The 72,089-nt window shown below is 36.6% G+C and overlaps 4 protein-coding genes and 1 pseudogene across 16 annotated transcripts in view; 4 read left to right on the plus strand and 1 right to left on the minus strand.

Moving 5' to 3' along the window:
* The first annotated feature begins 12,729 nt into the window (after positions 1–12,729).
* LOC108219277 (uncharacterized protein At5g08430) lies at positions 12,730–29,008 on the plus strand. The gene is made up of 12 exons (XM_017392637.2): positions 12,730–12,868; positions 15,658–16,561; positions 20,074–20,186; positions 20,729–20,788; positions 21,004–21,054; positions 21,980–22,050; positions 22,324–22,580; positions 22,763–23,050; positions 25,962–26,021; positions 26,373–26,435; positions 27,016–27,078; positions 28,604–29,008. The coding sequence occupies exons 2-12, from the start codon at positions 15,901–15,903 to the stop codon at positions 28,864–28,866; spliced, it is 1,950 nt and encodes a 649-aa protein (XP_017248126.1). The 5' UTR covers positions 12,730–12,868; positions 15,658–15,900; the 3' UTR covers positions 28,867–29,008.
* Positions 29,009–29,561: 553 nt separating this feature from the next.
* LOC108216443 (zinc finger A20 and AN1 domain-containing stress-associated protein 5-like) lies at positions 29,562–30,014 on the minus strand. The gene has a single exon (XM_017389209.2). The coding sequence runs from the start codon at positions 30,012–30,014 to the stop codon at positions 29,562–29,564; it is 453 nt and encodes a 150-aa protein (XP_017244698.1).
* Positions 30,015–35,175: 5,161 nt separating this feature from the next.
* On the plus strand, positions 35,176–38,052 carry LOC135152271 (uncharacterized; annotated as a pseudogene).
* Positions 38,053–51,621: 13,569 nt separating this feature from the next.
* Positions 51,622–52,921, plus strand: LOC108217072 (GLABROUS1 enhancer-binding protein). The gene has a single exon (XM_017389922.2). It carries the CDS (start codon positions 51,674–51,676, stop codon positions 52,679–52,681), a length of 1,008 nt encoding a protein of 335 aa, XP_017245411.1. The 5' UTR covers positions 51,622–51,673; the 3' UTR covers positions 52,682–52,921.
* A 14,566-nt stretch (positions 52,922–67,487) lies between these two features.
* The window catches only part of LOC108215663 (polyadenylate-binding protein 2), an 11,726-nt gene continuing 7,124 nt past the window's right edge, over positions 67,488–72,089 (plus strand). For 5 of the 13 annotated variants that reach the window (XR_010291291.1, XR_010291290.1, XR_010291288.1 and 2 more), the window contains exons 1-3: positions 67,488–67,695; positions 68,379–68,434; positions 68,557–68,913. Coding sequence is in view for 8 of the 13 variants with exons in the window: in XM_064091900.1 (XP_063947970.1) it covers positions 68,785–68,913; positions 69,678–69,725; positions 70,978–71,016 (216 nt within the window). In the remaining 5 variants the exon portion in view is untranslated. Of the gene's footprint in view, positions 67,696–68,378; positions 68,914–69,677; positions 69,726–70,977; positions 71,017–72,089 lie in introns of all 13 variants that reach the window. The other 8 variants (XM_064091900.1, XM_017388198.2, XM_017388199.2 and 5 more) reach the window with 8 other exon arrangements.

Below are 72,089 nucleotides of genomic sequence, written 5' to 3' on the forward strand. Positions count from 1 at the left end.
ATACAACAAAACCTCTATTTATTTTTTCACTGGGCTTGTAGTTGCTAGATTATTACTCTGCATATATTTTTGGGTAACGGGTACACGTCAGTCATGATCTAAGTAAGGTGGGGACCATGAGGCTGGACTTAATTTGTGGATCTTCCTTTTCTTACTTTGTCATTATTCACATTATTTGAGTGTGATTGTGGACTTCAAGTCTTCAACTCTTCAAGTGGGAGTTCTTGATTAAAGAAGTGATTCACTAATGATATGGGTAAGTTTACGTAGAGCAGATCAAAATATCCTATCTCACGCTTTAAAAAAAGAGCTTGCGTAATAATTTATTATATAAAGAAAAGATAATGCAAGAAAAGAGCTATTTTACAAATAAGGCTCAAGAAGATTAACTGGTGGTATAAAAGCATCTCCAATTGGTGAGGGAAAATAAATTTTTTCGCCGTCTTGTTTTGAAAACTTATCACTAAATTATTATTTTTTCCTTTATGTCACTAATCTTAGGTTTGAATTTTTTTTGATCACTAACGTTTCCTGTTTTGAAAACTTATCACTAAATTATTATTTTTTCCTTTATGTCACTAATCTTAGGTTTGAATTCTTTTTGATCACTAACGTTAAGTTCGGATTTGATTATTAACACTATGTTATTCTTTTTAGCATTATTATAATATAGTGATAGTTTGTAATATTATGATGATCTGATATGTGTCTATATTTTTATATGTAGTACTCCGTATGTGTCCTCGGCAATTTATCTTGGAGGGCAAGAGTTTGACACGCATTTTAAGGTTGCCCATGAGTTGGCTCGTTTTCCTTGTTTAAACGCTTGTTTCACTGTGTTTTCGTCTCATCCTGAATTACTGTTGGAGGCTTTAGAGTTTGAGGCTTCAGTTTAATGAAATGCATTTTTCTTTCAAAAAAAAATAAAAAAAATTTAGTTTCATAAATTATTTAAATTTTTTTCCAGAATAAAAATTTAACGTTTGAATTTTCATACACAAAAAAAAAATCTCAAAATTATGTTATAAACTATGTTTCATAAGAAGTGGGAACCACATAATACATGCCAAGGGTGGGAAAGAACTATAAATAAATGAGATGGATGAAGAGAGTAATAATAACATAAATGAGCGGTAAAATCGGGAAGAATTATAATAAGAATTCTAAATATTCAATAAATCATCAATCTGAAATCAATGAATTAAAATAATTTATCATTTACAATCAATTCTCAAGTAAAATTGAGTTAAGTGATTCTATATTTTTATAGAATTCAACCACCAATTTAGATATCATATATATAAACCTCAAATCAAGGTTAAGAAATTCTATAATTGTCTATTGTCTACTTTTGTTATAATATTCGTCTATATTTTTGTACAATACTATAAATAATTGTAAATGACATCTAACCTTGATTTTTATAAAATAATATATAATATAGACAATCATAATTTTTTATTTAAAAATAAAATAATTTATAAAACTAAATTTTTTAGGAGTTTTAAAATGCGTATCAAACTCTCGCCTCCAAAGCAAACTACCTAAGAGACATATAGAGTATTATATTTAAAGATATAGATATATATTAGATCACCATAATATTTCAGATTACCACAACGTTTTTATAATACTAAAAAATTAACATAATGTTAATAATCAAATCCAAACCTAACGTTCGTGACCAAAAAAACATCTGAATCTAACATTAGTGACAAAAAGAAAACAATTTATAATTTACTGATAGGTTTCTAAATACACAATAAGTTGAGTGACGAAAATATCTATTTTCCCTTTTCTTAAATATGTGAAATTTGTTTTCTAACTCTAATATTTTTACTTGGGATTAATTTCCTGGGTTCAATTATGTTTACATGATTTGGCTACATATATATAATATTTAACATATAGTTTTATACATAAATAATTATAAAAAAAGTAAAATTTTTATGAAAACAATATTGATATGATTATATTTATTAGTATTTAATCCGGACCCTTCGAGTTTTTTTTACGTCTGCCACCATATCCTCGGCCTGTTCGTTTTTTAAAATGAAGTCGCCCTGTATAAACCGAACCAAACCAAACATATTCGGTATATCCCGCTTAGAGCAGGGTCTGAGGAGGGTAAGATGTACGCAGACCATGCCCCTATCCTTAAAGTAGAGAGACTGTTTCCGTGAAGACTCCCAGCTTAGTGCACAATAAATAAAACAGTGTGTGATACACAAGATTTACCTAAACAGTTTCGATCGCCGTGAATGCATCTGTGACTGAGTGTTCGATATCAATATCATGATATATCCACATAATTGACGTACATATCTAGTGACAAATTCATCGAGGACCAATGGACCATATACATGTATTTGAGACCTTGACTTTGACTAATGTGATGAACCAAAAATATTTCAACTAGTATGTTTACACCGGCATGTAATAAACACCGAAAAATAGATGGATTTATGTAAACAATTTTGCAATATACTAACCTTCCCAGTGAGCATCTCAAACAGCAAAATACCAACACTCCACCAGTCTGCAGCTTTATCATGACCCTTCCCAAGAATGATTTCAGGTGACATGTACTCCATTGTTCCACACCATGAAAGTCACCCTGTATGTTTTCTACAAACTGTGATTTTTTTTTTTACATTATATTAACATGAAACTACCTTTTATTCATCAAATGTCGGTTATAATTCTATAAGGAAAAGAGCGGGGATTTCTTTGAACAAAATTGAGCATAAGCTATGGTTATTTATCTTTTCTGCCCGTTAAGTTTTTATCAGGAAATGGGAACTTGGACCAAATATTTTGAATTAAACTAATGATCATGAAGATAGAATAATAAATATAGGTTTGAAAATCTGATTTTTTTAAAAAATTAATTTAAAAATATGGTTGGGTCACTCAAAATCAAACAAAAATATCAATAGAGTTGAGTTTATGATTTTTCATCCTTTTTGCCAGCACTAATTGTTTCATACTAAGAAAAAAATCTATTTTTTTCCAAAAAAAATAAAATGTTCAGAACATAACCTAACTCTGATGCCACTTGTTGGAAACGTAATGAGCTTTAAAAAAAAAATATTAATTTAAAGATAAACTCAACCGCACTTATTTGTTTCACTTAGCAGGAATACGACTCTATTTTATATAAAACAGGCTACAACCTTTTTCTCCGGTACAAGACACAGAGCTTCTGCTCTTTTCCTTTCACAAATATTTCACTCGATATATTACAATACTAATAGATGAGCCTTATTTATAGGCTTCAAAAAACACACTAACATCGTCTGTGACATGCACTCTTTTTAATACAAGCTTGCTGGCCTACCTTATTTTCTGGAGCTACTCACATGTTATCATTTCTTTCATACTACTGTCACATAAGAAAACCTGTGTGAATTCTTTTAGCCTGCATGCATGTTCCTAGATATTAACTTTTTCAATGCACCTCTCTTTGAACTTTGATATATAATTTATTACACACGTCTTCTACCCACCATAATTTCAAGCTTACCGGCCACCACCTCTGAGTTTACTTGTACACGTACATATAAGTTCCAGTTGTACTGACCGCCTTATTTTGTGGCATTAAGTTCATGCTTTTATTATAGTTACCGCATACGTGCATATTCTTATGGGAAAGCTTGACGATAGATATGAACGAACTATGCCCACCATATTTTCAGGATGATATATCCGCAGCTGTTTTACTTACTGTCTTGAGAGAGTTTGATTTCTAACACTCCCCCTCAAACTCGACTTACCATCCCGAGCTTATATTTCATTTTCTGAAATACGTCTGGCTTCAGAGACTTAGTGAAAATATCTGCTAGATTTTCTTCCGTCCTGCAGTGCACCAGTTCCACATTTTTATCGTTCACCTATTCTCGAAGAAAATGATATTTAATATTGATGTGCTTGCTTCGACTGTGTGACACCGGATTTTTCGCAAGTGAAATAGCAGATTTATTATCCACGTAAATTTTAACCGGGTCTTCCTTTGCAAGATTTAACTCGCCCAATATATAGTTTAACCAAATAGCTTGACATGCTATTCCTGCTGCTGCAATATATTCTGCCTCACATGTTGAGAGAGCGACTGTCTGTTACTTCTTTGATGACCATGAAAATATCATCGAGCCAATATGAAAAGCATATCCCGATGTGCTTTTCCCGTCATACAAATCTCCACCATAATCACTGTCTGAGTAGCCAACTAATTTTGAATCTTGAGAATGCGTGTAAAACAAACCATTATTAAGTGTACCTTTAATATATCTCAAAATTCTTTTAGCCGCCATGAAATGATCTTGCTTCGGCTTTTCCATGTACCTACTAACCAATCCAATTGCATACATGATATCTGGACGAGTAAAAGTTAGGTACCTCAGACTTCCAACCAAACTTTTGAACAATGTCGGATTTACCGACTCCCTTGTTGAATCAACTGTGAGCTTTATGCTTGCTTCTGCTGGCGTGCTCACTGGCTTGCATTTCTCCATTCTGAACTTCTTCAAAATTTGCTCGGCATATTTTTTCTGAGATGTAAAAATCCCATCTTTTCTTTGCTTCACCTCGACTCCAGGGAAGTATGACATTTGACCAATATCCGTCATCTCAAATTCATTAGCCATAACTTTCTTAAAATCATCAAACATACGGGGATTGTTTCCGGTAAATATCATGTCGTCTACATATAAGCAAACGATCATAATATCTCCTCCTAAATTTGTTTTCGTGTATAGTGCATGCTCATATGGACTTTTCACAAAATCATTTTTCTGGAAGTACTCATCAACCCTTGTGTTCCACGCTCTCAGTGCCTGTTTTAGTCCATACAATGCTTTCTTTAACCGGTAGACTTTATCTTCCTGGCCTTTCTGAACATATCCTGGAGGTTGCTCGATGTAGGCTTCTTCTTCAAGATAACCATTTAGAAATGTCGACTTCACATCCATCGGATAAATCTTCCACTGATTCTGAGCGGCAATTGCTGTAAGAAGTCTGATGGTGTCAACTCTTGCAATTGGAGCAAATACCTCATCATAGTCAATGCCATATTGCTGTTTGTAGCCTTTAGCCACTAGCCTCGCCTTGTATTTCTCCACTTCTCCATCCTGATTCGTCTTGGTCTTGTAGACCCATTTGACACCAATTGCTTTGTGTCCTTCTGGAAGATCTGTGAGCTCCCATGTATCATTTTTCTTTATTGCACCAATTTCCTCATCCATGGCTTTGTTCCATATGCTTTCTTCAGAAGCTTCCTCAAATGTAACTGGATCACATTCAGCCATTAAACAAAATAATGAATAATCAAAGGTTGTTTGTACCGGACTTGTTGCTTCATAAATATTATCCAGACTCCGCATTTTTCTTGGTGCTCCCCCTGAACTTCTGCTTCCACTTGATTTCGATGGTGTTGATGCGGGAGTTTGATGATTCGGACTTTGTGGAGGATTTTAATCATCATCCTCGTCACCTTATGTGTTGGGGTCGTCATTGCCATCATCATCATCATTGAAAAATAACCCAGCAACTTTTCTTTCCTCCTCGCTCCATCTCCAGTAATCTGATTCATCGAACTCAACATCTCGAGAAATGATTAATTTCTTCATCAGGGGATTATAGAGTCTGTACGCCTTGCTCCTTTTTTCATATCCGGTGAAGATGCACTTCTCGCCTTTATCATCCAACTTCTTTCTTTTCTGATCTGGGACATGGGCATATGCAATACACCCAAAAATTCTGAGATGTCCCACTGATGGTTTGCTACCACTCCATGCTTCATTTGGAGTTTTGTTTTTGACGCTTTTTGTTGGACAGCGATTCAACAAATAAACTGCACATAAAACGGCTTCGGCCCAAAAAGTTCTCGGCAAGTGCTTTGCTTTCACCATGCTCCTTGCCATGTCAAGAATAGTGCGATTCTTTCTTTCCGCCACGCCATTTTGTTGAGGAGTATAGGCCGTTGTCAACGGATGATTGATTCCATGTGCTCTGCAAAAACTTCTGAACAGATTAGAAGTATACTCGCCTCCTCTGTCTGATCTGAGTACCTTCAAATAATGACCACTTTGCTTTTCCGCCAGTGCTTTGAACTCCTTGAATTTATCAAGAGCCTCCGACTTTTCTTTGATGATATACACCCAACTTTTCCTGCTAAAATCATCAATAAATGTTAGGTAATATTTATTACCTCCAAGTGATGAGATATCAAATGGACCAGCAATATCTGTGTGAACAATCTCCAATGGCCTCCTGGCTCTCTATGATTTTCCAACGGGAAAACTTTGTCGATGTTGCTTCCCCTTTACACAAGCTTCACACAAATTTTCTGGTTCGTTGATTTCTGGCAAACCGTCCACCATTTTTGCCTTTGACAATAATTTCAGGCCAGAAAATCCAAGATGACCATATCTCAAGTGCCACAACCACGAGTCATTTTTAATGACCGACTTTAAGCACTTTTGCACCTTCGTTTGCATATCAAGCGTAAACAAACGATTCTTTGACATCTCCACATTTGCAATCAATTCTAGAGCTTGATTTCTGATAACAAGGGAATTGTCCTGAATCTGTATATTATCTCCTTTCTCCACAAGTTGGCCAAGACTGATAATATTATTTTTCAATGCAGGATTATAATAAACATCATTTATGTATTTCTTTTCACCTTTCTTTGTCATGATCGTGACAATACCTTTTCCTTTGACAGGAATCTTTGACGAGTCACCAAAAGTAACTTCTCTCCTGATGGTGTCGTCTATCTCCGTGAATAATTCCTTATGACCAGTCATGTGATTGCTGGCTCCCGAGTCAAGATACCATGCATTTTTCTTGCCTCCTTCATCTCCTTTATAAGTGAGAAACATAGCAGAGCCAACATCTTTATCTTCTTTTGCTTCAGCAAAATGACTTCTTTCTTCCACCTTTGGGGCTCTACACTCATAATTGAAATGGCCAAATTTATTAAAATTATAGCACTGATATTGAGACTTGTCACCTCGTTGTTGAAATCCACCTCGTTCTCGGCCTCTGAAATTTTGACCACGACCAGATGGCTGATAGCCTTCAGAATTCTGGCCTCTATTGAAGGACTGCCTTCCTCGTCCTCGTCCGCCACTGTAGGCACCTCTAAAGCCACCTCTGCCACGTGCAGAACTGCTACTGCTACTGCTAGAACTATCACCAATGGACATCTTACTTTGCAACGCCTTTTCCAAATGGCTTGCATCATCATACTGGTTCATTCGCTGCTCGTGGGCTTGAAGAGAACCTACAAGCTCATCGATAGAAATTGTGGACAAGTCTTTTGACTCCTCGATGGATGTCACAACATAATCAAATTTTCTTGTTAATGAACAGAACAATTTTTCCATGACCCGAACGTCATCGAGACTTTCTCCATTTCTTTTCATCTCATTTGTCACCGTTTTCAAACGCGTAACAAATTCACCAATATTTTCGGAACTCTTCATCTTTAAATTTTCGAACTCCCCACGTAGCACCTGGAGCCGCACCATTTTTACTTTCTCGCCACCTTGGAATGATTTCTGCAGAATCTCCCACGCGTCTTTCGCCGTTTTTGCATTTGAAATTTTTTCAAAGGTTGATTCATCAACTCCTTGAATAATTGTATATAACGCCCTTTGGTCTTTTTTCTTGGAATCTTTTAACGCCATTTTTACCTCATTTGAAAGTACAGCTTCAGCCTCTGGCTCGTCATACCCACTTTCGACAATTTCCTAATTATCATATGAATCGAGTAACACCTTCATTTGGATACTCCAGTTGCCGTAATTTGTTGCCGTCAACTTTGGGATTTGTGGTTGCGCCATCATATTTGACATTTTGTTTTTCTCCGAAATAACCTAGCTCTGATGGCACTTGTTGGAAACGTAATGAGCTTTAAAAAAAATATTAATTTAAAGATAAACTCAACCGCACTTATTTGTTTCACTTAGCAGGAATACGACTCTATTTTATATAAAACAGGCTACAGCCTTTTTCTCTAGTACAAGACACAGAGCTTCTGCTCTTTTCCTTTCACAAATATTTCCCTCAATATATTACAATACTAATAGATGAGCCTTATTTATAAGCTTCAAAATACACACTAACATCATCAGTGACATGCACCCTTTTAATACAAGCTTGCTGGCCTACCTTATTTCCTGGAGCTACTCACCTGTTATCATTTCTTTCATACTACTGTCACATAAGAAAACCTGTGTGAATTCTTTTAGCCTGCATGCATGTTCCTAGATATTAACTTTTTCAATGCACCTCTCTTTGAACTTTGATATATAATTTATTACACACGTCTTCTACCCACCATAATTTCAGGCTTTGAACAAAGACCGGCCACCACCTCCGAGTTTAATTACTTGTACACGTACATATAAGTTCTAGTTGTACTGGCCACCTTATTTTGTGGCATTAAGTTCATGCCTTTATTATAGTTACAACATACGTGCATATTCTTGTGTGAAAGCTTGACGATAGATATGAACGAACTATGCCCACCATATTTTTAGGATGATATATCCGCAGCTGTTTTACTTACTGTCTTGAGAGAGTTTGAATTCTAACACATGGCTCTGCAAGCTGTCATCTTTAGAGTATCGACTGTTTTGAAAGAGTATCAAATGATTATGAAATTAATGCTGGTAATAACAACTTTGGAAGTAATTTATAGACTGCTGCTATAGTGCTATGCAGACCACACCAGCCACCTTTGATAGCATGTGGAGTTGTTAGTCGTCGTTAGACCTCTCAATTCGTTCGTATTGTATACTTTCGTGTCGTGTACCTTTTCGTGTCATGTACTCAAAGATCAAACACAAAACCAACCCATTTAGGGTTCGTGTACTTTCATGTCGTTCTCGTGCGTGTTTTGTATCGTTCTCGTGCGAGTTTCGTGTAAAATTGAATATCAATATTAATATAAATAAATATATAAATTAATGTACATATTAGATTTCTAAAAAAAATTTACAAAATTATATATAATATATACATTTAAATCATTTATACTTACAATATTATAAACTATGCATTATGTTAAAAGAAAAATATACATAAATTTATTATAAATATACATATTTACAATGTTTAATCATAAAATTATATTTATTTCGTGTACCTCATATCGTGTCGTGTACCTAAAGGGTAAACACAAAACCGACACTACATCTCAGTCGTGTACTTCGTGTGCGTGTATTTTTCGTGTCGTGTACTAAAAATGAAAACACAAACACTAAATTTTCGTGTCTTATGAAAAATTGCCAGGTCTAATTGTCATGCTTCAAGTTGTATATAATTAAAATTAGTTGAGTTAATTTTGAGTTAGTCATTTAGTTTTATTCTCTCCTTTTTAAGATAGTTACACACACTATAAATGTATTTTTATCTCTTCTTCATTGTAACAGACGCATGAAGTCATGGATGAAAGCAAAAAATAAAAAAATATATGTAGTGCATATGTCAATTTATTGAAGAAATGGGTCTACATAGCTAGATTATAGAAATATTTCAAAATTTTAATATTCTAAATATAAGAACTAATTACGTGTTTGAACCAAATATACTCCCTCCGTCCTTTTTTAGTTGTTACATTTGCAAAAAAAAACATACGTATTAAAAAATTTTAAGTTATAAATTGGTTTAAGGCTTGTCCTTATTTATTGTATTAAATGCCAAGTCATAGTGTATACATTGGTGATAAAGTCAAATGTTGGAACTAACAATTAAGGAGTAAATATGGAAAGATATACGTAAATATGCATGAAACAAGAATGAGACAACTATTTCGGACCAATTTTTTTTTACAAATATGACAACTAAAAAGGAACTGAGGGAGTATTATACATGCAAAAGTATTCTCTCAAAAATAGTTTGTCCATTAGCGTTAGCAACTTACACACCCTACACACATCCTTTAAGGGGAAGTAGAATCTAATACAGAAGTCCATCCTCTTTATAAGTTTTTCAATTAAAAATCATAACAAAGTTTATTATTTCTTCCGGTTAATATTATTTTTTGAACAACTAGAATACTAATAAAGTTGTATCTTCAGTATCTAATATAAAATTATAGAGGGAGGATATAATAAGAACTCTATCTAAAGAATCAATTAACCCGCATTGGCCCTATGTGCTGGGTCATGATCTCTATGTGATCCCGAGTCTAAAGGTCGCACGGGATGGGATCACGATTAAAAGGTCTCGTGTAAACTATGAAGATTGGCCTCACTCGCGAGCCGAAGAGTTATATGAAATATAGTATACATGATGTGCAATGCATGAATGTATAACATAAAATGCAATGATAAAGAACTAGTCTTATTTTGATTATCTCGTGATGAAGAATATGAGGATTACGGGGTCGCTGACTCAGAGGATGAAGTGAGGCTATGAGCTATATATTGTGTGAATACTCTAATGTAAGCTAGTTCAGGAGCGAGAAACACAGAAAGGTTGTCTCCGAGATTGACCAAATGAGTAAATGATTGAAAGTCATTTTCATATTTATAGGCGAAGGAGATAGAAAGGCACTGTGGATGTGCGGTAGACATCAATTTTGCTTCACAACAAATGTCCGACAGCTGTGGACACATTAATGATTAGTGGGGCTTTGCATCGCTGGCCGCTTCACCTACATGGGCTCTCTACTACAAGGCTCATCTACAATCGGATCGCCAGTCATGGCCTCGCTATTTTTGGGTCATTGTGTGTATGCATCTTCTCAACAAGCTTGCTTTGATTCCTCTCCGCATCGCTGATGGCAATCAGGAATTGGAGGGTAGTTGTTATGTCCACAATCGGCATGGGCCTCGACAGGCTCACAATTAGATATAGATCGCTAAGGTGGACGCATCCACCTTAACTAATGAAGGTTACTATCTCTCAAACCCAATACCATAATTTGACCAAGTCCCTTGGCCTCATCTATCTAATGGGCCACTCCATGAATGGGCCTCTCTTACTTAGAAGATTATCAAGGCTCCAAACCTTACCCTTAGGGAAAGAGTTGTTATTGACATGAGAGTGACTCATGGGTCGTCGTTACACCTGAGGTCGCTACAATTGAGATCACAATATCTCAGGGTCGCCAGCTTTGGGGTCACCCCAGGGCTTATTTTCCAACGAGGCTCATGCCTCATCATTTATACTCCAGGGTGGCCCATGGTAAGGGGTCATCAATTTTATACACTAAGTCATTTGTAGGCTCTCTCTAGGGCTACTCCCTTTATTTTGGGTTCCCTCACCCCACCAGATGATGATCAAGGCATGAAGGCTCATGACCAGCCTCAGCTGTGGTTGCATGAGTGTATCTAATGAGGTCTCTACCTTCGTCATAATGAGGTCTCTCCCTCCGCCATATTGAGGCCTCTCCTCGAGGTCTCAACCTCCGATTATTGGATCGCTATCCATTCTCTGTCCCGATCAATGACAATCTATTTAGCCATCTGGGTGTTGATCATGCGAGTTACATGCCTTCTTTGACGGTGGACTACACGGTCAAATGGATCTTGTCGGGTCCTGATGGACCAGAACAAATTCTAGTCCAAGTAGATTATTTGTTCCGAAAGAACTACATGATAGTTTGAACCCTTATAAATAAGATATGTAGGTCTCTCGTGTCACTAACTTGATTCTTGTTGAGAATGCTAGAGAACATTTTTCTCTCGTTTGCTCAAGGATAAAATACAAGAACAATTATAATATCCATCACTTTCCGTCCCGCGTTCTTCGTAACGTTCTTACTACATTCAAACTAGTTCTCGCATTTGTTGTTAACTATTTTCTCCCATTGATGGTAATTATTTAATCCAAAATTTTATATCACATAAACATAAACATCATCTTGCATTCGTATTAATATTAATAAGACTTCTGGATTATCAAAGTCATATACAAATATATTTTATTTTATATAAGAAATCCCGTTTAAGAAAAATGCATCACAATTCAAATAAATTTTGATTTTCCATTATATTTAAGGGGATGTATTCGATTGGTATTTTAATAGATTGTTTTTAATCTATTGATTTTAATTGATTGTATGTGATGTTGATTTTATGCGGATTTTGATTCTTGATTTAAGCACAATGTTTCAAAATCTCATGGGTTTTAGTGGGATTTCAAAAAAATTTAAAACACAACGAGAAATCCCACAAAATTCATCATTTTATGAAATTCAAAAAAATCCATCAGCATATAAACACCACCAGATTTTAATAGATTTTAAACGATGCCAATTGAATACCATCATATTTGTAAGCATAATTTAAAATCATGGTTGAATATTACCACCAGATTCTGTGACATAATTTAAAATCTCAATTGAATATCTAAAGATTTTAATGAATTTTAAACAATTCGAATTGAGTACCTTCAGGTTTCATGAATGACAAAATATCCTTTAAAATCTCAATTGAATACACCCCAGCCTCTCAAGTTTCAAAGAAATACAAATGCATCATAATTAAAATAGATTTTGATTTCCATTATTTAAGTCCCCCAAGTCTCAACCGAATCATACACAGCAGTGCATCAATTTTTCACACATCCGTTACATTTCGACTTTCTTAAACTATGTGCTGCATTTGGAAACAATATCACTTTCTTAAATGTTTTACTTAAATTAAAAGGAGTTTAAATAAAGAAAATATAACATAACAATAGCACAATCATAAATTTATTCCCACAGTACATCACACTATTTTAATATGAATCAACTGTGCAGTTACGATCGTACAACATATATTAATTTCCCCAAATACTAGAAACGGTACGTATTAATTGTACATATCGGTGGCGACTCTTCAGTTGTCGTCGGTGTGGTTTTCCGGTATAACTCTCACTCACTCTCTCTCCCTCCCCCTCTCTCTGTCTCTCTGCGCCCCTCTCTATATATATATTTATTTATGCTCATTTTTTAAATATATTTTTACGCATTTAAGATACATCGATATGTTGTTTGTGTGTGTATTGTTACTAAATTGTCGTTGTTGACTAATTTCTGGTGAAATTATGATTCATTAAATTTGAGATTGTGTTTGTTTCATTGTGCATGTGCTTAATTTAGTGTGTTTTTGACTTTTGAGTTTCGAGTGTTTATTTGCGGTGTATATTTGTTGATTTTTGGCATTTGATTAGGTAATTTGTTTGTTTAAGTGCTGTGGCAATTTGTGTTGTGGATTGTTGATATTATGAGCTGGCGGTTTTTTCCGTGGATTTCGGAAATGGAAAGTGATGATTTACTCTAAATGTTTTGATTGGTGAGCCTTATAGGCCTAGTTTTGTTTGGTGAGAGGCATTTCTGTGTTGGTATTACTTTTTGTTAGTGAGTGATTCGAGTTTTCGTTATTTGGTGGAAACGTGGTTTGGTTCTTATTTGCATTGATTTTGTATGAGGAACGTGCTAGTTTTATTTGGTTTTTAATTAGGTTGATTATTTGTTGAAGTGAGTTATTATGTTGAAGTACTTTGGCAATTTGTGTTCTAACTTGTTGATTTTATTAGATGGCTGTGTCCGAAAATCTCGGAAATAGAAACTGATGATTTGGTCAAGTTGTTTTGACTGAAGAACTTTTTAAGCCTTGTTTTCATTGGTAAGAGTCATTTATGTTTTGAATCACGTCTTGTTGGTGAGTAATATGAGTTGCCTTTCAGCTGGAAATATGTTTCGGTTTTGATCTGTGTTTGTTTAATTTGTGGTACATTTTTGTTGTATTTGGCTTTTAGTTACATTCGTTACTTGTTGGAGTGAGTATTTATGTTTAAGTACCTAGGTGAATTGTGTTATAATTTGTTGATATCTTTGGCTCGTGGTTCTTAAATTTTTGATAACAATAATTTTGATATGACAAAATTATGTGTGTTCCTTTAAAGCTTTAAGTAAGGTCCGATGGAACTTAATGACTGTGTTTGTTTCATTGGTGTTTGGAGCTCTGTTTGAGGCATTTGTTTAAGTGTCTTTTCATTTTTAAGTGCTTTTGCCATTTTTGGTGTAACTTGTTGATGTTTTAGCTGGCGGGTTCCTGATAATTTCAGTAATGGAATTACTGAAAACTTGTTTAGTGAAAGGCATTTGTATTTTCGCATTACTTTTTGGAAGCGAGTAATTTGAGTTGTATATGTTTCTGTTTTGATTTGTATCTGTATTATTTGTGGCACATTTCTGTTGTGTGTGGCTTTTGATTAGATTAATAATTTGTTTAGAGAGAGCTTTTTTATGTTTAAGTACCTTGGTAATTTTGTTATAAGTTGTTGATATAAGTAGCCGGTTGTTTTTTTGTATTTTTTAGAAATGGAAATTTTATGATAAAGTTATGATAATCTGTGAACCTTCTTAAGCTGTCAAGTAAGTTTATATGGAATTTATAGACTACATCCTTTGTTCATTGGTGTCTTGAGCAGTTAAGTGAAGGACAATGTTCATGTTATTGAGTGTTGCACAGGGAGGCAGAGATTTTTGTTTTGGAAGGAATATGATAAGTCAATTGCAGGTTTTACTTTTTATAATTGGTCTTCCTGTATTTTAAGAATCTTTAGAGTATATTTGAGTGGCTGTTTAGTGTTGTTTAAGCTTCCATTTTACTCAAATGCAACCAAGTTATGTTGTATTTTATCCATCTAAAGCTGTAGCTCAAATACTATCAATTCGTACCTGATAACTTCTAATATCTACATACAGTTTATTATATGTAACAGCATACCTTTCTTTTCGTGGTTTCTTCAACATTAAGATCTTAATGATTTTTTTTTTCTGTACGGTGGATGAGCTTATACAAATTTGTTTCTGGGCCCCCACTTTGTACGGGCCTATTATATGTAAATAAATATTGAGTAGTCGGTTTTTCTTGTGAGGATGATGTGAACCCTTGTCTTAGCCACAGCCCAAAATTAGATATCTTATTTCAACCCACTACCCCATGTCAAGAGGGCTGGGCCGCCATATTTAACGCAGGCTAGAATCAGATGCCTAAATTGCCCCACTGCATCATAATACCTACTACCTAGGCTGTGGCTTTGCTGCAGGTCCCTGTCAACCCTAAATTTCCATAGATCAAATTGAGGTATTTGTCTTGTGAGTTACTTGTTATAGCCATTTGTGGGATTATTTATGTGATTTAGCTTGATTTTTGTCTGGTTTGTGATAACTATGGGTCATTATTTCTAGTTATGTTTAATGCACTTAATTGAAAATTTATATTGCAAACTGATAGATTAATATTGTTAACTTGTTTACAAGGTAAGTTTCAGTAATTGCTCCTTGTGATAGGATCTAACAGTTCCTAGCCATAGGCTCAAGTTTTCTTAAATGTACTCTCATCGTGAATTAATTAGTAGATTTTAAAAAAAATTCTCTATCATTTGCTTAAAAGCTTTGAATTTCTGTTCCTATTTACTGTTGATTGCTTAAGACTTAAGAGCTTCTATTCTAATTGAATAATCTTTACATATATCTGTATCCTGCTTACACCTCTATCTTTGTAATTATTTTTCCCCTTTTGTTGTTGTTCTTTGTCGTTGTTGGATGTTGTATCTGTAGTAGATGTACCTTTATAGGGTGTGAAGCTAATAATTTTACAGGTTCATCAATCTGTTTATTTTAATTTGGATGTTGCCTTTCAGGTTAAAGGTGCACTATTTGAATTGCTTAAGCGTTTTGAATCCTCAAGATTACAATACTTGCATAAAAAAGTTTGCAGCTTGCTTCATCACTTGTCTTTAAGGGAGAGACCTATTACTAAGAGAAAATCAATATTCTACTATAGATGCATTGATGCTTATGTTACCTGAGATGCCCAAGTGAGGACTGATGGCAAGAAGACTGTAAATCACAGTAAATTTCTTGTTATTGACTTCATAAAATACATGGCAAATGAAGATTTCTGGAAGGAGGATTCTTATGATGATTATGTTCCTCCAAAGTCAAAGAGAACTGCCAAATCAAAGAAGATGGAATATGCCGGGTGGGGATCAAAGCCTCTCATGGAATTTTTAAAAGAAATTGGTATAGAGACTGAAAAAAAGAAGTCTCAACAGGAATTGACAGCCATAATTAATGACTATGTCAGCAAAAATAATCTTATTAAGCCATCAAAGAAGAAGAGAGTTGAGTGTGACGAATGGCTTCGTTATTTGTTTGGAAAGAAGTTTGTGCTTCGCATAAAAATCCATGAATTGCTGTTTCCACACCTTGCTGAAAACCGAGACGAGTCATCAGATGATACAGATTCAAGTGATTCTGGAGAGGAGGAAAATGGGAAGATAGCATATCGGAAGCGGAAAGCTTCAGTTTTGGGGAATAAAGTTACTCCTAACTCAAAAAAGGTCCCTGAGTCCCTCAAAAGCTGTTTCGCTTCTGTGATTCCTGAAAACATTAAGCTCGTTTATCTAAACAAAAAGTCAGTTCTAGAACTACTTAAGGATCCTGAAACATTTGAAAGTAAAGTAGCAGGAAGCTACGTGAGGATCAAATCTGACCCATATGATTACTCCCAGAAAAACTCCCACCAGCTTCTGCAAGTAACAGGTACTTCTCGTTATATATATATAGGTATATTTCAGTACTGATGCTATATGCATTGTTATAAAGTACTGCTTGTTATATTTACTATAGTTTTATCTTTCAATACATTCACTTGATTCTTAAAGGTCAACTGAAAAGAACTACCAAGCCAAGTCATGCAAAGGGACTTACAGTTGAATAGGACTGTCAATGTTATCACTATGAAGTCCTAAATAATGAATGCTGAAAGTTAGATGTGAACATAATTGACTTTTCTATATTTAAGAGACACCTGTTAAGAAACAGGTGAGAAATTCTACTGATATATACATTTTCAGAAGATTTAGCTTGATATTAGGTATCTTGGTAAATCGTTATCTGACCTTATATATGTGTCTCCCAAATCAATACAACCCCATCGTTTCTACCTAAAATCCGATTGGTGTGCAAGGCTCCACTTTTTTTGGGAATAGAATAGAAATATCTGGCCTTCCTTGCTGAGATCTCAAGCTAGTCTCAATTTTGTCCTGATTGCAAGTAACCATTTTTATATTCTATATCCTACTTCATCACCCTTGACCTTACTCTATCCTATTTCTGAAACCTCCTTTTTTGCTCTATATATTGTAAACCTTGTTGATATGCGTCTTGGAATGAGTTACATTGCGTGTAACTGTGCAATGCCAGAGGATAGAAGACAAATCTAATAGGACACACTCCAGATAATTAAGATAATACTAATAGGCTGTTTGTATTACTACTAAAGAAGCTCGTAGCAACGATTGCTCATAAACAAAAGACAGATAATCAAAAGTCTGTGACGATGAACACAACCCAGGACCTTCGAGTCGCCTGGAAACTCTCACTACTCAACTAGAATCACGACTGAATAATCAGATAACCCTAACCTTGCTTTCCCCTTCCCTTTTTACTCCCACATTTCTTTGTTACATAGTAAAAGACTTAGTTGCCCTTATTGGGCCTGTTATGACGACGTAGATAAGTTAACGTATCAAAAGGCCTGGCCCGGTTCATTGCAATGCACTTGACAGGACAAAGAGTTTGCTCTCTGGATAACCTATTCCAAGAACACTCTGAGCAAGTGGCTAAATGGTTAATCACTAAGCAAAGAGTGGCAAATCTGAGGGCAACAAAGAAACTAAAGTGAGTCAACTTGAGAACAAACAAGCTAAGTCTTAGCACGAGATTTGTAGGTCATTACAAAGTAAGAGAGTCTTCTGATCGTTGTTTTTTTGAAGAAGGCGACTGCATTCTTATAAGCTTGCTGTTTCTGATCAATAATAATTAATAAGTCTTGAATGAGTATACTGGAAATTTTATTTTATAGATTTGGTGCAAGTTTGCAAGTCCATACTACTTATCCCTGATTCTTGACTCAGCAATTATATTTAAATTTGCAGAGAATATCCTTGAGTTTGCTAATATTAATATGGGGAAAGAAATTACTGTTTGAGTTGCCAAAACAAAAAAGTATTTGCTGATCCCAACTGAGCCCTTTACACACATGCTTCCATAGTTATTTGAAAGGCTGCCTTTTTAATGGTGTGGATGTTCTGAACCCTTAAGGAGACATTTAGCCAGTTGATCCTAATCACATCAGAATATTATTTATGTAAGGATATTGAATGAATTTCTTTTGTTTTTGTCCATGTCAAGTTGGCTCTTATTGCATTTCTCAGGGCTTAATCATTATGCAAGAAGGTATATTTTCATATCAATCGACCTACATCTTTTCTTTTCTCTTTATCGAAATCATTTTTTAGGAATAAAATCACATCTTAAAGTAGCATGGTCTTGGAGTGGAATGTTTTTGATTTGTTAAAGATAGGAATAACTTGTTTTGTTTCAACATAAAATGTGCTAATTGAGTTGGTACTTTTTAGATCTAAAAACTAACCTTTCTCTCCGTTAAACCATCTGAGCCCAAGTTAAATCCTTCACCGTCCAGAACAGTCCCAAGCGGATCAGTGAATTTCTTGACCTGCTCGAATTCAACTGGTATATTTAGAAGATAGTGACTGAGATCATAATATGGAACAAGCATAAGCTTAAAAACTTAAGATTGACATGAGGTAGATGCATAAATCTGTAAGAGATCATGACCTTGTCATTATAATAGCAAGGAGGATCCTCAATCGCCATTGTACTTCTGGGAGCTTTAGGAAATGCAATTTTTTATATGTATACATTGTTTGAGACATGTTTCGATGTGGAATTAAAAAGTAGAAAGAGCTATAAAAACGAGATACAGGGTCAGGATAAGAAATAATTGTGAGAAATCTGCAGGATGCAATCCTGCAAGGAGGTTTTATTATTAAGTCAAATCACAAAGCTTTCTGGATTATTACAAGCCGTACTTGTGTCAAGAAACATACCCATATTCATAGTATTGATTTGCTTCAGTGGCTAATGTGGACATGGCAATCGTTTTGTTGTCATTAACATTAACTTTAACTAGTACTTGGAGAAGTTTGCTGTAATTTTTTTTCCCACATCAGTTCAGACGAGATTGACCTGAAATGTAATGGAAAAGTCAACAGACATATAAGTTATGTACCGTCTCTATTTGTAGGCAACCACAAATTTTTTTGGCTTGGACAATTGGCATGTTAATGCTTGTAGGTGGGTAATTTTTGAGGGCTAGTATGTAAAGGTATTTGCAACTTTCTCGCTGTATGTTAGGGACTTTTATGATAATACCTTGAGAGGAGAGCAACGCCTTAAGGAGATCAGAAAGAGGAGAATTTGAGAGTAATGAATTTGGGTGGTATGATTACTTTCTAGGAATCAATTTTCACAGAAGGCACAAATACATACGCCTTTATTCTGAGGGACAGGAAAATTAGTGTTGCCGGATGACTAATCCAGATCACAAATTCTGCAAGCTAAATAAAGCTTGAACGACAACAGTGAAATATACTATGATAATGTATATTGACTTCCCTAGCTCGTGTTATAGTGTCAAAATATCACTAATACTATAAGAATATTTGTTTCTGTTTCTGTTGCTTCAATATCATTTTCTGATCATGTAGAAATTTCTTTCTATATGAACACCGTTAATTTAAATTATCTCTGTAGAGTCTAGAGAAACCAGATAATTAACTTCAACTACAACCTTTCTCCCTTAATATATTAAATTATACTCCCTCCATCCCACCCAAATGTTTACATTTGGGGTTGGGCACGGAGGTTAAGAAAACAAGTAAAGTAAAGATGAAAAGGTGAGAAAAGTAAGGATAGTGGTGGGACTGATTGATATTTAATATATAAAGTAAATATAGTGGAGAAATTTAGTGGGTTTAGTTGAGTTTTATATTATAAAATTTTACTACATTTAGTAAGTTTTGAAATGTAAAGAATTGGATGGGACATCCGAAAAAGGAAAGTGTAAAGAAATGGCTGGGACGGAGGGAGTATTCCATTTTTCATGTGATCAATTTTACTATTTAACTGCTCATAAATACATATACTTCATGGCTGAATATGTTTATCTTATTTTGATGTTTCTCAAGGTGCAAGGAAGGAACCTGCATGTGGTGATGTTAGTACAGCATACTTTCTCCAAATACCACATCGAATGAAAGAGATCCCTGTTAGCAAGCTATCAAATGAAAATTTTAAAGAGGTCTGCTCAGTGGTGTTCTTTCTACCTATATTTAACATCACGAGGCTGAACCATTATTTTTCTTGAGTCTTTTGTCAGTTATTTGATCATATATGCATAGTAATGCAAGTCATTTGCTATCTGGAATTTTTTTAATTGATTGGAAGATCAGTTTGACTAGTGCTTTATTTAAGTTAAGTCTATTAGTCCCCATATTTTGGTTTGTAGTTGTCTTGGCAAAAAGATGAGGATGGAGAGATTTAATGCTCTATCCTCATCAGTTTAACCTATAATATTTAAACTATGTTTTAAGGGGCTGATGATGAAATTGATAAAATATACAACTAGATGGGTATCTTGGACTACAGGGCTTTGACATATGAATGCTGCAGTGAAATTTCTCCCTCTGTAAGATTACCCAATGATTTAAGCATACATACGGTGAATAGGGGGATGTCTGCTCATGGTTATAATTTGCAACTGTGACTTTATTGTACAAGAGATGTCCTAGTCTAAATTACGTATTTATTTTTTAACCCTTGGAACATTGCATATTCTTTCAGGAAGAATGTGAGGATTTGCGTCAAAGAATAAAAACTGGTTCTGCTAATAGGCCGACTGTGGTAAGTTTGTCAGCCAAAGATCATTCTGCTGCGTATACTTTTGAATCATGCATTCCTATATAAATATTGTCAGTGGTGTATGTTTTGCAATTAATTGTGACTCCATATAAGATTTCATAGGTGCGATGGTGTTACTCGTATATGAAAATGTTATAAGAATAGATATAAGGTGATTGTCTTTTGAAGACAAGGATACTAAAAATATTTTTTTACAGACGGAGCTTCAAAGGAAGGCCCAAATCCTGCATGAAGTCATAACTAAGCAGGTATGTATTTTAATACATGTATGGTGTTTACTTTGGAGCTTTGGAAATAAAGAAACTCATGAGTTTAATATGGGGCTTTGGAAATGAAGAAACTCGTCTTGTCCTTGATATCTTTAACAGATCGAACAGTTTGGACTTGGGTTGGTTGGAGATCAGCTTTCCCCTTGTTAATGAGTCCTTTTAGGTTTTTATATATAGTTTCTGCAGTGTGTTTTTATCACATTCACAAGATCAACATTGTATATGAAGTTAGGTTTTTCTGTTATTAAATCATCAGTTAGGGGTTCCCCCCCTTTTTCGTCCATATTTGCTTGTCTATTCTACCCTGATAAAAGAATGTTCTTCTTTAGGGTTGTGTTCACAATTAGAGTGGTTCTTTTTTGGGTGATTTATACTAATTTACAATTACTCAAATCAGTTTTTGGGCTAATGAGTGTTACTGAATCCTGTGCACGTGCTGTAATGAGCAATGTTAGATTTCACATTATAAATTTTATGTAATATTAGTAGTTGTTCTGGTTGAAGTTGAAAAGTGAATTTTAGGTTTTAATTGAACTTATGTGTATCCATTCACACCTTGATATTACAGAACATTATTACCTATGTGTCCAGTCCAAGAGGATCACTAATTTTCTGTTAAGTAAAGTTGTCTCTGGTCTTACTCAGTTGCAGACTTGCAGGATATAGATATTACTAGGTTATGCTGCAAATAACTGCCATATAAGTTTTTCTGCAAAACTTCAGAATCAATGCTGTAGAAAAGAAGATTTGCATTTATAAATATAGATAATTTTGCCTTATCATAATTTGTAAACCATGTATATCTGCAATGCAGTGTTTACACAATGTTGTTATTGTGTTGTGTGATTGACTTGTCGTTATTGGTCAGTGAAGTCATCTAATATCAAGTTTAAAATTGTTACAGTGGATTGCAAAAGAACTTATTCTGGTACAAAACCTCATAGATCATGCCAATGAAAAGGGATGGAGAAAAGAATATCCTTTCTAAACATGTGAATGTATGTTATCTGAAATATTGGGTAGTTGCTTATACATCTTCTATCATGATCTGAGTATCAAAATCACCTGATTCATGGGACAAGGAATTACTTGTCTGGGGTAATATATTATTCAGGCCCTATACTGGCATGTTCTTACAAAGTTTATGGCAGAGCCTCTTTGTTGTCATGGGAAAACAAAGAAAAAACATGAAAAACCAGTCAACCTGTCATTGAATATCACTTAATCCTTGACTTTAACATTGGTTACGCTATTTGAGTACCTGGAGAGGAAAGAAATGCTAAAGAAACCAGCTGAACAGGAAAGGTTATTGCTTGAGGTTCCTAATGTAATTGCAGAAGAGCTAGAACCGGAAGCTAGTGTACAGGAGCCTGCAGAAGATGAAAAGAACGATGTTTCTTGTTTACCACAATTAAATATTGTGGGGAATGGAGCAGATATACCTTTTGATGGAGAAGCTGATAAGAGTCTATTAAATGATGACTTCGCTAGTACAGATAGCGCAGGTTTGCACTTACATGACTTCAGTTATTTGCACACAACCATGTAGCATGTATTACATATCTTTCCTATAATTTTGTCACATACCTCTCTCTTTGACACACATACACACGTAGACACACATGGTTACATCTCGCTGATTAGATAGTTAGGTCTCGTTGCTTAACTTTTCCCAATGTAATTGCAGAACAGATAGAGTTAGAAGCTATTGTGCAGGAGCCTCTAGCTGATGAAAAGAATAATTTTTGTAGTTCACCAGTGGCAACTGTTGCTGGGACTTTGGCACCTATACCTCAAGATACTGAAGCAGAGAACCCAGAAGCTATTTTGCTGGAACCTGCAAAAGATGAAAAGAAAAGTACGTGTTGCTTACCAAAGCTAACTATTGCGAGGACTCCAGCAGATATGCCTTCTGATACTGAAGTAGATAAATGTTTCTTCCTCTATGGGCGCAGAACCATGCAGTATGCTTCTGGTAATGCATCAAATTTCTTCCTCAGTTATATAAGTACAATATTTTAGTTACTTACATTTTCAAGTTATACTGCGTGCCTAGTAATGCATAAACATGGATCTAGTCAGTTAGGGACTAGGAGCGGAGTAACTCGTTAATTAGGACTGAGGAGAGGTCTTCAAGTTTGAGTGTTGTAACTTACTAACTTTTATGCTGATGCAGTTCAGTACTCCATACAGATTCTTTTGCTCCTACTGTCTGTTGAGCAACTTTGATTTTGCATATGCTATTTTTGTATGCTTCTTTTGCAAAGTGTCAAGGATGAGTTAGTTCGGATTGATAGATTATGAGAATCTGGATCTGTTAGTCAAGTTCGATTGAAGAGATGTAGATGAAATCATATAAAGACATCTATCTTAGGTATTCAATAGTTTATTCATATAATGTGAGTAGTCAATCAGTGTTAGGATTCAGATGATAGAGATGTCCAAAAGATATACATGATTGCATGTTATCCATGAAGTCCTGATTTTGAGAAATCAAGTAAGATGCATTTTGATAAGAAAAAACATTTTTGATTAAAATATAGTAATATTGGACACAATTCTCTATACAATATTGCAATATTGAAAATAATTTTTGAAAAATTGGATGTGAAAAAATATTACTAAACAACGGAAAAGTTATATATTAAAGCTTAGGGGAATTTGATAGATTTGAAGAAAGAAAATAATGTGTGACGGTGAAGAGTGAATTAAATTAGGTTATATCTGAATATACGTACCATTTTCTCTTGAACTGTGTGATCCTATTGCTTTTTATAGTCCGAATATCACAATCTCAAGAACAGAACATAAAAGATGTGCAAATAATATATTAAATGTAAGTAAAAAAATAAATAATGAGAAAGATTAATGAGATAAAAAGATAGTGGATTTTAATAATTTAGAAAAAGAGAGGGAGTTGGTGGATTGTAATAATTTTAGGAGAGAGGAGGGAAACATAAAGTTTAGGAGGCAAATTTTAAGATTGTTTTTGTATAATATATATCATATCTGGATCAAATAATACTTCTATTTATTAAATATTTTAGCAGATGAATATACGGTAGTAGATACGGTAGTAGTTGCTTGGATGAGCTTCCTTTTACTTGGAATTCTACTTGATCTCCAAGTTTTAGATGGTTTAAACACTTGCAATCATCATTATTAGTTAGAGTTGAATAATATGCATCGAAGTGTATTCTAGAACAGATTTGCGGATTTTACAAGTGTTTCTATCGATTCTGTGGAGATAGGTTCATCTCTTTATATTACCTCCCATCATTGTCCTACATCAATTATTATCAAGATAACAGAGTAGGTGACTAAATATGGATTTGAACATGCAAGCTTCTTGTTTCTTCTAAACTTTACACATGGTACTACTCTTTTATTTACATGCCAGTACTCAAATATAGTTATTGCCTTATTAAGAATGCTATATCTGTGTATTTAGTATTACTGACATGCCCGTTAACTTTCGATGCACACATGTCGGTTGAAGTATGATTTAATTGTCCAAGATTGCTTCATGGTGTTATTCCTTTAATTATGCACCATCTTAGTATGCCATGAAAACCCTTTGAGCCTCTTGCTAAATTTGTGCATTGGATTTGGGGATTTAAGAGAATGGACAACCACATATCACAAGTGTGTACGGCAGGAAGCACACTGAATTTGGTAAATTTGTTATAGCTTGTGTAGGTATGTTATTAAAGTATATCCCAATATCTATGTGCTGCACTTGCTCAACACCTGCATTGAGCAGCACGTGTCGTAGTGAGATTGTTATACATTGTATGGGAGTATTTGGATCACCAAATCCCAAAATTTCGCCCTTTTCTTCTTTTTTTTGGAAATGCCAGAAACCATAATTATCTATATACTTTCCCTTGTGCCTACCTGCCCAAAATTCTAGCAGAGCAAATTTTTATGCTTCAGAAAGACAAAGTAAGTCAAGATTTAGTGACTTCGCCCATGTACCTTACAAAAAATAAACATATTTAATTCAATCATGTGTCATATATTCTTATGGACCTACATCATACTATTTATCTACACTATATTGGTAAAGTCGAAAAATTGAAAGTGTGGTAATTTTGTAATTTGGTATGGTTACTATTTACATGTATAAACTTTAGATCTTCAGAAGCCAATAGAGAGAGAGGTTTGATCTATTACTAAAGCATATTCATATTTCATTATCTTAAATAGTACCAATTTAAGGGTTGAATCCAATCAACAACATATTAAAATTATGAAATTATATTATTATTGGGTCCAGGCCCCCAACATATGATTTCTAGGGAGCCTTTATCCAATACACAGGCTTTGCAGCCGTTGGATCAGATCAGAATGGTCGAGATTTAAAAATTTTGCTGTACGTCGAGCGCTTAAAAAACGCTGTACGCTGTCATCCAGCGGTTTTTAAGTGCTGGACGAGTAGTTTGCTTATTGATGTCCAGCGCTTAAAATGTGCTGTAAGCAAAGATAGGGTTTTACATAAATAATATAGGCGAAATTTAGTATAGGCGAAATGTCAAAATTATCATCAAAAACCATATCTTTTACTAACATCCACATATTTCTATAATAACATCCACATATTTTCTATGATACAAAGTTAAAATTTAGTATAGGCGAAATGTCAAAATTATCATCAAAAACCATATTTCTATAATTACATCCACATATTTACTATGATACAAAGTTAAAATTTAGTATAGGCGAAATGTCAAAATTGTCATCAAAAACCATATTTTTTAACTTCGTGTTCAAGTTTGGAGCTCCTGGACTACACTCTTTTGAGAAAAGCTTTAGCTTTGGATGTATCACTCTAGGGCACTGAACTTTACACACTGTTGTAAATTTGTGCATTTTGGTATCTGCAGATGTTGACGTGGAGGTCAAGAGAACTTACAATGGCACTACATATGTAAAGGAAACAAATGGTTAGACCATCTCTTTACTTTTTTTAAGTAATTCAATCTGATATACTTTTACCCTACAGATGTTAGCTGATAACATTGGTATTATTTTAAACACAGAATGCTCACCGATATTTTTCCAAGTATTCTATCATATTGGATTGAAATTTACAAGTTAAAATTGTAATCTTTTTGCCTTCTGCTGAAAAAGGTCGTGTATGAAATTCTTTGATTATATATCTTTGTACTCGTGTTTACGTTTGGAGCTCCTGGACTACACTGTCCCAACATAAAAGCTTTTGGGTTTTGGATGTGGAACCTGCACCACGCTGAGCTTTCTATACTGTTGTAATTTGATGCATTTGGTATCTGCAGATGTTGACAGAGAAGGCATTAGAACTTACAACAGTGGCACTACATATATAAAGGAAACAAATGGTTAGACTACCTCTGACCTTTTTTTCGTAATTCAATCTGATATACTATTGTCCTACACACTTTGTTAGTTAATAACTATGTTACCCGGACTCGGCTAAAAGTGTACAATTGGATACGTGTCGGAGTGTCGGACTTGGCAATAATTTGAAAGTTTTACATGTTTTTGGCTTATAATAAGTATCAGAGTGTCCATACCCATGTCCAAGTGTCAAGTGTCCGACACGGGTACTCGAGACAAAATAAAGAGTCAGGGTAACATGGGTTAATAACATTGGTATAAATTTAAACTCGAAATGCCCGTCAATATCTTTTTAAGTATTATTTCTCATATTGGATTCAAGTTTCCTAATTTAATTACACAAATAGTACTCATGTTGCCTTCTGAAAAAGGTCATGTGATAAAATTTTATGTTTAAACTTTAAACCATATTTCTTTTGTACTCTTGTTTATGTTTGGAGCTCCTGAACTACACTGTTTTCTCCCAACCTAAAAGCTTTTGGGTTTTGAATGTGGAACTGGCATCACTTTAAGGATTCAGCTTTCTATACTGTTGTAGTTTGATGCATTTGGTATCTGCAGATGTTGACAGAGAAGGCAACAAAAGTTACAGCAATGGCACTACATATGTAAAGGAAACAAATGGTTAGACTATCTCTTACCTTTTTTTAGTAATTCAATCTGATATACTGTTGTACCATAGAAGTAATTTAATATCATTGGTATTGATTTAAACTAAACGTTCTGTCCATCTCTTTCCAAATATAAACCGTGTCATATTGGATTCAAATATCCAAATTTATGAACAGATAGTGCTCTTTTTCCCCTTCTGCTGAAAAAGGTCATGTGAATGACATGTTTAGTTATTTTATGGTATAAACTGTGTCATATTGGATTCAAATATCCAAATTTATGAACAAATAGTGCTCTCTTTTACCTTCTGCTGAAAAAGGTCATGTGCATGACATGTTTAGTTGTTTTATGGTTTGTTCAGCAATACTTAAAGAACATATCTATATCTATATCATGTTAATACTTAATAGTATATAGTTTCAGTGGGGTGGTTTGGTTCGCGGAGTAGTATGTGGTTGGAATCAAGAATTGGGTTAAGGTGGTATAGGTTTGAGGTATCATTTCCGATATCATGTGTTGAGTTGAGTGCTCAAATAAATCTATTCGATTTATAAAGTTTTCATTTATCAATTGTAATTAGTTTGATTACTGTTTTAAATATATTTTTGCGTCATTGATCTATTTTTTAATTAAACATATACATTTAATTGTTTAAATAGAGATGAAAATATCAGATTTAAAATTGATTCTCCATATGCCTCTCTCGTTCTGACCTTACCCCTTATGTATCAAAAACACTTTGTGAGTTTGAGGTATGGGTTTTAAATTGCATTTTTCCCGGCCAAACACAAGATATGGGTTTGGAATGGACGAAACCCATACTTGATTCCCGAATACCTTGAACCATGCGATCATTAAATCATAACATTAGCAAAGAAGAAGAAAGATGTTTCATGTTCAAAATGTATTTGAAGATGTTAAAATGAATTAATATCTATATGCGAAATGAGTTTTGAAAATTCATTATAGAGAAATATTTTATTTTAATCATTTTATTCAATAAACAAACTGTAGGAATCTTAATAATCTGCTTAAATGACAATACTGACAACTTTTTTATTTCATTTAGAGTGGTGGAGTATCAATTTCATAATAGGGAAAAGAGTTTTTGAAGTTCATTGTACCTAGAGCACCTTATGAGAATTAACAGCATGGAATTAGCTGTAGGAACACCATTATTTAGAATCACTTTAGCTGTAGAAACACACACACACACGTGTGTGTGTCTCACATCTGTATTCCCTCCACTGATTTAGTGCTGGTGTGGGCTTCCCAAATTCAATATTGTTGAGGGTCGGTATGTAAGAAATCACTTAGCGGCCCATTTCTCAAGAGTCTCTGGCTTCGAGTAAAGCAAATTCATATATATAATTCTAAATATCATATTGCAAAATTGAACAGTGTAATTCTAAATATCCAGCTTGGCTCAAGATAACATACCCCATCTCTCATATTTCACTTGCTAATACAGCCTTGAAACTGATAATATAATATTATGTGCTGATGAGCATTTATGTATTTGTGAAATGTGGTGCAGGTACATGTGTGATTGATTTAAGTGATGATGATGATGAGGAAGGGCCAGAAGGTATAAATGACGCATCCCAGATAATTGACTCCCCAGAAAGTAGTCTATGGTACTATAAAGATCCTCAGCAAACTATCCAGGGCCCTTTCTCAATGGTGACACTAAAAAAGTGGACAGAAAACCTCTACTTTCCTTCAGATTTCAGGATCTGGAAGAGTGGTCATGCTCCTGTGCTGTTGATGGATATGCTTAGCTTGATGTTCCCGCATTAGCTTGGTGATAGTATCTACATTTCGCTGTATCTGATTAGGTTTTGTTAATGCTATATCAAGGTTATAGACTCTGTTCCGTCAAGGAAATTGCTCTTCCTTCATCCTTTCTAATAATTCCGTTAAGGAAATTGCTCTTCCTTCATCCTTTCTAATAATTCCTTCATATGTTGGCATCTCGAATATTTTTGGACATGCATGTTTGTTAGCAGGATCAGCAGTCATTTCTATAGTCACACAATTGCGCTGCATTCTGTTGTTTTGCTGGTAGTAGACTAGCCCTCGGGATAAGCTAATTAAAGGACCATCTTTCATCTGTTATGAAGCTGCTGGGATTGGGAAAAAATATAGCTTCACATACAAACTAAACATAGGAAGTTTATACCCCCTTCAGGGTGCCTAGACGAGAACCAATTATATTAATGTTTTGAAATGATATTATGATGTATTTTTTTTTCACTATACAAGATTACTTTAACAGAACTCCACAAGTTAGATTAAAGATTGAATCTTTGAAGCTTGTGAAGATGAATAATCAAAATTGAACATGAAAACTTAAAATGATAACTGCAAACTGAACTTTCATTTGTATTCAATAATTAAAACAGAAAATTAAATTATGCTTACAAATAATTTGAAACAAATAAAATCGAGATCGAGCTCAGATCTCCCATACAAATTACACATACATATAACAATCATATTCTAAGGATCTTGGCAGCTTTAACCACCGGATTTTCCCGGGAAATCGCGTCTCTTCCGGCGGCTTTATAATCGTAACTACAATCGTGTCGATCGGAGTATCGATGAGCCGGACAAAACAGCTCGCCGCAGCGGCATCGAATTCCGGTCAAACCGACCTTTCTCCGGCAGCCTGAGCACCGATTGACCTCCTTTTTCACCGGCGCGATCGGATCGCCTTTTTCGTCCGCGTTCTTCGTTGTCTGATCCGATCTGATCTCCTCCGGCGACTTGATCGAGGCCGATCTACGAGGTTTGATGGTAGAAGAAGAGGCGGTGGCCGTCGCGTTGAAGCAGACCTGGCAGATGTTCGCGGCGGAGATTCCGGCGACGCCGCAGCTGATGCAGACCTTTCGCGATTCAGGTACGGCTTTGAATTCGGTTTCTTCGTTCTCGGTGTTGTGTGCCATGTTTTTTACGATGAATATAACTTGAAGATGTTGTTATATAGAAATGATAAATAGATGTATGTGTACAGAGAGATGGAGAGAAAGAGAGAGAGGGAGAGGAGAGAGATTTTCTAATTGTGTGTGTATAAAACGAGAGAGAGGGGGGGTTGAATAATAGGATTGGATACAACGCGTATGGAGTGTATGAGGCAAATTCTTGGTTATGTTGGCCTGGACCAAAAAGACGAAAATAACCTTGCTTTACAACTTGTGGAAGATGGCGATGGATGAGCCTGTATAATTTAGATTAATATGAGAGGGGTGGTCAAGTAGGCTAGCCGTCAACAAGGAAAGGTACATGTGCATGCATAGTTACCAGTTGACACAACTGTGATATACTCAATGTGGGTGTTTGGGTAAAAACCCCGCTTCTAGTGTTCTAAGTTAAAAGCACTTATTCATATCGTTTGTATAAATAGCCGAGAAGCGACTTTTAACTTTTGTTGCTTGGTTTTTTTTTTTTTTTTTCAAACACTCTAATCACGTATAAGTCTTAAATAACTTCTATTTCACTTTTTTAATTTACGTAAGAATCACTTATTTTAAGTTCATCATCAGTCTCTTTTTTCGTACATTTTTCTCGAAAACAAGAATTTATTTTTATTATAAAATATATATTTATATATTTTTAGAAAGTAAGTAAATAAAAGATGTCTAGTAGTAATATTTAGGTTTCAAGGATAAAATCATTTTTTATACAAAATATATTTATGCGAACAAAGTGTGCAAAACATTAAATAATTAATCATCTTATACTTTACTCCAGCCTTTTCCTTTTCTACTCACCTTTCTCTCCATTATATTCTGTATTGGGTGGCCACTGTCTTGGGAAGCTGAAATAATTATAAACACAAAGGGTATTCTAGTCAAAAATTTAATAAAACTATTCTCTTTTAAATACGTAAATAAAATCACTGTCAGAAATATTGGGACCGCGTACTAGCAACATTTTAAGATGGCAGTAATACTATTAAATTTCCGTGACATGTCCCTGGGCCTTTAATACATTTATAAAAAATACATTTATCGACCAATATTATATGTATGTGTATACGAAGAAACAGCTAAGCAATCATTAGGTCGCAATCATTTACTGTGTGTCAATCTGTCATTGAGTTTGTAGTTATGTAAATATGTTGTCCAGAGAGTGCGGTTGGTTAATTGGATTTTTCTTTAATATTTCGGATGCAAAATCTTGTTGATATTAGCGGCCTAGGCGAGTAGACGAGTGTTTTTGTTCGTAGATGGATGTTAACGGTGAAGTTGGGAAGTTGAATATGTTTAATCGATAATTAACATGGACAAACCTGAATACCTGATACCTATGATTATGATTTTGTTCGATCTTCTCGTCTGTGTCACTGATATTAACTTTTGATATTAACTTTCTGGAGGTGCTGTATAAAATTATTGAGCTATTAAAAAAAAAGTGTTTGCGAGAAAAATGTTTGCTATAGAATTCAGATTATAGAATTAAGATTATTGTTTGATAAATATTTTTAACTGTTACTTACTACATCTCATCTAATAGTCTTATTTATAAATTTCACATATATTAATAATTATAAATTTCACATATATTAATAAATAATATATGATGCGTTGTTATCATTTTTATCTATAATAACATTAATTATACAAGAATATAGTCAAGTTTCATACATGTTTTCAATTTCATAGTTATTTGTATGATAATTTTCAAAATTGCATGAGTTAAATAATAGTCAACATAGTAGTTAGTACTATAAAATTTGTAACGGCAAAAAAGAGGGCAAGCATTGTGATAAATTTTTTTTGACGAAACAAGATTATTATAATCAGATGGGAGAGTACATACTTTAAGATAAAAGGTAAGAACGATAACGATATTGGTGAGATTTGAAAGTGAAATCTCTATTTAACTTCATACAAGAATTGAAAAACAACTTTTTAAAAAAATGGGACATGCTTTCTCTGAGAGCACTTTTGAATCCTAAATTTGATGTTTAAAAAAGTTACTTTTAGATTTATCAACAATTTTTCACATGTTTTATAGAATAAAGATATTGTATTGTCTGCAACAATAATGCCAAACAGAATTAGGGAATCTGATATGCCCAAGATAATCCTTTAGGAGTTGAGTACTATATCTTTTATATGATGGATATTTGATCATTGAGTATCCTAAATTTTTATAATTCACACTTAAAACGAATCATGTATAATTATTTTGTTACTATACTTATTTTTGAGTTTTTATATTATACAAACAGAGTGGCTAACCTGTGCCCTAAGGGCGGGCACAAGATAAGTAGTAATTAATTTAGTCAACTACAATTATATTTGTATAGTTATTTATCTGTATTGAACCATTCAAAAATCTATTAAGTATTAATTATGCATCTACTTTTGATATGCCCTCTAAATTTTATATTTATAATAAAATATATTTAAAATTTGAAAAACTGGGAGAACGTAGAATAATTCTTTTTATCACATTTTATATGATAATTTTTAATTGATTTCATCCCACAAATAATAACGAGCCCCCCCCCCCCCCCTCTCCTGCATACTAATTTTCAAAGTAAAATCAGCCTTCTAATTAAAACCGGCCAATTTATATGAGTCTTTTACTATTTTAATATTATTAAAAAATATAATTATTAACATTGTAATACAATATATGAGTAAATAAAATATCAAATATACTTGATAAATGTGAAGATTTGAATTCTCTAATTAGCAATTAATGTATTATCTACAAAAAAACACTAGGTCCATATTAACTGTCAGCTACTACCCAGATGCATTAAATACACTTTAACCTGTACCTGAGGGCACAGGTTAGCCAGCCCCTCGTATAAATGGGATACCTAATTTATAATTAGATAACTCAATTGGTGAAGCAATCTGTAATGCCGCTTCTGTAATGCCTCGAGTGGGAGATAAGAAAGTAATAACATTTGCAAGAAGAAATAAGAAAGGGCTGGATGGTCATTTGGGAGTGTTGGGTCAAAACAATTAAGTCAAAGGGCATTCTGGGAAGAAAGAAAAGGCAGGAAAGGATAAGATAGGGGAGTAACGGTAAATTAGAGCATCAAGAAAGTAATAGGGTTTTGTGGGAGATATCTGGGCATCTCGAATAGTCCAGGCGATTGTAGTTTTCTTTTGTAATCGATCTATTCAGTACTATTTCCAGTAATCCAACTCCGTAGTTCATTACAAGTGGTATCAGAGCACAGATCCAATGGGGCCGCCGACGGTGAATCAAAGAGTGGACGCGATGGAGGAGAGGTTGTCAGATCTGGACACCTCGCTGTCGGCCTTGGTTAATAAGGCCGTAGAGACAGCTATGGAGGCGATGCGCCCCTCTTTGACAGAGATACTGATGGAGGGCCAAACCCTAACCGCCACCAATTTGGGGGCGGAGGTGGATGCGGTGGCCACGAAGCTTGAAGGGCGGATTGCGCGCAAGAAGGAGTACAACGATACTCTAATTAACACTATGTGGACGGATCAGCTCAAATTTCAAGCTGAGATCCGTAGTTCGTTAACGGAGATGCAGCCGTTCCTTGTGCCGAGACAGGAGAAGTTCGAGGGGAGCATCAATTACCCGGGGTCTGTGATGGCAGGTATGACCACTCCCTTGAATGGGTTTCCTACACCTGGTAGAGGCAGTGAGGAGTTTGTTGGGGGTGGTGGGCGCGTAGATGGCAGTGGTTTTGGGGGCGGTGGCGGATCCGGTGGAGGACCGGGCCACTGGCGATTTCGGAAGCTGGACATGCCCATCTTTGACGGATCTGAACCCGATGGGTGGATTTTGCGGGTTGAAAGGTATTTTCAGTCCTATAAGCTAACAGAAGAGGAGATGTTGGAGGCTGTAGCTGTGGCGATGGAGGGAGATGCACTTCGGTGGTACCAATGGGAGAATAAAAGGCATCCCATTCGGCGTTGGAACGATTTGAAGAATTTCAGCTTGAGGCAGTTTAGGCGCCTGCAAGGAGGATCTCTGTATGAGCAATGGCTTGCTACAACCCAGACCACCACTGTAAGTGAATAGAGTCGCAAGTTTATTGAAACTGCTTCCCCGTTAGAACGAATTCCTGAAAATTTACTTATGGGGCAATTCCTCAATGGGATAAAAGAGGAGGTAAAAATGGAGGTTGGGCTGTTAAATCCGATCAGTTTTGAGCAAGCAATGGAACTTGCTACGAAGGTGGAAGAACGCAACAGAGTGGCGGCGAGTAGGAGGTCGGGGTTGAGTAACATTAGGACTGGTTCGTTGTCAGGGTTCTCTAAAGGGGCGCCCTCAGTTGCCAGTTACCCTTATGGACCTCCAACCAGCCCCCCAATATCCAGAAACTGGGGTGCGAGGTCAATGGAGTCTCAGTCTTCAGTACACTCGCCCACACCCTTGTCCCCAGCGCGTTCTGTAGCTACGGGGGAGGTGAAGAGGTTGACGGAGAAGGAACTACAGGAGAAGAGGGCTAAAGGCTTATGTTATCGGTGTGATGCAAAGTGGATGGTGGGGCACCGATGTAGAAAGAAAGAGTTGAGTGTACTTCTGATTGAGGAGGAAGAGGAGGATGTGGAAACGGGGGAAAGAGACCTTGTGTAGTCAACTACAGAGGAGGTGGTCACAGAAGTGTCGTTGAACTCGGTCATTGGGATTCCTAATTCGAAGACTATGAAGTTAAAGGGGACGATAGGTGATTTTGAGGTATTCGTGATGATCGACCCGGGTGCAACGCACAACTTCCTTTCCCTAAAAGTAGTGCGCGCATTGGGCATTCCTATAGAGCAGTCATGTCAGTTTGCGGTTTGCTTGGGTAATGGTGACTCTATGAAGGGAAATGGACTGTGCAAAGGAGTTAAGCTAAGACTGGAAGGCGGGATAGACATCGAGTCAGATTTTCTGCCTTTGGGGTTAGGCAGCTCGGATGTCATCCTTGGGGTACAGTGGCTGGAAACTTTAGGGGTAGTCATGACGGATTGAAAGAAACAATAGATAACATATGAGTTCCAAGGAGCACCAGTGACCATTACAGGTGACCCCTCACTAGTCCGGGCAAAGATATCCTTGAAGGCCATGACCCGAGCCTTGCGGAAAAGTGGTGGTGGATTTATCGTGGAATGTCAGTGAATGGAGGTGATGGAATTAGGGCAGTTGACAACTGGAGAGGGTGGTGTAAAGCAGCCCTCCATTCCAGAATTTCTGGCAAAAGACATCAGTGAGTTTAATCAAATTTTTCAAAGTCCAACAGGCCTTCCTCCTTCACGTTCACATGAACATGTTATACAGTTGAAGCAAGGCAGTAATCCAGTAGGGGTTAGACCCTACAGGTACCCACAATGTCAGAAAGATGAGATTGAAAGACTGATAAAGGAAATGCTTGCCTCCGGAATCATAAAGCCATCAACCAGCCCCTTCTCGAGCCCTGTTCTGTTGGTGAAAAAAAAAAGATGGGTCGTGGAGATTTTGCGTGGACTATAGGGCGTTGAATAAGGAGACAATTCCGGACAAATACCCGATTCCGGTGATTGATGAGCTGTTGGACGAATTAAACAGAGCAAAAATCTTCTCGAAACTGGATTTAAAGGCGGGATATCACCAAATCAGGGTGCGTGAGGAGGACACCCACAAGACAGCTTTTAGGACTCACGACGGGCACTATGAATTTCTGGTCATGCCGTTTGGGCTGACCAATGCCCCGGCAACTTTTCAGTCGCTTATGAATGACGTGTTTAGGCCATTTCTGAGGAAATTCGTGTTGGTTTTCTTCGACGACATTCTGGTTTACAATAGGACTGAAGCAGAGCACAAGCAACACCTACGGGCTGTCCTGGCCAAACTCTAGGAACAACAGTTGTATGCGAACAAGGGTAAGTGTGAGTTTGGCAGAACCTCTATTGGGTATTTGGGACATGTAATATCTGGGGAGGGAGTGGAAGTTGATAAAGATAAGGTGGCAGCAATCTTGGAATGGTCAGTGCCTACTAATTTAAGAGAACTTCGGGGATTTCTGGGAATGACAGGATACTACCGAAAATTTGTGAGACATTATGCCCAATTGGCTCGACCTTTGACGGACCAACTGCAAAAAGATAATTTTGGGTGGAATGACGAGGCAACTGCAGCGTTTTGTAGCTTAAAGCAAGCACTCACCAACTCTCCAGTCCTACAGCTACCTGATTTTGAGCAGTTGTTCATTGTAGAGACAGATGCCTCGGGGTATGGTATTGGGGCCGTCCTCATGCAGTTGGGGAGGCCTATAGCCTATTTTAGCAAGCTGTTGGGAATACGAGGGCTGCAAAAATCTGTATACGAGAAGGAGCTCATTGCGATTGTATTAGCAATCCAAAAGTGGAAACACTTCTTTTTGGGGAGGAACTTTGTCATTAGATCCGACCAACAAAGTCTGAGGTATCTTACACAGCAGAGAGAAATCAATCCAGAATATCAGCGTTGGGTGGCAAAGCTGTTAGGGTACGACTTTGAGATTCAGTTCAAGCCAGGCACAGCAAACCGGGTGGCAGATGCCTTATCCCGAAAGACTACAGGGGAGACATTGTTGTGTGCTCTAACCTCCATCCATGAAATTAATTGGGATCAGTTACACAGAGAAAGTTTGTCCGACAAAGACCTGCAAGCAGTGATTCACAGTTTGGCAGCTGGGCAGGAGAGTGGGAAATTTTAGTTGGTGGATGACACTCTTCGCCTTAAAGGGAGGGTGGTGATTTCTAAACACTCGAAAATGATTCCTGGGTTACTTCAGGAGCACCACGCCTCCACAATTGGAGGTCACGCTGGGGAAGTAAAGACCTACTTGAGAGTTTGGTGTGGGAAGATATAACTATGGATTTCATTGAGGGCTTGCCGGTTTCTCAAGGATATAATGTGGTGTTAGTGGTGGTCGATCGCCTTACCAAGTATGCTCACTTCATAGGCCTTCGCCATCGATTTGACGCTTTCTCTGTAGCCAAGGTGTTTATCAAGGAAATTGTGAGGTTACACGGGTTTCCAGGCTCGATCACTTCGGACAGAGACCGAATTTTCATGAGTACTTTCTGCAAAGAATTATTTAAACTGCAAGGGTCGGAGTTGAAGCGAAGTACTGCATACCATCCCCAAACGGATGGTCAGTCGGAAATTGTGAAGAAAGTACTCGAGCCGTATTTGCGTTGCTTCGTGGGTGGGAAACCCCGGTCGTGGGAGAAGTGGTTTCATCGGGCTGAGTTTTCTTACAACACAGCCACGCATTTGTCTTCAAAAATGAGTCCTTTCAAAGCTCTGTATGGACGAGAGGCACCTCATGTGTTAAAAATTGATAAGGGGCAAACAGTGGTGGATAGTTTGGAGGAATTTTTGTTGGAACGAGATGCGATTCTGGATGAGTTACAACATAACTTGCTGTTGGCTCAAGCAAAGATGAAGGTGTCAGCTGACAAGCGTAGGAGGGATGAAACTTTTGAGGTCGGGGATCTAGTATATTTGAAACTACAGCCGTATAGGCAACAATCTTTGGCTCGTCGTCAGTTTGAAAAGCTGGCCAGTCGATTTTATGGGCCATTCTAAGTCATTAAGAAAATTGGGAAGGTGGCCTGTCAGTTACAGCTGCCAGTGGGAAGCAAAATTCATTCGGTATACCATGTGTTACAGCTTAAGAGGGCAGTTGGGCAAGCACTGGTATCTCCTCATATCCCAGAGCAACTGACTGCAGATTTGGAAATGGTAGTTGAACCTGAAGAGCTGCTGGAAGTAAGACATCGACAGCATGGGTCTAAGCAAGAATTGGAGGTTCTTGTGAAGTGGAAGAATTTACCGACCTATGAAGCCACATGGGAGGAAGCTGAAAGGCTGAATGTGCAATTTCCGGAATTCCACCTTGAGGACAAGGTGATTCTTTGGGAGCGGGGTAATGTAATGCCTCGAGTGGGAGATAAGAAAGTAATAACATTTGCAAGAAGAAATAAGAAAGGGCTGGATGGTCATTTGGGAGTGTTGGGTCAAAACAGTTAAGTCAAGGGGCATTCTGGGAAGAAAGAAAAGGCAGGAAAGGATAAGATAGGGGAGTAACGGTAAATTAGAGCATCAAGAAAGTAATAGGGTTTTGTGGGAGAAATCTGGGCATCTCGAATAGTCCAGGCGATTGTAGTTTTCTTTTGTAATCGATCTATTTAGTACTATTTCCAGTAATCCAACTCCGTAGTTCATTACACAATCATAAATATATTATATTGTATTGTGTGTGTGTGTGTGTGTGTGTGTGTGAAGCTCCTCTTTTAATGTACATCTTTTAATATATATTGTATTGGGTCACACAAAACTCATTAACTCCGCATTAATATGACATTGTTCGTTCTGGATTTGGCTAATCCCACACAGATTTGTTTTTTTGGCTTCTCTCAAATGATCTCATACTAATGGAGTTGTTTGAATTCTTATATTCAAAACAAATTTTTTTCATCGATGTGGGACTTGAGTTGACACTCACTCAACATGTTGGACCTCTTGTGATTATGTACATATATACCATATGTTTCTTTAGCAATATATGGTTGATATGTTATATTAATAAACTCATCTAGTTTAATACAACTGTTGGACTTGTTTTCATAAATTGAGACCCAATTACACATTAAAACTTAAAAATGGGATTCATAAAATTTGAACATTACGTTTTATCCCTTGGAAGAATAACAACAAAGATCAATTATCTATTTTGCATTACTATAACAAGTCCTACATCTTCCAACCAAATAAATATTAATATAAATATTTTTATTGATATGCATAAATTTGAATATTACATTTTATCTACTTACCAAAATAGCAAGATTAAGAAATAATTGTTACATATTCCACCAATAAAAGTTGATACAAATTTTTTAGTAACATGTATGATATATTTGATAAAATATCAACAATAATTTATCATTGCAAATGTCATTCATCTTCTACAACTTCCTAAGCAATACTTCCTGATTTTAACTTACATTAGAAATTATAAGCATTATTCTTTCTTATTAGATAATATTTTTCCCACTCGAATATGTAGTCAAATAACGTAAATTATGGTATCAATTTATTGATGATTGACGCCACAATATATCAATTTACCTATGCTAATATTCATCACATAATTTTTCTGCAGGAAACGTGTTTGTATCTTCGGTAAAGGGCATTCATTAATTTTTCAGTTTGTTATTTATTTTTGCTATGATCACCTGTTGTAATATTATTTTTAGATTACTCTAGTAGATATGCCATTGATAAATAACTTTCATAACCATGAGCTTATTTCAACATTAATCGTCAATAATAACCTCTTTCGATGTTTTTTCAATTCTAATGGTATACCTAAACCATTTTTCATATAAGCTAATAATAGCTCCTAAAATGTATTTACGGTGAATAAATATAATAAACAAGTCATGATAGTATATTAATATTACCGGCTCTAATCCTACTACTATGGTCTGAAAGGGCGTTATGATTGAGTGCATACAACTCGAATACACAATTATGCAAGGAGCTCGAAAATCTAAGCAATTGATAACACCAAATCTCCTCCAAATTTATGTTTCCCGCGTGATGGCTGTAAGCATTCTGATTGAATGAGCCAAAATCAATCATAACCATCTTAGCTCAATACGTAGCAATTTTTTAAAATTCTAGTCACCTCTATTTAGTTACATCTTATATCTATTGAGTTACATCTCTCATCATCTGCCCTCATGACTCAACCACCTACTTCATTTTAGCTTACATGTTACGAATTGAGGCTAAACCATCATTTAACGCCGCCGCCAGGGATCTAGTAATTCTCCAATTTTAACGATATTGCGCTATAGGTTTGGAAACGACAAATACCGAACAAATCGGAGAAAATACTAAGTCATCATTATTAGCTAATGAAAATAAGTCAAAAGGAAAGATACTTGTAATTTATATGTATTTTCTCACTTTTAAACATATCAATATTCTGTTTATATTCTGCTATTGTTAGGAATATGTTATGCTTGATGATTCAGAAATACTTTAATTATTTTCAGTCTTGTACTTTGTTTCTATAATTGTAGCTGATCAGCGGATGACATACTTGATTGTAGTATCCATTGATCATATTACCCATCAACGGATGATGAGGTGATGTAACAAAACATGTAGTGCCCTTAGCAGTTGATAGATATTATTTTGATCAACTGATATAACAATTGTTCTATAAATGAATGTGTAGTTATGGTGATAAATTGTAAATATTCTAAGTCATGTGATCTCCACAAGTGAAGTGAAGAATCAACTGCTAATCAGAAGCATCAACGGATGGAGAATAAAGGTACTGTCAACTGCTATATCAACTCGTCAACGGCTATACGCAGAATAGGATTTCAATTGATACACTCAAGATATCATCAACGATTGTTCTATTAGTTAGCAGGTGATGAATCTACAAATTATCAATTGACAGCAACAAGTCAAGTAAAAGGACAAGGGTTACTTGGGTTGATGTGACAGGTGATGCACCAGTTTTGGAAGCTAAATTATAAAGGGTTTAGTCAATTTATTAAAAATTCTCGAAGCCTACCAATTCTAGAAAAGCAAAAATAATTTCAGCTGCCAAATCTTCTATCAAGTCCAAGAAATTCTATTTTTGTATTTGTAAAGAAAAGAGTAGGCGTATGATTTTGCAGGCTAGCATAGTCATACCTAGTTTGTATTAGTACATGTTCACAATGTAATGTTTCATTTCATTTTTAACAAAAACATCAAAAACAGAAGAGTAACTGGGATAGTTTTAGCAAGTAAGATTTGAAAAGTTTGCTCTTCAGTTTCTTTGTAAGCAGCCAAGTAGATTTACTTTGGGAGGTTTTCAATATAAAACTCCTTAGGTGGACAAAACAATCCACCTAAAATTTTTGAAAGACCTTGTCCTTAAATTTCTGTATATATAGTTATTTAATTGCTCTTGTGTTTGAATACAATCTGCTTATGTAAAAGGAGTTCGAAAATTTTGAAAGATTGTATGCAACTCCCTTCTACAATCTAACACTGTTTGCATTGTTAAATAACAGCTATCGTCCCAAATACTTGCTCAACAAACATTTTTGTTCCTAACTATGTTGAATTCATTAAGAAAAATATTGTTTAGGAGTTAGTGAACCTCAATGTCATGGATGACATTAATTGGTGGGTATTTACAACGAGATTTTTTGAGTCTTATAAGCCTTATAAGGATATGTGTAGGAGTGGATATGTGCTAGATTATACAACACACATTACTCCTATGAGAGTACGAGAATATAACATATTTCGGTCCATTAACATACTTTAATTTAAGATGGCAGTAGTAGATTTGTAGATGTCATCCTGGGACTCCGTTGATGTTGCATGCCAATCCGTCAGACATATATGCAGCAACATTCAAATAAAAAGAAGTTGAAAATTTAAAAAGAATGATAGATCAAGGGCTTTGTGATAATGAGTTGTTGCTTTTCAATAGAGTAGTAGGGGCCTTCATACTAAGACGATGTAGAAGAATTCATAATTCCTATTGATCTTGCAAAGGAATGGGAAATAGCCTATCTCTAACATAGATGATACATGATAACCTTTATCTCTACATATCATGTATATGTCCATGTCTCATATTGAACTATCGGGGATAATTGGATGGAGATGAACCCATAATACTGAATTAATTTTACAAGATGTTGATAGAGGAATTTGGTAATCAACAAAGATGAGGTTCATGGCCGGAATCAAGATCTACGACGGTGGTTTTGGTCGCCGGAGTGCGGTGGTTGTGTGTTTTAGGGGGTGGCTGAGATTAGGGTTTTGAGTTGGTCTCACGTGCTCTCAACTCATGATCCCCTAATGTGCCTACGTACCCCTATATTTTTAGGGGATCAAGCCGTACGTAGTTCTATTGAACCAAGACTCCTAGTTTGATCAGGACTAGGCCTCTTGGGGATAAGACCAACCCTGAGGTGGTGACTTATCTCTTAGACGTCCGACGCCTTCAGAGTCCTACTCCAGTTAGAATTAGTCTTGAGGCTGACTACCTCAGACTCCTAATCCAAATAGATCACGGATTCGACAATATCTCCACTACGAGAGATAGCATCTACCACGACTCTTATGGGGAAGTCATCTGGGAGAGCCATGACCAACCCCTTGAGGTGTAGGGACATGTCCTCACCTCCCGATGAGGTCTTCGTCTTCAAGCAAGGTAAATAAGGAGCCAAATTACACGATCGTCTCAATCCCCCGATGAGGGCTAACTCACCAGAATACAGGATCCAGACATATAATCGGCCTTCATATTACCCCGGAAGGCCTTCAAGAGTCATGATTACCTCAAGCCCCCACACGAGGGTTAACTCGGCAGATAGCAAGATTGAGGATTGTAGATCATGCCCGGATGAGCCCGGGAACTATCAATGAGCCTGATAACTACCAAATGAGCGTGGTAACTACCAAATGAGCTTGGTAACTAGTCTTCATATCTCTCGGAAGGGTCGTCGTATCCCCCAGAGGGGTCGTCATATCCCCCGGAAGGGTAGGTCTTCCTATCCCCGGAGGGGCGGTCTTTGTCTCCCTCGGAAGGGTTGTCTCAGCGACTGTACACTCATCCTCTCACTCAATATATTTACATGTGGGAGCGACCCCTGAGGGCGCGCCCTTACCTTCGCCGTCTTGTCCCATCGACCACTCCAACAACACATCAGACAGGTCCTTCTTTAACATGAGGTCGCGCCCCCGAGGAGGCGGGGGCACCCTGTTAAAGGCGCGCCCTTGGTCTTCACCTCATGGTCAACTTCTTACAAGGGCCGCGCCCCTCGGTCACCTTCGAAGAGGGCGCGCCCTCCTCCACAGATTACACGACGTGGGTGGACGGAGGTCGGTCGCGTCTCTCCATCAACATTCTCAAGTAAGGCGTCCCTCCTTGTGACTCGGAGGACGCATCCTCTTCATGCAACACCGGCGGGTTAGTCACGCCATGGAGGGTTGCGCCCTTCCGTTCAGATTGGAGCTTTCAAGGGTTAGTCGCGTCCTCCTTTCAGCATCCTTCAGAGTCGCGTCCCTCCTTGTGACCCGGAGGACGCGACCTCTTCATAGGACACGTGTGACCTGGAGGACTCATCCCTCCTTCCGACGCGGAGGACGCGTCCTTGCAACCTAGCTAAGCATGTGCTTAGCCCAAAAATGATGTAGCCAAAGACCTCTGTCAAGGGCCGCGTCCTTCGGGACAGACCCGGAAGAGGCACGCCTTCTGTCTTAAGGCAACGACCAGATTTGGTCATCACAAGTACTCCCCAAATTTTCTTGATATTAGAGATATCAGGGGAATTTTTACTCTGTACCACACATCATCTTCCGAGAGCGCGTCCGCGCATAGAGGCGCGACGTAAGCCACTTTTATTCCTCGACATTTCAAGGTGCAGGTGGTGCACAGGCCTTGCGAGTATATAATATCGGTATCTTTGATCATTTTAGCAAAGTGGCTAGACATGAGGCTGGCGCATCTTTATGATGTGTTCATAAGTAATGAGCAATCTTTATGTAGATAAAAGAAAACAGGGGGCGCGGCCTATCTGTCGTTGACAGTGGCGCAACTTCGCTTATTCCTCCTAAAGGACACATTTAACCATAACATTCGCGCCAATGAACTTCAACAAAAGAAGGGCGCGCCTACGCGATGCGAAGGTTGGTGGCTGTTTTTCAGCCTTAGTGTGTCCATGGTACCTAGGAACATTAAATATAAGGCGCGACTTACAGAATGGCGCTGCCTTGTTATAACATGACCCTTTTTTATCTTTTTTCAAAGAATTGCCTAAGCAGAGGGCTTGGCCGATGGCGCTGCCTTACTCGTAATATTTCTTTTTCTTCCAAGGACTGTATAAGCAGAGTGCGCAGCCTTACTTGTAATGTGGGCTCTTTTGATCTTTTCCAAGGATTAAGAAGAGGGCGCGGCCTTTGGCGCAGCCTTAATTTTTCACGCGTGAATCACTTGCTTAAGAAAATCAAAAGGACTACTCCCCAGTCCATACATCATCCCATATGGGGCATCACGGATCTTATCGTGCTTTTTATAACTCCGGTGCATCGCACAGGTCCCAGAGCTTATGGCTCAATGGGGAATCAATAGTATAAAGTATTATCCAAAGCAGATCATGGATATAAGATCTAGAGCGCATCATTGATGCGCAAGTATAATACCCGGAGCGTATCATGGATATATAAATAATCATAGCATCCAGAGTAGATCGTGGATGACATCCAGAGCGTACCATAGATGGTTAAAATTCATAGTACCCAGAGCTAGTCTTTGATAGTTAGGTAACCTTTGAAAGGCCTTAAGTGTATCATGATCAAAGACCTTGCAGGTATCATGCTATGTTCCTGCAGAACGGAGGGCGCACCCTCATCAAAATGGACAGCTCATTTAGCATGTCGGACTTGACCTGCACTCAATCATGAATACGACTTAATAGTGACGGTCAGTGTTACCTCATGACGCGCTCTGTTAGGGGAAGACGCGTCCTCCGAAAAATATCAACACTGGAAACATGACTTTGGAACCTGGGGCGCGCCCTATTAGGAGAAGGCACGTCTTTGAATCATCTTCCTTCTCGACATTTTTATCCTGGGGGCGCCCTCATGTGCTTCCTCAAGTGATGAGTACTCCCAAGAGGGCGCGCCCTAGAGAGAGACGTGACCTCTTCAAGACTATTGAGCTCCTTCCTGCGTATGTTTGTCTTCACAAATTATCATATGAAGCAATTAATGCATCACACATACCTGAGGGCGCGCCCTGTTAGAGGGAGGCGCGCAACCCGTTTTTTGATAGAATACTAGTTGGATATGGCGTACCCCTTTATGAGGGCGCGCCTTGTCAGAGGAAGGCGCGACTATTCCTTACGGCGAAGAAGTGCAATCCTCATAAAGGTAATTGAACACCACCTTACCTGTGAATTTATTCATGCAATAGTCTTAGGGAACCGAATACTGAGGGGTTTAGGATTTACCTAAGGGCGCGCCCGGTCAGGGGAAGACGCCCCCCTTACGACTTTTCGGGCTAGGTTCCATCTGAACAGTTCGCCCCTCGTAACTTTCCCTTTCATATTATCACCTGTGGTCTGGCCTTCAACGCGCGCCTCTCGCGAACCTCGAATCACTTGCTCTAGGGAGGACGCGCCCCTTCAGAAAACCTTTGAGGCTTCCAAGGAGGCGATCTCCTTCCCGTAAAGGCTCAAACCACAATAGACTTGTTAGTAATAACAGGTGAAAATATTGTGAGAATCATACCTGGAGGTGCCCCCCGTTAGGGGGAGGTGTACCCCGTCAGGGGAATGCATTCCTCACGGTGGTATTCGGACACCACATCACCTGGAGGTGTACCCTGTCAGGGGGAGGCGTACCCTCTTCGGAGATGTCAGGGGCTCACTGTGGTAGTCGGACACTACATCACCTGGAGGTGTACCCTCTTCGGGGGGAGGCGTACCCTCTTCGGAGATGTCAGGGCTCCGAAAATCGCATCCTTCGACGACTCCCCGGTCCAGAAAACCCTGCTCGCCAATTAGGTTACCTCCTAGAATTTCGTTGATGATCGTCCTCCTTCAAACTCCCAATGGAGATATCATCCTTTTCTGGAGATGTAGATGAAGGTATCCTCTTCTCTTGTGCTTTAGCCATCGCCCCGCCATAAAACGCTCCTCCTCTATGTACGAATCTCCGTCGTGTGACATCTCTTCCTCCAAAGATGAAGATCTTGAATAGCCCCTCCTTCTAGCGCCAATTTGTTGATAGAGGAATTTGGTAATCAACAAAGATGAGGTTCATGGCCGGAATCAAGATCTACGACGTGGTTTTGGTCGCCGGAGTGCGGTGGTTGTGTGTTTTAGAGGGTGGCTGAGATTAGGGTTTTGAGTTGGTCTCATGTGTTCTCAACTCATGATCCCCTAATGTGCCTATGTACCCCTATATTTATAGGGGATCAAGCCGTACGTAGTTCTATTGAACCAAGACTCCTAGTTTGATCAGGACTAGGCCTCTTGGGGATAAGACCAACCCTGAGGTGGTGACTTATCTCTTAGACGTCCGACGCCTTCAGAGTCCTACTCCAGTTAGAATTAGTCTTGAGGCTGACTACCTCAGACTCCTAATCCAAATAGATCACGGATTCGACAATATCTCCACTACGAGAGATAGCATCTACCACGACTCTTATGGAGAAGTCATCTGGGAGAGCCATGACCAACCCCTTGAGGTGTAGGGACATGTCCTCACCTCCCGATGAGGTCTTCGTCTTCAAGCAAGGTAAATAAGGAGCCAAATTACATGATCGTCTCAATCCTCCGATGAGGGCTAACTCACCAGAATACAGGATCCAGACATATAATCGGCCTTCATATTACCCCGGAAGGCCTTCAAGAGTCATGATCACCTCAAGCCCCCACACGAGGGTTAACTCGACAGATAGCAGGATTGAGGATTGTAGATCATGCCCGGATGAGCCCGGGAACTATCAGATGAGCCTGATAACTACCAAATGAGCTTGGTAACTACCAAATGAGCTTGATAACTAGTCTTCATATCCCTCGGAAGGGTCATCGTATCCCCCGAAGGGGTCGTCATATCCCCCGGAAGGGTAGGTCTTCCTATCCCCGGAGGGGCGGTCTTCGTCTCCCTCGGAAGGGTTGTCTCAGCGACTGTACACTCATCCTCTCACTCAATATATTTACATGTGGGAGCGACCCCTGAGGGCGCGCCCTTGCCTTCGCCGTCTTGTCCCATCGACCACTCCAACAACACATCGGACAGGTCCTTCTTTAACATGAGGTCGCGCCCCCGGGGAGGCGGGGACACCCCGTTAAAGGCGCGCCCTTGGTCTTCACCTCATGGTCAACTTCTTACAAGGGCCGCGCCACTCGGTCACCTCCGAAGAGGGCGCGCCCTCCTCCACAGATTACACGACGTGGGTGGACGGAGGTCGGTCGCGTCTCTCCATCAACATTCTCAAGTAAGGCGTCCCTCCTTGTGACTCGGAGGACGCGTCCTTTTCATGCAACACCGGCGGGTTAGTCACGCCATGGAGGGCTGCGCCCTTCCGTTCAGATTGGAGCCTTCAAGGGTCGGTCGCGTCCTCCTTTCAGCATCCTTCAGAGTCGCGTCCCTCCTTGTGACCCGGAGGACACGACCTCTTCATAGGACACGTGTGACCTGGAGGACTCATCCCTCCTTCCGACGCGGAGGACGCGTCCTTGCAACCTAGCTAAGCATGTGCTTAGCCCAAAAATGATGTAGCCAAAGACCTCTGCCAAGGGCCGCGTCCTTCGGGACAGACCCGGAAGAGGCGCGCCTTCTGTCTTAAGGCAACGACCAGATTTGGTCATAACACAAGACAAAAGTGTACTCTTAGCCATCCAATTCACAACTCTATGAACTTGTTGTTGAGAACCATGCGAGGAACTAGATGACCCTCAAGATTAAAATGGCGCATCCTCATTTGATTACGAGGCTTCATCCGTTTTCCCTCAAGTTTATAATACTCCATTATTGAGTATATTTTGTCTAATGAGATGTCTGAGACGAGACCTGCACATGATAAGTCGTTACTCATATATCAACCTCGGAACATGAAGGAAATTGGAATCTTTTATACCTCGGCCAAAACTTATATTATCAACCTCGCCCCAAATGATTACAGAGAAATAGATCACATATCCAAATTCGAGAAGGCCCAAATTGATTAGGCCGGAAGTTAAAATCATGATGCCGGATAAGTCCATTTGGTGTCATACTTTACAAACGAGATTGGGGTTCAATGACCCACACACACATATATATATATATATATATATATATATATATATATATATATATATATATATATATAGAGTTGGGCTCAATGGAGACCAAAAATTTTGGAGTCATTAGAGACTACAGAATCTACCGTTAAATAATATGGCAATTAATGGACATGATTAAATATTCTTTGTCCTGCATTTCTAGTTTTGTAATATTAATAATTTACACTATTCTTGTCCTGCATTTCTAGTAATGTATTATTAATATTCTTATCCTGCATTTCTTGTTTTTAATTTTAATTCAAAACTATGTTTGTAATTTACACTATTCTTGTCCTGCATTTCTAGTAATGTAATATTAATAATTTGTCCCGCATATTTGTGATATATCTAAGTGTTATTTTGTCTTGCAACAAATTCAATTCGTTGCAGGACAATGACAATGAGTTCAGTGCCAATCATAGCTGTGTCCAACCACATCTTTGTTTTGTATGCAATTATTATTTTTATTTGTTAGGATTTCGGTGATTGAACACCAATATTATGGAATTATTATTTTATGTTATGCAAGATTTAGAAGTACTGCTTGTTGTTCATCGATTTAGAAGTGCAGGACATGATAGGGAGAGAAAGCAGGACAAAATATATGCAGCCGTTGGATGTTTAATGATTGGATGGCCAGGATTAGGTCTCTACAGTCTCCAAATAATCCAGTCTCCATAGAACTTTCTTCTATATATATATATATATATATATATATATATATATATATATATATATATATATATATATATATATATATATATATATATATATATATATATAATATCGAAGTGGTGGCCCGCCTTGCTAAAGTCTCAAATGGTACACCTATTCTAAAAAGATTTCATATTCTCTGAAATTAGGCTGACTTGATCTCTATTACGTAAGCATATTACTTAGAGATAAGTCGCAAGATTTATAATAATAAAAATACTTCTTTGATCAATTGAGAATACCCTTATTTCCTATATATTTTCACATCTCTTATATATCATCTTATATATTTGGTTTAGTTTAGTTAATTATGTATAGATACTATATTACAAAATTAAGTATTTAGACGATATTTAATATTTATAATTGTAAAAGTTAGTGGCGGCGGAATTGGCCAAATATTTATATACACCTCCCTGATAAATTATTTTTAAAAAATAAGGTCTCAGAGTACTCACATGAGTGTATAAAGCGAAAACCTTCTCATAAAAATACATACAACAATATCCTCCCATTTTACATGTTCTTTATGAAAAGAAATTTATCCCAAAATATTTGGTTTTTTCGATTTTCAAAGCAAGTTTTTCAATTAATATTCTTTGTATACAATTTTGAATGTCTGACTTATAGACATGTATACACCTGAATTTAATTGACTACAATTATTAGGAATACACATAAAAACAAAAAATTGAACTAATATTTTCTTAAGATTCGTAATTTTTTCAAAAGGAACATGTAAAAGGGGACAGAGAAAGTAACATTCATATCCTAAAGTTGAACGAGAAAATGGCTCAAATACAATGATCGACTCCTCCGATTATTTCACTGCAGCTCCAAAGTGACGTCAATTAAAGAGCACGCAACGTTGTCTAAATCGTCTAAATCAAACAAATCTTCTCCTAAACCATCGCATTCTGTCAAACACACATTCACTTCAGATGCTACTTACAAATCCGATCAAAACCAACCTGAAATCAAGTAAGAAAATGATTTTCGATTAGAATAATGATAAGGGGTGTGAGCAAGAAGGCTAGGGCTCCAAACGGGGATGGGAAGAAATCGGGTACGAAAAGGGTCTGTAGCGAGGACGATGCAGTTGTTATCGTGCAAGGATTTATTGATTGTAGGGACGGGCATAGGGGCATTTCGGGGTTAGGGAGTGCTATCCCCGCTCCCGATCCCTGAATTCAATACCCATCGTCGACTCCGCCCCGAACCCAAATGGGGATTTTTTTTCCTCCCCGATTTCCGCCCCGAACGGGAAACGGGATCCCCGCGAGGATTAGGAAATTGATTTATAATATAAATAAAAGACAATTCTAAAATTCTAAAATATATTATATTACAATATAATTGTAATCGATAAATAAAAATAAAAATTAATTTTTAATTATAATAATATTATAAAAAATATCTATTTTAATATATTTTAGTATAATATAAATATAATATTATATACACACACACACACAGATATATATATATATATATATATATATATATATATATATATATACACATACACATACATACATACATATATATGCAATCGGGGGTCGGGGCAGGAAGACACGAATCCCCGACCCCGCCCTGATTCTCAATTTTTTTACAAAACTTTCCCAAATCCTCATTCTGCTCCCGAAAATTCTCCGAATCCCCGATCCGAACGGGGCAGGATCGGATTAGGTTCGAGCGAGGCGGCGTAAATGCCCATCCTTAATTGATTGTTACCACGTCACAAGAGCAATTAAGACGCTCATGTTTGCCTTGGTTTATATTTTTATAAATCGAAGAATAAAAAAATGACATAATTACCATATTAATATATATATATATATATATATATATATATATATATATATATATATTTGCAGCAATATACGACTTTATAAATTCATGATCAAAAATATCATCCTGATAATCCAATTTGAGAGTTGTAACTTGATTTATTTATATTTGATTTCTATAAATTTTTGGTGGCAATAATGAATGATGAAGTTGGTGTTGTTGAATAGGCGATTGTGCATATGTCTCGATAAATCGGAAATGCTTCTTTTTCTAATAAGTATTTTAGGGTAAAAAAAATACAAAAGTTTGAAGGATGTCCAATTTAAGAATGCATATCACGAGATACCAAGATGCGCATCAGATATTTTTTTAAAACTAAAATAAAAATAATTTAAATGCTAAATTTGAAGAATGCATATATCGGAATACTCATTATAACAATATTATATTGGTATTTTCATTGTATGCACAAAAAAATAATATTATTATTGAAAATGGTAAAATGTGATCGAAAGTGATAATTTTTGTAATACAATCATTTAAAAAAACTATCATGTCAAGAAGACGTATTCAAAGGGTCTTATTTAAATTGGATTTTATATCAAACTGTTACCCGTTGCGTCAAAATACCACTCTATTTTATTGTGGCTCATTTAAACCACTACAAAACTAAATACATATCATTTTATCCGCATCACTATTTATATCTCTTTACTCAACCTTCATAAAAAATCTACCGTTTAAATTTTACTACAAAATCACTTCGAGTACTTTCATAATTGTCTCTAGTATTTATCAAAATAATTTCGAAGTTCTGAAAGCAACATAGCTAGGATAATCACGTAATTATATATTTGTAGCTATATATCTTTTTAACTACATAGCTATGTTATTTTTATGATATTTTATCTCAACAGGTGACCAGTTTGATGTAAAACCCTATTTAAAATCGAGAAATTATCAAAAAATGCCTTTTGTTTTGAATTTTGCAATTATAAGTTATATAACTAAATTAACGAGATTCAACATTTGCTAACATGACGTCAAAGTTAATTCAATTTATTTTTATATTTCAGTTGCATACAGTTTGCTTATTTGCAGCTCCGTGTTTTTATAAATTTATTTCAAAAATCAAAAATGTTCAATATAGGGCTTCATATTATAAATTTAAAATTTAATATTATTAAAAATAAAAGCAAATTCTAAAGAGCAGAGCAGCAGTGGAGTGGAGTTGAGTTGAGTTTATAAGCGCAGAACACAAACACAGAGTCCAAAACACAATGGCTCGAAAGCAGCGAATGCCTCCTGCTACAGTATCGCAGCCCCTCCAAAACGACGCCGTTGAAGAGCATGCAGCGTCGTCTGAGTCGGAGAGATCTCCGGTCAAACGCACAGTCACGCCGGATCCGAAGCAGAAATCCGGGTCAAAACCCGACCCGAGACGAAGCAGGAAGAGGGGTTCTGAAAAGGAGGAAAAGGTCGGTGTGAGCAAGAATGCTAGGGTTGAGAAGAATTCGAGTGCAAAGCGGGTTTGGAGCGATGAAGATGCAATTGCTATCGTGCAAGGACTAATTGATTATGAGTTGGAGTATGATGAGGACCCGCGTTCTGATTACGAGGCGTTTTTTGAGTATGTTAAGGATTCTCTCCAGGCCAAAGTGTCTCTTACTCAGTTGAAGGAGAAGATTAAGACGCTGAAGAGGAAGTATAAGTCTCTCAAAGATTCTGATGCTGTGTTTGCCAAACCCATTGAAGAGGAATTGTTTCGGCTTTCTGATACGTTTTGGGGCCAAGGGAACGACAATCAGGGTAATGCTGCTAGCAAGGACAAGGATATGAGTATTGAGATCATTGAGGATGGAGTGGTTGAGAACGGTAGGAAGGACAAGGATACGAGCATTGGGATAAATGACGATGATGGAGTGAATGAGGATGATGGGAAGCAGCAGGATACGAGCATCGGGGTAAATGAGAATGTAGGGAATGAGGGCGGTGATGAGGATGACGAGGATGGGGAGGAGAATGAGGCTGAGGGTTTGGGTTTTAAGGAATTGTATCCGAATTTGAGTCGGGCATGGGAGTCGGATATTGGTTTTGGTTTTCCGCAGGCATTGAAAGATCTGACCATGCGAAATTTGAAGTTGCATGCAAGTGAAAAGATGAGGGCTTTGGACAAGGAATGGAAGGATCTGTTAGTTAAGGAGTTGCAGTTGTATGTTGACAAGTTGGAGTTGAAGACTAAGCTTGCTAAAGTGGCGTTGGATCAGATGCTAAGTTCGGACCCTTGACGACTTGTGGAAAGCGCTGTAGAAGGTCTTAATATAGTAGTATGGCGTATATTAGCTATCTTTTGCTTTTGAAGTAGTACCAACTGTGTTAATCATGTTAATGGCTTTATTGTCTATCATTTCTGGGGTATATTTGTGTCATTTGAATTATTTTGGCAAATCTAAATCCCAGGTCAGAACAGTTAATGCCTTGGTTATCATAACTATTATTGGATCAGATGCTAAGTTCGGACCCTTGAAGATCTCTGGAAAGCTCGTTAGAAGGTCTTGTCTTAATATAGTAGTATGGCATGTATTAGTTATATTTTGCTTTTGAGATACTACTAACTTTACTGGTTTTACTGTCTACCATTTTATGGGGTATTTTGTGACATGTGAATTATTTCGGCAAATCTAGATCCCTGGTCGGGACAGTTAATGCGTTGGTTATTATAGCTATCATTGGTTTCTAGTCATCATATTATTATTACTATTCTCGGTAATTTCTGGAGCTAAATATCTGCATGTGCCAGTTGTTAGATTTGATTCTCCTTTATTATTTGCTTGGCTTATCCGAATCACCTAGTCTAGTTTTCATTTTCAAATCCAGAAGTATGTTTGTGTTGTCTTTATGTTGCGGTGATAAATAGCTGGTATGAGTCCACATTGCAAATAAACCAGTCCTTTTGTTACATCAAAAATAAAATTCTTGCTCATAGGCCAACCCAATGGCTGCTTACAATAGAATTCCCTTCATAATTGAATATATGCTCATTTAAACTACTATTTGACATGAAATCATAAACAAAGCTGATAGCCTTCACTCCCCTTGCATATTCTTTGCGCAAGGCTGACAGCCTTTACTCCCCTTGCATATTCTTTGTGGAAAGCTGATAGGTTTCACTCCCCTTACATATTCTTTGCGCAAAGCTGAAAACCTCCTTTCCTGTTTAATTTTTTTAACGAAGAATGACGCCACTCAAAATGGTCAAAACTCTGAAACTTGTCCTTGGAAAGCCAAAAACAACCTTAAAAGCTTGTTTCTGCTTGTTAGTTTTTGACTTGGCCACATCCAACCCTAGTGCACAATCAGCTATCTTCATTTCTCAGAGCTGTATTCATTAACGCTTCCAGGCTTTCCAGCAGAGCATACAAAAAAGTGTAATTAAAACATTTTGTGGACTTTAACCTTATAGACTCTTAGAAAGGATCCACCTTTTGCACAGCCTCCATGTAGGCGTTGCACTGAGTGAGAGTAGATAAGTTCCCTTCGCGAGCTGTGAGTCCAGTTCACTATGGCCAATTTTTCTCTTTAGTCTTTAAGTTTTGTAGTTCCACCACAATTACTTGAACTGTTAAGCACTAGCTGATTATAAGATGCATCTATGCACGAAATTATAACTGATATGGATGCAAGCTTGTTATAAAATTAGTCTAATTAGACATGCAAGAAGTTGCGGTTTCTGAGTTTGGAAAGTAAAACTGAAGTTATGGTAGATTACACTGACAATATGTACCCGTGTGATATCTATTCTCTTTTCCTTTGCTAGGGCTTGCTGTTAAAATTACATTCAGTTTTGTGTATTTTTTGGTATCTTAATTGCGATGTATGTAATGATTATTTAATTGTGCTTTTAATTTCATAATTGTGAAGACTTAAGAACACGTCTTTTGTGGTTGGATACTTCCATTTTTGACTTAAACATATGCACCAGAATGACTTTGTTATTAAGTATTTGATCAATGGAAGTAACTAAAGCTAAGTGCTTGCTTTTATCCTATTCATCTGTATATTCGTCATTCTATCGTTGGATGCTTTTACAAGAGAAATGGACTCTGGAAGGATATTAGTGACTTTAAGACTTGATAACTGATAAATTTGGGAGGCTGATAAGCGTGCGTTGTATGACTAATTGTATACCATCAACGTAAAGGTTGAACGCTTTATGGTGATGTAGTTATTACCTGCTATATATCAAATTTGTATTTGAAAATATTATACTATATATATCAATAATTTATGTTCAATTTTAGATGCATATAAAATTTCAATATGATATTTAGAGAAAGCCTTGTGATGTGAGTATCTGTGTGTGTATTATATGCTTCACATTTAAACGTTTTGGGATCAACGCATCAGGGAAGAGTCCATGGCAATTGGCAATGTCAGGCCACATTAACGTGTTTAAATTTACTAAGATGGTAAGGGGGTGGAAGTAGGTGCATTGCACTCATGGGAGGTTTGATGCATTATGTGTATTCTGTAATCAGGTCTGCAGATGTGTGTTTTCTTTTACATTTCATTCAGCTTTATTTTGTTTGGTGAATTCAGGACAAGCTTTTGCATGATGTAGTTAATACTTGCCATCTTAAATTTCTTACTATTGATGAATAGATTGTATTGCATAATCTGGTTTGCGGAATTGCTATCTTATATTTCTTAGTACTATTGTTGGAAACATTTACAATTAAGATTGTAGCTCGCCTTCTTTCCGGTGATCAAGTAATAGGCTGTTTACTGGTCTCCTGGGATTCACAGAAGTGGATTGCAGACAGCCGGATCAAAGACAGACTCGTCAGACGGCAAAGGAGAAAAATGTACTCACTATTGGCGAAACCAACATATCCTGAGTGCAACACTAATAAGTGCCAATAAGCATAGTTCTCATGAACAATCAGTTCATAATTATAGTACTCCCTCCATCTCAAATTAGATGAGATCGTTGACTTCGGGCACGCACTTTAAGGTCCATTGACCGCATAGCAATATTACTTATTTTTAAAATTTTATTTTTGCAAATAAAAATTTAAATATGAAATTTTCGTTTGCAAAAGAAAAATTGAATAAACAAATTTCAGAACTAGACGGTCAATGCACCTTAAGTTACGTGCCTAAAGTCAACTAGCTCATCTAATTTGGGATGGAGGGAGTAAATGAGTAATAGAATGACCAGAATAGGAATGCATTAAATGGTAACTTTGTGGTTTCAATACCACTTGGAAGTTGGAACTGAATTTGGAAACCTCCAAGATGAAAATAAACAAGTTCCTGTGCTTCCAAAAAGCTCAAGATTGAACTCCTTTGTTGTGTTTGGTTGGGGTGAATGATTCCGGAAGGAATGGAATGAAAAATGAACTATGTTATGGATGATTTTTAAGAAATTCATTCCTTCCTCTATTCCATTCACTACATCATATACTAGATATCACCCCTTCCATTTGAGATGGAATGCTCTATTCTTCCCTCCTCAATTTCTTCTCAAATCTCATCATAGCAATTTTGCAGTCCTTCAAATTTTTTCAAAACTTTCTTCCTATCTCTATAAATTTCAAGTATTTTTTACTCATTTTATTCCATTCCATTCTCTCTAACCAAACACAACACTTGTGTGTCTATACCTGATTTGTTATAATTTTATCCAGGATTTGCGCACTCTGATGAAGCTCCAATTCCAACTATTTTCTACTTAAAATGAGAATTGATAGCTAATTGAGGTTTTGTTAGGCATCGTTGTTAATTGAAAAATTGTTTGATAAATTTTAATTTTTTTTTTAACATCTTTTAACTTGAAAGTAGCCAGAATTGGAAAACAAGTGATTTTTTTTTTATAAATTTAAAAGCAATTTTTTCGAACAACAATTTTTAACTAAAGTTGATTTTAGCAGGTCCTGTTAAAAAAATGTTTTTAAGTTTTTCTCGGAAAAACTGTCATAAATTTCACGATCAAATCTTACTATTTTTTTTTAATATTATGACTCAAAATATGTAAATATGAAAAATTTGAAATTACACACCTAGAGGGGGGGTGAATAGGTGTTATGGCTAATATACCCGATTTTTATAAGTTACCGAATAATTAATCTGTCAATGACAGCCTGCTGTTAATTTTCAGAGTAAACAGTTAGCCTGCTAATAAGATAAATGCAGTGCAGATAATGTAAAGCAGTATGCTAGCAACACCAAGAATTTTAGCCAGGTTCGACCCCTAACCCTAATGGTCTACGTCCTGGTCCCCTACCAACTGGTAAGAGATTATATTATTAATCAATAATATCAACGATTACAAGATTCAATAATATAACTCCCTTTCTCCCTTGTTCCTGTTATCAGCCTGCTGAAACCCCTGAACCACGAACCAAAAGCTCTCCAAGACCTATACTTCCCAAGTATACTCTTCTAGCTAACTAGTCCCCTTGTTCCCTTGTTTCACAAGCTCGATACACAGCAACAAAACATTACACCTTGAACAATACAATGAATAAGTGTAATACAACCGAAACTATGAACTCTCAATATAGATATATATGCAAATATAAGTACTAGAGCTCAATAAAAGATTTAGCAATGTAAAGAGTTGTATTTCAGAAAGCTTGGTGTGTTCTCCTTGTTCTCTACCAAAAATGAAAGCACACACAAATTTATATACATCATACCAACGGTCATAATCCAACAAATTTCCCAACGATCTTGGTAACAACCTCACGTTTAAATTTGAATTGAATGATGAACGTTTGAATGAAGTAAGATTACTGAGTAAAGGATAAATCACGTTTGAAATCATCTCAGTAAAGTATTTAAAATAAAACCCGTTTGAAACAAAATAGGAGTTTGTTAAAGATAAGATTCTTTGAGATAAAATCTCCTATTTGTTAGGAAAACGTTTTTGAACAAAACTCTTTATAAAACTGAGCTCTAATATTTATATAAGATATATACTAATATTAGAATCCTTACAAAGTCGTTTCCTATTAAATCTCCATGAAAATAGACTTTGATCTTTATCCGATTGTTTCTCTGTTCTCGCTGTAAGCCTGCTGATAGCTTGTAAATATCCCTGTAAGCTTGCTGACAGCTATAATCATGCTAACATCCTGAAATACTGTTAGTCCGCATAAACAACCTTTGATAGCATGCTTACACATATCAGTTTCATGTTATTAGCTTGCTGTTAGTGTCATCATCAAAACCTTGAGAGTATCAATCTCCCCCTTTTTGATGATTACACTATATTAGGAAAAGTAATTAACTCCCCCTAAATATAGCAATCTAATATCATTAAACTTTCACAATTATCACAGAGAATAAAATCTAGCAGATATATCTAATTCACAAATATTCACAAATATGCAATATTTAACGCAGAAAGCAATTAACCAAAGCAAATATGCATAGATAATTATCCAAACAACTTAAACAAATTAACTCAGGATAAACCTCCTGAGATCACCAAATTCAAATCCAAACCAACTTAGTCTTAGAAACAAATAAACTTAGGGCCAATGTACTTAAGCAGATAACACAAACTTAAGTAAAGTATTATTAATTTCCTAATTTCCTCCCCCTTAATCATTAAAAAAAGGTGAGAAAATCAAGATCCAGCCTTGTCCTGATCATCCTTGTCCTTGGCAAACTTCTTGGCAAGCTCTGCAGCAATCAGATTTTCAGCCATCAGTGCATTCCCAGCAGCAGCATACTTAGAATCTGTTCCAGCTGCTTCCTTTAGGGCATCCAATGCTGACCTTGGCCTTGGACTGTCTGTAGCATCATCTTCTGAAGTGAAAGTGGCCTTCACATCAGACGAACCACCAGACCCATACATCCGCTTGCAGAGTTCATAAGCAAAGCTTCCCGAACTGCACTTCTCAGATGCAGTAGACGTTCGAGCCCCAAACATCATGTCTTTCCAAAAACCAACCTGAGAAACCAACTCAGCCATCTGCTCAGATAGCTGCTTCTGCCCATCCATCACATCCTTGTGATTTGCTCTAAGCTCTTCCATATACTCATGAATTTCTTGAGCAGAGAGTCCCAGATCAACAACATTAACCGATTGTGCAGGAGGTGGAGGAGGAGGAATTTCAACAGCAATTAAGTTCCCATCCTTATCCAACTTCAAATTTGACTGAGATAGAAACTTAACATCCAAAAATTCTTTAGCAGTAATAGTGTCCTCATCAACAAATGACACTCCAAACCATTCAAACACCCTGGTTAAAAGTAACCCATATGGTAAACCACCAGATGATTTACCCTCAACAGAATCCAACATATTTTTCAAAATCAAATCAGGTAAATCGAATTTTCTACCAGCCATAAGCATAGAAACAACAACAATGTCTTGAGACGACAAATTGGAACGAGTTCCAAGTCTCGGACTTACATTCTCTATAGACAACTTAAACAAAGCTTGAGCCAGAGGGAGTAACTGAGTAGTGGAAGGAAAAGCATTTTCAGAAACAGTGTCAGACCCAGTGATTAACTTTAATTGATCAGCGTGAGAAAAACCCTCGATATCCTTAGGTCCTCTTTTAGTGTGTATAGACACAGTGGATGGAGGTATTTTCAAAATAGCACCCAAAAACATAGACGACAGACAGATTTTGACATCCGAAACAAATGACACATATTGATCCGACCCAACCAGTTGAAGATTTGCATAAAACTCACGCACTAAAGCAGGATAGCAAGTTTTAGGCACATCAACTAAGAAAGATTGAAACCCTAGATCCTCAAATATCTTAACGATTCCACAAGAAAAGAAGGTTTTGCCGGAAATAGGCTTACCCAGAATGACCTTGCGGCCTGCAAGACCACGAACTGCAAGAACTTCAGATTTGACCTTTTTCTGACCCGATTCCACTCCAGCATCACTACGATTGATCCCAGACAACTCGTCGCCGCTCTCCACTGTAACAAACTCATCATCATCTTCATCGATTAGCTTTCGTTTTTGTGAAACAGAAGTAGGTTGAGGAGTGTGTGCCTTAACATTCGCTCGCGTCTTCTTTCTCATGGCTAATCGCAAACCGATGGAGGCTATGGTGACAACGAAAAGCTTTCGGAGGAGGTGAGATAAAACCTTATTATCTCGAGATGGAGTGTATATGTAGCCGAAGAGTCGTGGTGATAGAACTTGTTTTAAAATCCTTTTAATAATTATCAGGGGAGTAGTTTTAGGAATAAAATTAAACGAAGTGATATTCCTAAAATAATTCATGTTAATCTAATAGAAACCGAATGAGGTAAAAGATGTTAACACTACTTATCTCTTATCACATATATATATCCATTTGAACTAATTTGAATTTGAAACCTTATCATAAATTACACAGATAAGCACATAATCACGTATCAAAATTCAACAGAAAATTTCAATTTTCTAAACACACAACGACAATATCATTTAAGAGCACAGATTTCAAATTAACACTTAAACTGACCGGCATGCAAAATAAATAAAAATTATATAAAATGCTAGGAGTAAGCTGATAGTACCCGGACCATGCTTAAGAGCCTGCTGACTGCACATCACACATACCCAATTCCCTTCTTAGCACAACATATCGTTCTTCAGGTAAAGGTTTTGTGAAGATGTCAGCTAGCTGATCTGCTGTAGCCACAAATATAAGCTTGACAGCACCCTTTGCAACATTATCTCTTAGAAAATGATGTCGAACATCAATGTGCTTTGTCCTTGAATGATTGACTGGATTTTCTGAAATGTTGATTGTACTTGTGTTGTCACAAAAGATAGGAGTTTGCTTGCATTTGATTCCAAAGTCCTTCAATTGTTGTCTCATCCATAGCATTTGAGAGCAACAGCTACCAGCTGCTAAATACTCCCCCTCAGCCGTAGATAGAGCAACTGAAGTTTGCTTCTTGCTTAACCAAGAAACTAAGCTTTGACCCAAAAATGCACAAACACCACTTGTACTTTTTCTATCAGTTTGACTACCTGCATAGTCTGCATCACTATACCCAACAAGATCAAAAGCATTTGTGATAGGATAGAATAAGCCCAAAGTAATTGTTCCACTTAAATATTTAAATATTCTTTTAACAGCTTGTAAGTGAGAATCCTTTGGTTTTGCTTGAAATCTAGCACAGACACAAACACTATACATAATATCAGGTCTAGAGGCTGTAAGATAAAGTAAACTACCAATCATACCTCTATACATTCGAATATCAACATCTTTACCATTTTCATCTGCTGTCAGCTTGCTGACAACGCTCATTGGTGTTGATTTCGCCTTGATATTCTCATATCCAAATCTTTTGAGTAGATTCTTGATATACTTGGATTGATGCACATAAATTCCCTCTGGAGTTTGCTTAATTTGAAGTCCCAAGAAATAATTGAGCTCTCCCATCATGCTCATGTCAAACTCACTATGCATGCACTTTGAAAACCACTTACACAAAGAATCATTAGTAGATCCAAATATAATATCATCTACATATATTTGAACAACTAATATATCTTGACCTTTAAAGATAGTGAACAAAGTAGGATCAATTTTACCTCTAATGAAACCATTTTTGATCAAAAATTCACTTAACCTTTCATACCATGATCGAGGTGCTTGCCTTAATCCATATAGTGCCTTCTTGAGCTTGTAGACACGGTTAGGATATTTCTCATCCTCGAATCCTGGTGGTTGCTTGACATAGACTTCTTCCTTTAGATATCCATTTAAGAATGCACTTTTGACGTCCATTTGATGTAGCTTGAACTTCTTGTAGCATGCAAATGATAATAGCATCCTAATAGATTCCAATCTTGCAACCGGAGCATAGGTTTGATCAAAATCAATTCCTTCTTGTTGATTATATCCTTGTGCAACAAGTCTAGCTTTGTTCCGAGTGATAGTACCAAATTCATCAACTTTATTCTTGAACACCCATTTGGTTCCAACAATTGAAGCATCCTCTGGTGGATCTACAAGTTCCCAAACATCACATCTTTCGAATTGATTGAGTTCTTCTTGCATTGCCATGATCCAATTTTCATCTTGTAAAGCTTCTTGAACATTCTTTGGTTCCTCTTGAGCTATGAAGGCAGCATAAGCACAAATGTTGGCTTGAGCTTTCCTTGTCCTGATTCCAGCTGATTTATCTCCAATGATCAACTGAGGAGGATGATTCTTCACTGTTCTAGTTGATTTTGGTAGATTATGTTGAGCTATGACCTCTTCATTCCTTGTAGTCTGCCTAGGAGGAGTCTGATCAACAACATTTTGGCTTGCTGATGAAGTTTGACCTCTGGATTCATCCAATGTGAGCTTAGACATCTTATCCAAAGTTTCTTCAAGAGATGGAGTGGATTCAGTCGCTTTATTGCCTTCTGAAGTTGTGGCAGTTGACTTGTCAGCTTGCTGATTTCCAGTTTCCTGCACTGTCAGCTTGCTGCCAGTACCTGTACCTGCACATTCTTCCTCATCCCTTGCAAGATCATCAGTAGACTCTTGAAATGAAACATCAATAGACTCTTCAACAGTATGTTTAGAAAGATTATACACTCTATAAGCACGACTTGTTAAAGAATAACCTAAAAATATGGCTTCATAAGATTTAGAGTCGAATTTACCATCCCTATCAATGGTTTTGAGTACGAAGCACTTAGATCCAAAAACCTTGAAATAGCTGATGTTAGGCTTCTTTTTCCTTAGCAATTCATAAGGAGTCTTGTTGATAATTGGCCTGATAAGCACTCTGTTAAGAACATAGCATGCTGTGTTGACAGCTTCTGCCCAGAAACTTCTTGGCAGCTTGCTCTCCTGCAGCAATGTCCTAGCTGTTTCTTGTAAGGACCTGTTCTTACGCTCTACAACTCCATTTTGCTGAGGTGTACGAGGTGCTGAGAACTCATGTGAGATTCCTCTTTCTTCACAATAAGTAATGAAGTCTTTTTGGAATTCCCCACCATGATCACTTCGAATACCTACAAGTCTTGTATCTAGCTTGTTCTCAAGCAACTTGATTAGTTTCTCAAATTCACTAAAAGCACAATCTTTAGTACGCAAGAATAATACCCAAGTGAATCTAGAATAATCATCAACAATAACAAAGGCATATTGTTTACCTCCAATACTCTTATAAGCTTCGGGACCAAAAAGATCCAAGTGAAGAAGCTCTAAAGGTTTAGAAGTAGATACCATTTTCTTTGCCTTATGTGGAGTCCTTGTTTGCTTTCCTAATTGACAAGCAGAACATGTCTCCATCTTGACATACTTAAGCTTTGGTAGACCTCGAACAAGCTTCTTTGCTGACAGCTTGCTGAGATGATCCATATGAGCATGTCCAAGCCTTCTATGCCAAATTTCTGGATTATTATCCACAGCTGCTAAACAAACGCCTGCCTCCTGTTCTTCAAAGTTCAAAACATATATATTTCCTTCTCGTTTTGCAACTAGAGGAGTTTTGTTAGCACCAACAAGTATAGTACATTTATCCTTACCAAAGTTAACAATATGACCATCATCAAATAACTGACTTATACTAAGCAAGTTATAAGTAAGACCTTTAACATATTGTACCTTGTTGATAGAAATGATACTATTACCTATAGTTCCTTTGCCAAGAATAGGAAGAGTTTTGCTATCACCAATTGTGACACGTCCACCCTTCTTCATCTTCAAGCTTAGAAACTGAGATTTGTCTCCACTCATGTGCCTAGTGCATCCACTATCCAATATCCATTGATTTGGCTTTACTTTAGACACGAGACAAACCTACAAAACAAACACAAACAACTCAACGTTTTGGTACCCAAATTTTGTTGGGTCCAACAGTGTTAGTTGATAAAACATATAGAACATTAAGATCAGATTTCTTGATCCACATTTGGACCACTTTAGAACTCTTCTTCCATGTTCTGCCGGTCTTATCAGCATACTGTCTTGGAGCTGTCTTCTGTCTGTTTATGTTGTCAGCATACTGTCTGTGAGCTGACTTCCTTTCCCAGCTTGCTGATTGAGTATTCTTCATTGGACAATTATTAGCAAGATGGCCCTTCTTTCCACATTTGTGACAAGTCACCCAAGGCATGGCATAATTATATGGAATGCCATTTTTCCCTTCATATCTCATTGAAGATGTGGATGTAGAAGCTGCACCAATGCCTCCTTTATCATGAGAACCTTTAGCTTGTTTCATTATAGATTTGAGACTTTCTTCTCCTTGAACAAACTTTCCCATGGCTTTCTGAAGATCTTTGACTTCTTGCTCCAATGATTTGATCTTTTCAGCTTGAATAGAGATTTCGGCTAAGCTTTGGGATTTGCTTAACTCGAATGCCTCCAAGCTTGCATCCTTAGCTTTAAGATCTGCTCTCAGCGAGCTGAGTTCTTTCATGAGTGTATCATTCCTTCTTTGGATTTGCATGTTGTTCCCTTCAAGTTGTGAGATTTGTTCCTTGAGAGTAGCAATGATTCCACTGCTTGCCTTGGCACTCTTTTCATTCAAGAAATCGCCTATGACTTTCTTCAAATGAACATTTTCTTTCTCGAGCTCATAGTTCTCATTCTTTAGATCAATGAGTTCCATAATTGATAGACAACTCTTATCCTGCATGGTTAGTTCACAAGATGTTGTATCAATAGAATGTAATCCAGAATTAATAGAATGTACCTCACTATTAGTCTCTGAATCTGAATCAGTTGTCTCTATTGAACCATCGAGACCAACAAGAGCCAAGTTAACCATCTCATCACTTGAAACATCAGAAGCTGACTCATCTTCATCATCACTCCATGTGAGAAGTGCCTTTGATTTCTTCTTGTTCTTGTAATCAGCTTGCTGTTTAGGCGGCTTAGACTTGTTTTTCAGCTTGTAGCAATCCCTTTTGAAATGTCCTTTCTTGCCACATTCGAAGCATGCATCATCTTTTAGATCTTTCTTTGCACCAAAAGCTTTGCCCTTTTCTCTTTTCATCTTATTCTTCTTTTCGATCATTCTTTTGATTTTTCTGGACATAAGAGCTAGATCCTCATCTGATTCTGTTTCCTCATCTGATTCCAGCCTGCTGGCAGTAGAGTGGAGTGCAAGATTCTTCATTTTCTCTGTTGGCAGCTTGCTGCTTTCTGAGCTGTTAGCTTCAATCTTAGCTTCAAATTGTTCCAACTCAGCAAATATAGCCAGGTGATCCATCGTATCAATGTTGAGAGCTGATTCTAATGCAGTGACCTTGGCACCATATTCGAATGGAACTGCATTTAGAATATTCATGTTGATTTCCGATTGAGGAATCTTTTTGCCAAGTCTTTCAAGGCTGTTAAGAGTGACTTGGAATCTAGCTTGGCTTTCACGAATGGATTCTCCCTTCTTGATAGCAAAGCTTCCAAATTCTTTCATAAGCTTTCCGAGCTTGACTTTCTTTAATGCCTTTGAGCCTTCGTGATATGTCTCCAATGCATCCCAAATTTCTTTTGCAGATTTGAGAGAAGAGACCTTGTCATATTCAGCTTGATTCAGCCCATTGATTAATGTACTCCTTGCTTTTCCATTGGCAGCAACCTTTGATAGCTCGTCCGCTGTGAGAACATCAACGTCCTTGACTTTGCCCTCGCTATCACGATATTCATAAGGACCTCTTTGCACAACTCTTTGCATTAGGGGATCTCTGGATAGATGAGCCTCCATTTGGCCTTTCCACCAATTGTAGTTGTCAGAACCCGTGAGGAGAGGAGCTCTAAAATCGGACTTTCCCTGAAAGTTATCAGCCATATCGATCGATACTATTCCTGTTACAGAAGTATTAGTACAAACACAGCTCTGATACCAATTGAAATTACACACCTAGAGGGGGGGTGAATAGGTGTTATGGCTAATATACCCGATTTTTATAAGTTACCGAATAATTAATCTGTCAATGACAGCCTGCTGTTAATTTTCAGAGTAAACAGTTAGCCTGCTAATAAGATAAATGCAGTGCAGATAATGTAAAGCAGTATGCTAGCAACACCAAGAATTTTAGCCAGGTTCGACCCCTAACCCTAATGGTCTACGTCCTGGTCCCCTACCAACTGGTAAGAGATTATATTATTAATCAATAATATCAACGATTACAAGATTCAATAATATAACTCCCTTTCTCCCTTGTTCCTGTTATCAGCCTGCTGAAACCCCTGAACCACGAACCAAAAGCTCTCCAAGACCTATACTTCCCAAGTATACTCTTCTAGCTAACTAGTCCCCTTGTTCCCTTGTTTCACAAGCTCGATACACAGCAACAAAATATTACACCTTGAACAATACAATGAATAAGTGTAATACAACCGAAACTATGAACTCTCAATATAGATATATATGCAAATATAAGTACTAGAGCTCAATAAAAGATTTAGCAATGTAAAGAGTTGTATTTCAGAAAGCTTGGTGTGTTCTCCTTGTTCTCTACCAAAAATGAAAGCACACACAAATTTATATACATCATACCAACGGTCATAATCCAACAAATTTCCCAACGATCTTGGTAACAACCTCACGTTTTTGAATTGAATGATGAACGTTTGAATGAAGTAAGATTACTGAGTAAAGGATAAATCACGTTTGAAATCATCTCAGTAAAGTATTTAAAATAAAACCCGTTTGAAACAAAATAGGAGTTTGTTAAAGATAAGATTCTTTGAGATAAAATCTCCTATTTGTTAGGAAAACGTTTTTGAACAAAACTCTTTATAAAACTGAGCTCTAATATTTATATAAGATATATACTAATATTAGAATCCTTACAAAGTCGTTTCCTATTAAATCTCCATGAAAATAGACTTTGATCTTTATCCGATTGTTTCTCTGTTCTCGCTGTAAGCCTACTGATAGCTTGTAAATATCCCTGTAAGCTTGCTGACAGCTATAATCATGCTAACATCCTGAAATACTGTTAGTCCGCATAAACAACCTTTGATAGCATGCTTACACATATCAGTTTCATGTTATTAGCTTGCTGTTAGTGTCATCATCAAAACCTTGAGAGTATCAAAATTATTAAACGGCCGCCATAAGTGAGATACCACTCTGGAAGAGTTAGAATTCTAACCTTGTGTCAGGACCCACGGGTGAAGGGACAGTCTCAGTTAGAATTCTAACCTTGAGTCAGGACCCACGGGTGAAGGGACAGTCTCAGTTAGACAGTTTCTATGAGGCGTAGGCCTCCCAGAAGATAATAGAGGCGTGCAAATATTTCCTCGAGCAGGACGGAGATTGGCCCTCGAGTGCAAAGGCATAAGAGAGCTTAATTGCAAGACTCATCCGTCGAGCACGAACGAAAGTCGGCCTTAGTGATCCGACTGTGTCGAGTGGAAGGATCGTCGCTCAACGGATAAAAGTAACTCTAACAAGCTGATCTTCCCGAGATTTGATTTATACAACGATTTTTTACCGACATTTGTTGTGCTAGTATAGTAGTTTTTAATAGCACTCTCTAATTACGAAATATTAGTTATCGTTTAAACTTAAAATATTTTTTATTATTTTATCCGTTTGTTAACGAGCATTTCTGACAATATAAAATCTTTTGTTAATTTTTTTGTTAACAAAATATCACATATAAAATAATATTGAATATAAAAATTATTAAGAACATTTTTTCCCCCCTCAACCCGACTATTTCAAAGGAGGCCATCATTTTCTTCATCAAATATATGATTTTATAAGTAAAAACACTTCCATTCAAAAACAAATATAATTAAAACAGTTGAAGTAAGTTAATGCACCAAAAAATTCAATTCATTGTATTTTCCCGGTATCGATTTCTATTATACACGGAGAATGTTCCAAAAGAATAAAGTGAGTTATTTTAAATATAAAATAATAAAGTTGTTTCCCCCCTCTAGATTCTAGATTACGCCCCAAACCCATAACCATAAATTCATCCATTCTTGTATGACTATCAAGTACTCGAGCACACTTAGCAAAAAAAAAAAAAGAAAAGAAAAAAAAAAGTACTCTGAGCACGATTGGATAGTCTAAATGCGGGTTTATCATTCTTGTCCGATCCGAAAAGTATTGAACCGATATTATTTGTAAAGTACTGTGTATTAAAATAAAATTAAGAAAAAATTAAGAAGTATCGACACCTCGCTACATTGTAATCGTCATGGAAATTAAATCCCCTAGCATGATAATGATGGATGAGAGCGATGAATTGACGTTCAGAGTTAACTTCAATGGCGATCGACTCTCCAACTTACAACATTTAATCAAAGATAAGCTCAAGGACTTTATGGGTGATTACACTGACGACACTCTCGTGGTATGCTCCGCTGTTTTTTTGCCTTTAAAAACTTGATTAAGTTTTGTTCAATTTTTAATATCGTAATCGCTGTGTATGTGTGTATGGTTATCTCAATTGTGCTGTAGATATCGTAATTGTGAATACCTAGGAGCATATTTTCAATTGGATTAGGATACTGCTGCTGTTTTTTACATAGATATGTTCACGAGACTGACTTTGTATCCAAATGTTTGATTGATGAGAGTAACGAAAAGTATGTCATTGTTTTCTACGTGTGATATGATTATATACGTCATTTTATCGATGGATGTTTATCTGTAGAAATGAAGCCTAAAGGATAACAGTGAGTATTTGAGTTGATAACTGATATAATGTGGTAGGATGATAGTTGTTTAGTGGAAGTTGGCAGCCTGTATTGATTATGTAAAATCATACTGTTTATCAGATATATTTTTCCACTGTCTTTACGGATAATTATGTACTGGCTAGGATCTGATTTATGCGATTTTGACATTTTGTATAGATTATTCGACTAAGTCATATCTCAACTCGTGAGAGTAATATTTTTCCTCTGGGCATGGTCAAACAGATTTTCTGCTTTATATTATATTTTATGTTGACCTTGTAACGTGGATGTTGTTCTCTTGGCTAAGGTTATATTGGCATTTGGATTTGACAAAGTAAGGGTGTTTCTTTTGCAGGAATATGTTATTGTCTTGCTTAAAAACGGCAGGCGAAAAGTAGAAGCAAAGAAAGAGTTAAATGTCTTTCTGGGTGATGATAGTGACTGTTTCGTGTCGTGTTACTGGAACTGTGTCAATATATAATAGTGTGTTAGCTGATTATTTTTTATAATTCACCCCGACGATTTGCTTACAGGTTGTGGGATCATTTAGAAAAGCATTTAGATCTCTATGTGCGACCCAGCAATGCATGTGAAGGTGCCACAACCAAACCCACATTTAGAGAGCAGCCTACAAAAATAGATACGCATCACATGGATGCTGAACAGGAAAGACAAAAACCAAATAAATTATCTAGAAGCAGACTTGGCGGGCAGTGGAAAGGCATAGTAAAGGATGCAGTTGAACCCCTCCACTTCGCAGCATGGTGACCTCAAATACACTTGTGGATGAAGATGCTCACATCAAAGATGATCATCTAAAAGTATCACTGCAGTCTCGGCCAATACTGCAGAGGAAAAGGCACCGGCCTGATGAGAGGAACCCAATGAAGGTTTGTAACAATAATTATCTATATTTTTCGCCCTGCACAGTTTCATTTCTGTTATTTTCTTGGTCTAAATAGGTAGTTTCTCTTTCCACAATCATAAATATCTTTCTTCGACTGAGGGAATTATAGACCTGTATGCAATATATGTGTTGTGAAATTAAGGGTCAACATACTAACAGTTTTTATGTATTTTTCATGGGTCAATAGTGAAGATAACGATATCTAATCTTCATAATGCTTATATCCTTTCACCTTTCTAACAATAATCCACTAGCAGAAAGTCAGAAACAGATAAGCAAACTGCTTCTTGTCATCTTATATGACTCACTTCATATTAATGGCTCAATATAGTTAAGTTTACGTCAAAGTATATTCGTATAGTTTAAATGTACCATCTTTAACATTCAGATCCTTGCTCGAAATCATATTCGTGAAAAATCATATAAAATCATATGAAAAATTATAGTGAAAATCATACGAAAAATTATAGTGAAAATCATGAAAAATTATAGTGTTATTTTCGTGATTTTCACTATAATTTTTCATGTTATAGTGAAAATAACACTATAATTTTTCATGCTATACACCCAATCAACCATATCAAATGGATCGGATTATGGAACTTTCTTCGATTCCTCTTCTTTTCAAATTTCGTGGAATTTCCCCCTCTATTTCACTCCCGGGTGAAATCATAAGCCCCGTAATCAGAATTTCTACTTTTTAATAATTCAAAGTTCTAATATGTTAATTATATTGTTGGAGTACAGTCCAAGCTACTGCCGACCGAGTCACTCATGGTGTTGCTATTGTTACAGGTCTTTTTTTCTTTTCCATTTTCTCATCTGCCCTTCTACTTTTTTGTGAAATTTTCTCCGTATTTGGTGATATTATATGTTGTGTATCAAGCTTTTTCTCAAGAGATTTCGAGTGCTGTTTCTTTACATCAAAAAAGAAAAATCCCTCTCTCCCCCTTCTTTCTTGTTTCCTCTCCCAAACAAAATTGCTAGAATTCTTGATTCTTTTTTTGAAAAGTCGAATTCTTGATTCTGGGTTTACTGTACATAAACCTTTTGGGGTTTGACAAGATCTGTATATCTTTTATTTGAAATTCCCACTTTCTTGAATATTTAATTGCCGGCATTTTCTTTTCTTGAATTTGTATGATTCGGGGTTTGAATCTTTTTGGAAGACAAGATACATAGGTGTTTTAATGTGTTTAATTTTAAAAAATTCTTGATTCTTGGAATTTGATGTGCTGCAATTTGCTTTTCTTGAATTTTAATTGTTCCTCCTTTGTGTGAACTTCACTGTTTGGTTTTGTGGAAATTGTTTGCTGGACCGTGTTCTTTCATCGAAAAATGGTAAGATTATATGTTTTGTCGGTTGGATTTGATTTGATTTATAAGTATATTAATTTTGTTGGCGGTGATGCTGGTGGTGTAACGGTGGTTTTCATGGATGTAATGGTGGCCGGAACCGTTACTTTTTTGAATCCATAATGTATTATGTTTGCTTGATTTTAGGCAACAATTTAATTTTAAATTAGGTTGGCTTTAATTATGGGATTTTTTATTGACTATTCGGTATTTGTCTTTATTAGCTTTAATTATAATAGTTACGTTTTAAATTGTGATGATAAATATTCTTTTTGAATATTTAGTACCATTTATGGGTCATTATTGACGAAATTATTGTGCCGTTATGGCTTTCAGTGTCGTTAATGGCTTTCAGTGCCATTTTTATGGCTTGTGTTACCATTTTGATGGTCATTATATATAATATATTTAATTGTGTTTTAAATTCGATTTTTATTTCTCAGTTAAATTATTAAATATTTATATGTCTAACCAAAGGATTTTCCTTTGGTTAGAGATTAATTAATATTTCTACATTATTTTATTCCCTCTCTATTTTTGATATATATATATATATATATATATATATATTTGGTTTTTGTTTTTATTAGATTTACCATCATTTTTACATTAATTAAATTATATATATATATATATATATTATTTTTGTGTATATTGATTTCTGTTTTGTTTGGTTTGTTTCTTTTTTCAGGATACTTTGGAAGCGAGATTTACGGGACTTCCTTCATTGGTATTCTTTTTTCATTCATTTAAGATTTATCGTCTAAGCGTCCGGAGTTGTGCTTGCATGACTTTCGGTTAGATGATAAACTTTCTTGAAAAAAAGATATCCCGGATGTGGTTTATTGTATTTCGATACAATTCATCTACGTGTATGTAGACCTTAAAAAAAAAACCATATAAAATGGATCACATAATTTTTTTTTTGTGATTTTTGCTTTCCTCTGGGTTTCCAATTGCGTAATGAGTCCCCATCCACCACCCAATTGCATAAGCCAGCATGCTTTGGTTCTTTTCTGATTTGGAACAGGCAGGGAGGCTATAAATGGCTTAATCTTCCTCTAGTCTACCAATACATCATCCTGTAAAAATTATGTGCAACAATTATACATAATTGCCTTAATTAAAAAACACTGCTTTACCTTAATTAAAAAACACTGTTGTCAAATACAAAAATTATGTACAAAAAGTATAATATATAATTACCTTAATTGAAAAACAAAAAATAAAACACCTTAAATTGAACATCCCAATAATTCACAGAGAAACAATATTAGGGAAGTCCAAGCCAATCAATAAAACTACTCTGAAAGACATCCTTAACTGCAAGTTTGCACAAATATCTTAAAAAAGCATTCTCCCCGCACATAACGATCTCCATATTACACATGGCTCTCTCGGTCTCGGTCTTTTTGGGCACGTGTGTCACGGTCGTCTCCACAGACTAATAATAAAGGAAAGTAGTTTCTAAATTACCACTAAACACGTTCATCTATATAATGTAATCTAAAAGCAAGTAATATAAATAAACAAATAATAAAGAAAAGTAATTGAATATAAAAAATTAAAATTATACCGCAGGCTCCATGATTTCCTCCTCGTTGGGATGCACTCTCTTGGCATCAATATACTTTTCAATCCTCTCACAAATTACCAAGATAAACTCCTCTACCCCATCTCTAAGAGGAACATTCGTGGAAACACGAAAAATAGGCATTCTAGGGCTGTTATCTTCTTTACCAATCTACTCTATTTCTTTTCTAACAAATTGTAAAGAAGTGAAGTGTGGAACGATGCCGTTTA

The sequence above is a fragment of the Daucus carota genome, chromosome 4, assembly GCF_001625215.2.
Source record: "Daucus carota subsp. sativus chromosome 4, DH1 v3.0, whole genome shotgun sequence".
Taxonomy (NCBI): domain Eukaryota; kingdom Viridiplantae; phylum Streptophyta; class Magnoliopsida; order Apiales; family Apiaceae; genus Daucus; species Daucus carota.

Bases quoted from the DNA above. Each gene is read 5' to 3' on its own strand.
- LOC108219277 (XM_017392637.2), top strand. From the start codon at position 15,901: ATGGCAAATGAAGATTTCTGGAAGGAGGATTCTTATGATGATTATGTT. The intron at 20,789-21,003 runs GTAAGTTTGTCA...ATTTTTTTACAG, and splicing joins CTGCTAATAGGCCGACTGTG to ACGGAGCTTCAAAGGAAGGC. The intron at 27,079-28,603 runs GTTAGACTATCT...AATGTGGTGCAG, and splicing joins ATATGTAAAGGAAACAAATG to GTACATGTGTGATTGATTTA.
- LOC108217072 (XM_017389922.2), top strand. From the start codon at position 51,674: ATGGCTCGAAAGCAGCGAATGCCTCCTGCTACAGTATCGCAGCCCCTC.
- LOC108216443 (XM_017389209.2), bottom strand. From the start codon at position 30,014: ATGGCACACAACACCGAGAACGAAGAAACCGAATTCAAAGCCGTACCT.